Below are 72089 nucleotides of genomic sequence, written 5' to 3'. Positions count from 1 at the left end.
TTACAGTATAGACACCAAAATTCCGCAATGTCATTCTGCTGTAGTGGTTGTGAGTGTGGGTTTGTGAAAGAGGAGAACGCTGACTGCTGCTCCACGTATTGTTGTCTCTTAATATTTTTTCCCGGTTCGAAAGATTCTGTAACTCTGAGAAGTGGCATGCCACTGTCACACTTTAATGACATCGTCAGTCAGATTAACGTTCAAATTTTAGGGTATGTCTCGATGTTCCCCAGTACTACATTTGATATGTGTAGTTAATCACTTTTTCTGCATGAGGAAATTGAGGAATAATGTGAGACTCTTCAAGCGTATGTGTTGTAAATAGTCTTCACGGCATTGCTGCCGGATGACGCTGTGCAAATTCCGCAATATTTCCTCGGAGCAACTGCCCGACATCTTCAGGTGGTTCAACCCTGCTGGTGGTTAGGTACGACTGACGGTATCCGCACGTCGTTGACGGGTTTCTAGGACACGCGCGCGAAGAACGCGCAGCATCGGAAACTGCGCATGCGCAGTGATTTGCCCTATTCGAACTCCCTCTGCCGAAAATCGCAGAGCGGCTCTCCCGCGAGTGTGCTGTACTCTGCGTTTGCCAGCAGTGCGGCCAGACGTAACTAGGCCAGTGTTATGACGGGCCTGTTAGCGAAGAATCTTGATTCTCACGTCGTGATTTAACAGCAGCCAATGCAGGGTTCCAGGCTGTGCTCAGTTGAAATCCCGTATCCTTGTTGCTGAGATTATCGACTGTACGGATATGTATTGCTTCCTTAATGACGCAGTCCCAGAAAGATGATGTCAAGGATAAAACTTCCGTCTTTTCATAAATCATACGATGTCCTGTATTCAGACAGTGCTCCGCAATTGCCTACTTTTCCTGTTGGCTAAGGCGTGTATGACGCTGGTGTACATCGCAGCGTTCTTGTACTGTGCGGCATGTATGGCCCATATACGCTGCCCCACACTGACAAGGAATCTTGTGCACACCACATACCCTGAGGCCAAGGTCATCCTTAACCGAACCCAACAGGTTTCTGAGTTTTGCAGATGGTTGAAAAACACACTTAATTCCGTATCTTCCAAGGACTCTTCCGATTCTTGACGACATGGCACCAAAATACGGCAAAAAGGCCAAAGTGGTGGCGGTCTTTGTATCTTCACTCTGCTCCATAGATTGAACTCGCCTGGGCCTGAATTCAATACGTATCTGTCTGTCAGAATAACAGTTTTGTCGGAACACTGTCTTCAAATGTTGTATTTCACTCGACAGGCTCTCAGGATCAGATACCACATGTGCTCTGTGAACTAGCGTACGTACGCAATGCACTGCCGCATTCTGCAGGGCGATGGCAGTTTGTGGCCTGCAGATGTAGATCTGTACGCGTTGCCGTGCGGTAGACACTGTGTCCCAAGGTTCCATCTGCTTTCCTTCGTACAAAGACATCAAGAAAAGGTAAAGTACCATCTTTTTCTACTTCCATTGTGAAGTTTATATTCGGATGGAGCGAATTCAGTTGCTGAAGAAACGTAGGTAGAGTATAAATTCCATGTGGCCACACCACACATGTAGCATCCCCATACCTCAGAAAACAAGAGAGTTTGAGAGTGGATGACTGTAGTGCTTTATCTTCAAAAGTCCTCCACAAAATAATTGGCCACCACAAACAGAGGGCTTCCCATCGCGACACCGTCCACTTGTTCAAAATATCGGTCATGAAATAAGAAGTATGTTGAAGTAAGCACGTGTTTAAATAATGCTACTATGCTAATGAGCTCCAAAGAATCCTGCAAGGGCACCTTTGTAAATAAAGACACAACATCGAAACTCACTAACAGATCCGACGAGTGCAGTCTAAAAGTTTTCAAGCGACCTATGAAATCTTCAGAGTTTCGAATGGGGTGGTCGCACTTGCCTACTACGGGTCCCAATAGTGATGTCAGGCATTTGGCAACAAAACAAGTAGGTGCTCCTGTGTTACTTACAATGGAACGGAGAGGCACCGCAGTTTCCTGGGTCTTGGGTAGGCCGTGGAGTCTAGGGCGAACTGCAGCCCGTTGACGCAAACCCTTAGCGACTTTTGCTGGAATCGAGCTCTTCTTGATGAGTTCCACAGTTTTTCTCTGGACCCTACCCTACCCGTAATGTGCTGCGAATACATAGAAAGATAGATCCTTTATCATTTAGCTACAAAATAGCAGGTCAGCAACTGGAAGCAGTTAATACCATAAATTATCTGGGAGCACGCATTAGGAGTGATTTAAAATGGAATGATCATATAGTGTTGATCGTCGGTAAAGCAGATGCCAGACTGAGATTCATTGGAAGAATCCTAAGGAAATGCAATCCGAAAACAAAGGAAGTAGGTTACAGTACGCTTGTTCACCCACTGCTTGAATACTGCTCAGCAGTGTGGGATCCGTACCAGATAGGGTTGATACAAGACATAGAGAAGATCCAACGGAGAGCAGCGCGCTTCGTTACAGGATCATTTAGTAATCGCGAAAGCGTTACGGAGATGATAAACTCCAGTGGAAGACTCTGCAGGAGAGACGCTCAGTAGTTCGGTACGGGCTTTTGTTGAAGGTTCGAGAACATACCTTCACCGAGGAGTCAAGCAGTATATTGCTCCCTCCTACGTATATCTCGCGAAGAGACCATGAGGATAAAATCAGAGAGATTAGAGCCCACACAGACGCATACCGACAACCTTCCTTTCCACGAACAACACGAGACTGGAATAGACGGGAGAACCGATAGAGGTACTCAAGATAGCCTCCGCCACACACCGTCAGGTGGCTTGTGGAGTATCAATATAGATGTAGTAGATGTAGATCACTTTAATTTACTATATGCAGGATCGTCGAGCAGTTTGTATATCTTGCTGTTACATTCTGTTCGTGAGAGAAGCACAGTAGCATTTCCTTTGTCAGCAGGTAAGATGATGTCTTGGTGTTCTCTCAATTCTCGTAGAACATTTCTTTCAGCTGAGGTGATATTAAAGCTGGAAATAATGTTGTTAAAACTGCATGTGTAACCTGTAGAGAGCTTGTAATATGGGGCAATAGCAGAGGCGATCAAGAACAGAAGTGAGACGAACTGGGGGCCATAAATGCTGAGCGCTTCGACCTGGCGCTGCCAATGATTCTGGCATACGGTGATCAGTGGTTCTCACTTGCAGAGGGACTTGTGCCGAAGCTCTCTGCTCCTCCTGCTTAGGGTCGGACTGAAGGGCATCGCTTTGGAAAACATTTTATCTGGGTCAGGGTGCGGTCTTTTGCAGAAGACGGCCAGATGGCTGAGAATAGGCAGAGGAAGCCATTTAAGAGAGACTGCTGCAAACTAAGCTTTCGTGCTAACGATGGGAAGGTCATAAAACTCTGTGCATTCTTATGTTAGGCGCAGGGACGATAGGGACAGAATGGCTGGTGTACGTGTCTAGTGGAGGTAAGACTAGAAACTCCTACCTCCCCCCCCTCCCCCCTTCTTACACCAGGAAGTCACCAGGTTCGCTTAGCGAGCAGTAAAAACATTTATTTCATAAGCACTATTGTCTGGGAAGCCTAAAAGCGTTCCTTCGGAAACTGGAGATGGTCGGCCTGGAAAGATTATATCCCTTTGTAAATGAGGGACTGTGGACCCCTCTAGGTAGATGTTTTTTGCCAAAAGCATGGCCATACGAGGTGCATTCAAGTTCTAAGGCCTCCGATTTTTTTTCTCCGTACTGGAAAGAGATAGAAACATGCGCATTGTTTTAAAATGAGGCCGCGTTCATTGTCAATACGTCCCAGAGATGGCAGCACCGTACGGCAGATGGAATTATACCGCCAGCGGCGAGAATGAAAACTGTTTTAAATACTTAAAATGGCGACGTTTTCCTTACTTGAACAGCGTGCAATCATTCGTTTTCTGCATTTGTGTGGTGTGAAACCAATTGAAATTCATCAACAGTTGAAGGAGACACGTGGTGATCGAGTTACGGATGTGTCGAAAGTGCGTTCGTGGGTGCGACAATTTAATGAAGGCAGAACATCGTGTGACAACAAACCGAAACAACCTCGGGCTCGCACAAGCCGGTCTGACGACATGATCGAGAAAGTGGAGAGAATTGTTTTGGGGGATCGCCGAATGACTGTTGAACAGATCGCCTCCATAGTTGGCATTTCTGTGGGTTCTGTGCACACAATCCTGCATGACGACCTGAAAATGCGAAAAGTGTCATCCAGGTGGGTACCACGAATGCTGACGGACGACGACACGGCTGCCCATGTGGCATGTTGCCAAGCAATGTTGACGCGCAACGACAGCATGAATGGGACTTTCTTTTCGTCGGTTGTGACAATGGATGAGACGTGGATGCCATTTTTCAATCCAGAAACAAAGAGCCAGTCAGCTCAATGGAAGCACACAGATTCACCGTCACCAAAAAAATTTCAGGTAACCGCCAGTGCTGAAAAAATGATGGTGTCCATGTTCTGGGACGGCGAGGGCGTAATCCTTACCCATTGCGTTCCAAAGGGCACTACGGTAACAGGTGCATCGTACGAATATGTTTTGAAGAACAAATTCCTTCCTGCACTGCAACAAAAACGTCCGGGAAGGGCTGCGCGTGTGCTGTTTCACCAAGACAACGCACCCGCACATCGAGCTAACGTTACGCAACAGTTTCTTCGTGATAACAACTTTGAAGTGATTCCTCATGCTCCCTACTCACCTGACCTGGCTCCTAGTGACTTCTGGCTTTTTCCAACAATGAAAGACACTCTCCGTGGCCGCAAATTCACCAGCCGCGCTGCTATTGCCTCAGCGATTTTCCAGTGGTCAAAACAGATTCCTAAAGAAGCCTTCGCCGCTGCCACGGAATCGTGGCGTCAGCGTTGTGAAAAATGTGTACGTCTGCAGGGCGATTACGTCGAGAAGTAACGCCAGTTTCGTCGATTTCGGGAGAGTAGTTAATTAGAAAAAAAATCGGAGGCCTTAGAACTTGAATGCACCTCGTACTTACCAAGAGAACTGCCCCTCCCTGGTCTTTTCATACAAGAGAAATCTGGAATCGCTAAATTGCCCCCCCCCCCCCCCTCCTTATCCGCAAAGGAGAGGACGGCCCCAGTGGGGGAATCCTAGGGCTGTGTGTGGATTGGCTACGAAGCCAACAGAACCGTCAAGAGTTCTGTTAGTTTGTGCAATATGGGGGCGGTTTCCGTTTTGCTAATGCTGCTCTCGTACCGACCTTTGGTGGAAAGTGATGGTGATTCATACAGGACTTGGTCTTCTGGTCCTCTCCAGGTGGGAAATTGCAGGTCTTTCCCCAGTAGGTGAGGCTTGCAGTCTGTATATTGTGGTGTACTAAGAGGCAATGGCAGTTTCCAGCTGTGCCGACCGTGGAACTACATCTCATCTCGGACATATCGTGTGTCACGAGGGTTAACTTATTCATCCTGAGTCTGACCTTTGGCAGTTCCAGCACGCACCGTCAAATTGGTTTGGCCAGCCCAGCGAACGGATGCACCACACATTGAAATTTGCCGGGATTTCAGGCCTCTCGCGTTGTGATAATCGGAACGCCAGACCGCGTAGTTTACAAATTTTCGTAAACGCGTCACAACATCACAACTGCCGTAGCGATCGCTCCTCGCCAGCAGCGCACCCTTTCCTGCTGTCGCCTGAATCAAGGTGGAAGGGCAAAAAACTGACGCATCGGCGTAGGGCTGTTAAATGATATTCACAAGTCCCTGTTCTCAGGTGAACCATAGTTTGTGGTATAGCTGATCGCAGTTGATTCCATTTGAATAGACTTGGGCCTCATGTAAACTAAATCAGACTGTGCTGTAAAAGGGATTAATTCCGGGGAGGATTTCTATAGCTTCCACGCCAACGTAATGCTTTGCCTGTCAAACACCATTCCTGTCTGATTCGTGTTTGTCATTATTGTGTAAGATATATGAGCTAGTTGTAGTTACTAAAGGTTTAATACAGATTGTCATTATTTCGTAAACTTAAATATGCCGCTGTTCTCCTCCATGTTTCCTGTACAATTTATTATTTTTATTTTATTGTTGTGGTATATGAATTGTTTCATTCAGACATATATTTATGATTAATTTGAGCGACGGCTTGCAACTTCGTTATTAAATTAATAGAAGTATGTTCTGTAATATTACATGTAATTTACATAAAGGAGTGCTCCTTAAGGAGTGAGTTTTCATTGTCAGTGATTTACATATTAACCATGAAACACGTAAATATGAGTAAATATTCAAAGCTCATCTGTACAACAACTACCACTCAGAATAAAAAGCGTAGAAAATACTGACACTTTTACGAAAGGATAATGTAACACTTATATCGATTTGAAGCAGGTTTATATTATGTAACTGTGTATCTGCAATTATGTATTCTGTCTTATTTAAACTCTTTGACCTGTGGCAAGAAAATTAGAGTTTTCTAATGTATATATGACAAAAACAAAAGGATATCTTAAAATGACACATTATTATAATATGAGCATGCGGATAAAAATAAAATGTTTATTGAAAGCTGGTTCATGCTTAGGGCACTTGTATTTGTAATATATAAAAGATGTAGGGACGTTCCTCCACAACAGAAGTGTCATGTCGCGATGTAAAACGTAGTTTTGGTGGTCGAACTGAGCGGCTCCTTCGTGTGAATGGTACGCAGTAATTGGCTAGCCGTCGCACGGTACGCTTTGACGGTGCTGAGAGAGGCAACTGGAAGCTGCTTTACAAGGGATTCACCTCGGATGTCGATCTGGTTATTATTTGGTATTCTCGGCAAAAAAGAATGACTCTAATATGGTGAAAATCCGACTCCAAGAAGAGATTTTATAGAGCACTCGAACATCAAGAGCCGGGAGTACAGTTAGCCGGCATGTCGCTTGCCACCAATTTTCGCCACTGCTTAACTAACTTCATGCATTCAGCAATATATACGGACATAGACCAGTTAATTTGTGTGTTGTTTTAGTAATAACCACAATAACATAAATTCGTGTCCGGAACCATATTTTCTATCCTGATCACGAACCTATGCAGGGTCCTCACCTTAATGCTACTAAAACCGAGTATCTTGATTTAAATGAACAATTTCTTACAACAATTTTTTATAAGTAATTTTTTGTCTAATGTAAAAGGAGTAGTAAAAGTTAAAGCTAAAATCACGAAAGTGAAGTTGAATAGGTTTTTGCTAAAGTATCCTTAGTTTATTACAAAATATGGTTTTGTAGGATTATAGTGCAAGTGTAAATATTATTTTTGAGAATACCTGCTTCACAGGTGATAAAAAGGCAAATAAGTTAGGCTCATTTTCAAAAATAGTGTGTTTTGATTTTTATCATGAATGGTTCCTTTTTCGAAGTTAATTAAGCCCAGTGATGTGTTTCATTGTCTTGCAAAGTAAATTATGAACTACTCGAAGTGAAGTGAATGATTAGCTTTTTAAATCAGTCTTTTCTACTGTAACAATCAAAGAGCGTTGAGTAGTGAAACTATACTAATTTATGGGCCCCCATCATATTCTCCATCTATTAGGATAAAACTGAACTATTACTGTTGCTAAGGAAAACTGATATATGTAGAGGAGTTTAAACAGTGTATTTATGATATTAATCATCTTTACTTGTGTTTTATATGTCAGTCAAGATAAAAGCCTCTCATGTCCAAATTTAGTTCTGCACTTCATGCAGTAACGTTTCAGTATTTGATTAAGTAATGCTCGTGAGTGTAGCTGTCATTACTATGAGATTGGTGCAAAATTATTTCCTATAATTTACTGGTGTGTGCGTTATTGGCAACTGCTGCTAAACACAGTCCAGAGTGCACTTGGTCAGTTTGTATCCTGTTTGTTATTCAAAGGGAAATCGCAATGAAAGTAATTCAATAACCAACAGTCAATTTTCTTATACATGTATTTCCAAATTGTTGTTGTTGTTGTGGTCTTCAGTCCTGAGACTGGTTTGATGCAGCTCTCCACGCTACCTATCCTCTGCAAGCTTCTTCATCTCCCAATATGTACTGCAGCCTACATCCTTCTGAATCTGCTTAGTGTATTCATCTCTTGGTCTTCCTCTATGATTTTTACCCTCCACGCTGCCCTCCAATACTAAATTGGTGATCCCTCGATGTCTCAGAACATGTCCTACCAACCGATCCCTTCTTCTCGTCAAGTTGTGCCACAAACTCCTCTTCTCCCCAATCCTATTCAATACTTCCTCATTAGTTATCTGATCTACCCATCTAATCTTCAACATTCTTCTGTAGCACCACATTTCAAAGCCCTCTATTCGCTTCTTGTCCAAACTATTTATCGTCCATGTTTCACTTCCATACATGGCTACACTCCATACAAATACTTTCAGAAATGACTTCCTGACATTTAAATCTATACTATGTTAACAAATTTCTCTTCTTCAGAAACGCTTTCCTTGCCATTGCCAGTCTACATTTTATATCCTCTCTACTTCGACCATCATCAGTTATTTTGCTCCCCAAATAGCAGAACTCCTTTACTACTTTAAGTGTCTCATTTCCTAATCTAATTCCCTCAGCATCATCTGACTGAATTCTACTACATTCCATTATCCTCGTTTTGCTTTTGTTGATGTTCATCTTATATCCTCCCGCCAAGACACTGTCCATTCCGTTCAACTGCTCTTGCAAGTCCTTTGCTGTCTCTGACAGAATTACAATGTCATCGGCGAACCTCAAGGTTTTTATTTCTTCTCCATCGATTTTAATACCTACTCCGATTTTTCCTTTTGTTTCCTTTACTGCTTGCTCAATATACAGATTGAATAACATAGGGGAGAGGCTACAACCCTGTCTCACTCCCTTCCCAACCACTGCTTCCCTTTCATGTCCCTCGACTCTTATAACTGCCATCTGGTTTCTGTACAAATTGTAAATAGCCTTTTGCTCCCTGTATTTTACCCCTGCCACCTTTAGAATTTGAAAGAGATTATTCCAGTCGACATTGTCAAAAGCTTTCTCCAAGTCTACAAATGCTAGAAACGTAGGTTTACCTTTTCTTAATCTAGCTTCTAAGATAAGTCGTAGGGTCAGTATTGCCTCACGTGTTCCCATATTTCTACGGAATCCAAACTAATATGCCTAATTGGACTGGCGAACGTTTATTTTTTTCATTCATTTATGATTTTACCACTTTCATTAACTCTCAGTATTAAAGTCCGTTTGGTTTTTCTGTTAATTTCTCGGAATTAAAAATTATAGTGCAGTACCTTTGCCCATTAGACACACGCGCGGTCAACCTTCGAAATCCTCTCAGAGGGTAACATTAGCGTGTTTCACGTTAGAGTGATACACGTTAGTGTTATTATTAGAAGGCAACTTAGTCTTAGTAATCTGTAAAGCATAAAAGAAAATTTACGAGCTACTTCTTGCAGCAAACGTCTTTGCTAGACAAGAGTGTCTTCATGTACAGAACATCTTTAACCACCAATACGATATTTTCCGTTAATTTATTACAATGAATTGTATAAATACCGAAGCGTTTTCGAGAGATCCTCAGTTAATTTGAAATGTGAATGTAAAATGACCCGTTTCACGTCATTAGGATTTGTTATGCAAAGTGATTGATGTTTTTCTGAACGTCATCTTCACGTCACGCGTTGTGAACCGTGCGATCACGAAAACTCGAGAGAGAGCTCTTTCCGTCCTCGACATCGCGCGTGACGTCACAACGACGTCACGTTTTCAAGAAGTCTTCTGAGATGAGTGTTACCCTAAATACTGTACCAATGAAAATCTAACAACGCTGCTGTCATTGCTCGAAGCTAACTGGTGTGCTCTGTACGACGTGCATATTTTAGAGACACTTCGGATAAAATATTGCATGATCTACTGAAAAAGATTCCCAAACATACAAAAGAAATAGCAAAAAGTGTAAAGACTACCAATGCCACTTTACTTATAAGAAGGCAAAACAAAATGAAGAAAGCAGTCTATTTCTTACTGCTGCAGAAGGTAAAGAATGAGTAATGCATGCAGCTGGTAAAATAATTCAATGAAGGCAGAGAATATTTGAATTAAAATATCACTGTGGAAAGCACTAAGTCGTATATTCAGCTTTAGTTCAGCGGAACATTTATTAATATGATTTGGTTACTGACGGACGTGAAATGGATATCAATGCATAACAATACATGTGACTTTAGCAACACGAAATGAAGTATTATTTAACAAATCATTAAAAGAAAGGTAGCAAGAGGAGAGTTGCATAATAATACACTCCTGTTAATTGAAATAAGAACACCGTGAATTCGTTGTCCCAGGAAGGGGAAACTTCATTGACACATTCCTGGGGTCAGATACATCACATGATCACACTGACAGAACCACAGGCACATAGACACAGGCAACAGAGCATGCACAATGTCGGCACTAGTACAGTGTATATCCACCTTTCGCAGCAATGCAGGCTGCTATTCTCCCATGGAGACGATCGTAGAGATGCTGGATGTAGTCCTGTGGAACGGCTTGCCATGCAGTTTCCACCTGGCGCCTCAGTTGGACCAGCGTTCGTGCTGGACGTGCAGACCGCATGAGACGACGCTTCATCCAGTCCCAAACATGCTCAATGGGGGACAGATCCGGAGATCTTGCTGGCCAGGGTAGTTGACTTACACCTTCTAGCGCACGTTGGGTGGCACGGGATACATGCGGACGTACATTGTCCTGTTGGAGCAGCAAGTTCCCTTGCCGGTCTAGGAATGGTAGAACGATGGGTTCGATGACGGTTTGGATGTACCGTGCACTATTCAGTGTCCCCTCGACGATCACCAGTGGTGTACGGCCAGTGTAGGAGATCGCTCCCCACACCATGATGCCGGGTGTTGGCCCTGTGTGCCTCGGTCGTATGCAGTCCTGATTGTGGCGCTCACCTGCACGGCGCCAAACACGCATACGACCATCATTGGCACCAAGGCAGAAGTGACTCTCATCGCTGAAGACGACACGTCTCCATTCGTCCCTCCATTCACGCCTGTCGCGACACCACTGGAGGCGGGCTGCACGATGTTGGGGCGTGAGCGGAAGACGGCCTAACGGTGTGCGGGACCGTAGCCCAGCTTCATGGAGACGGTTGCGAATGGTCCTCGCCGATACCCCAGGAGCAACAGTGTCCCTAATTTGCTGGGAAGTGGCGGTGCGGTCCCCTACGGCACTGCGTAGGATCCTACGGTCTTGGCGTGCATCCGTGCGTCGCTGCGGTCCGGTCCCAGGTCGACGGGCACGTGCACCTTCCGCCGACCACTGGCGACAACATCGATGTACTGTGGAGACCTCACGCCCCACGTGTTGAGCAATTCGGCGGTACGTCCACCCGGCCTCCCGCATGCCCACTATACGCCCTCGCTCAAAGTCCGTCAACTGCACATACGGTTCACGTCCACGCTGTCGCGGCATGCTACCAGTGTTAAAGACTGCGATGGAGCTCCGTATGCCACGGCAAACTGGCTGACACTGACGGCGGCGGTGCACAAATGCTGCGCAGCTAGCGCCATTCGACGGCCAACACCGCGGTTCCTGGTGTGTCCGCTGTGCCGTGCGTGTGATCATTGCTTGTACAGCCCTCTCGCAGTGTCCGGAGCAAGTATGGTGGGTCTGACACACCGGTGTCAATGTGTTCTTTTTTCCATTTCCAGGAGTGTACTTCTACCAAAGTAGCTTAGCTGTGAGATTCGGCCGTTAACTGTCCGATTTTGTGGCTGCACAGAGACATATTCCAGTAATGTAATACACGTTAAATAATAAAGCTGCTGTAGCTTTCGTCTTGAAAGTAATACGGTAGTGTGAAGATGCGGTAAAAGACGCGTACCGTCTTCTTGTTGCTGGAAGAGTCGGTGGTCGCCAACAGTAAACGAATGCAGTGCGCAACGAACGATATAGTGTTTACTAACTGCACTGCATGTACACGCGCAGGTGGCAACACTTCGAGATATTTGGTTTTGTATTTGGTTCACAGTTCGTAGTATTGTGCTGAATATTGAAGTCAGTTCACTCGGTAACGCGTTTCTTTTACAACTACTGTGTTCATACTGCTACATGATACTTTAGTTCACAATAAGAAGAGCTTTATCACTGGTACACTGTTCGTAGTACTCAATAGTGCTCAATACTGTAATTAGTGCGGTAGGTAAACCTGTCATCCCGCAGCCGCTACTTTTCTATTGAGCCACGTTACCTCAGTTCACGATGAAAAGCACTTTGACACACTGCAATTTTAGCTCGGCAGTTCACACTGTTTCGCAGATCGTCCTGGTAACAAACGTGTCTGTTTACTATTCCCGTGTCACTATCTTTATACCGTTGCGTGTAAGAGTAAGCCAAGACGCGTAACATTTAAATGTACTTTCTGTAGTATTTCTTTTTAGTTCATAATATAACGCTAAACTGTTACAAACTCGCTAGGGATGCTCGTGTCTGTTCAACAACCAACCAAACGTAACTGCTGTTCACTCTTTTTTGTATAAAAACTTGTTACCCACCGACAAACATCTAAATTTTTCGCTGCCGGAAAACATTATTCAAAATTAAATCCTATTAAACATCTCAAATGTAATCATATACAAACAGTTTTAAGATAAACAGACAGTATTTAATAAAAAAAACATGGAATACAACAAAATAAAACCTATCCAGATTCTGACAGTTATAGAAGGTACACAAATTGTGATGCACACTCATTATATTAGTATATGAATTAGTATATACAGATATTTGTATCTATAGTGCTGTCTTCACAGTTAGACCTTCTCGTGATTCCATTAAGAACATAAAATACTCGCTAACTTTAGTCGTAGTCACAGAATATAATTAGAATCGTTACTGGTTTCGCAAAGAAATCAGCCCTGGGCAACGTTAGCAACATGACAAAGCCAAATACTTCAACCACGGGGAGACCTGACAGAGGAAACAAAATGACTTCCTAAAGGATAGCGGCAATTTCAATTTTCATTAAAGGATTATTCATTAGTAAAGAACTTTTAATAGCTGACACGTGTAAAACACTTAAAGTTGATGTTCGTTCTGTGCAAGGAACAGATCGTGGAATAAAAAATTACAAACCAAAAATTGAAAGAATGAGACTAGTCTTAGGAAGCCCCCATGAACAATATGGAAGTGCAGAGTTTGTAAGACCAGGGATCAATTGCCAACCATCAACACCAACCCCGAAGGTCCTCCACTTGGCCGTAACTGCTCCTCCATCCATACGACCCAGTGGCGGGAGAAGTAGATCGGAGGAAGAACACTGAAAACCCAAAACACGTGGCGTAAAATTATACACCTTCAGGACATCGCCTTACCTCCAGGGAACGTTTACTTGCATCGGACATTACCGTTAGACGTCTAGCCAGATGTTTGACGTTTTCTCCTGCGGTAAGAAACTGCTCCTACGCAAGAGGGATTCTCTCCCAGGGAAGAAATTAGCTGTTGCTACCGGCTACCATAAACAATTTGGCAAACCGTTAGTAGATTAGGAACAGGAGTCTCAAGGTGAAGAACAAATCTGGTCTCGTGGGGTGTAAGGAAGACGTTACGTGCAGCAGAGGAGCACTCCAGAAACGTAACCACCAGCTGGCATGTCAAAACATGGACCAATCCTGTACTCAGGAAGATGTTTCAAATGCTTTCGTAAAGGGCATAAAGGTCACCGAATTCTGAAGACCGATAGTGTGAAGCCATTTTTCAGGGCACGGAAAGTAAGTAAGTACTGGTTTCGTCCGTACAGTGGCCATGTTCATCATTGACGGCATTTGTCGAGAGCTGGATTAACAATGCTTCTAGTGAACGATTTGTTCGGCAAATTCCACCTATGACGTATAGATAGTTGACAAATTGCTAAAGAACAAAGTCATATTTTGTGATTATGTACAATGTAAAAAGAAGCTCGCTCTCCAAGTATTTATATATTTTTCGGTTTCAGATACATATTTTAACGGTTTTTGTGATAATATTTACTATATAAGTGAGTTATTAGTGGTTTCCTCATTGACCTCTGCCTTTCTTGTGTTGTGACCTGATATTTGTGAGTGTTTCGTATCGAGCAACGTAACCTCTTACCTGTGTTTACATTCCGCGCTGACCAGTTGCAGCTGTAGCGGCGCATCGAAAGCTAAGTACTAATTAATTGTTTGTGTATAGTGGTTTATTTAGGAACTTTAGTAGTCTTCAACCGGTGTTTTTTGTGTTTTCTGGTGAAATAATTTCAGAAGAACCTTTTGGGAGCTGTTTTCAGCTTCGTTACTGTGTCATTAGACGTTTGATTCTCTTTCTGTATTAGTCTTTGTTATATTCATATTTGTTGTTTATTAATACTGTTAATAATAGTAGTTACTTCCCTTGTAGAGTAAGTTTGTAATTATTGTAGTCAGGTTTTTAACATCTTCTTATTGTAGTAGCGGAACGTAGAAAAAGTAAAATTTTACCATCAGTGAGAAGTGTGGGCTTTGCCGTAGGTTCGTGATTAGTGGATTTCGGTGTGAGACTTGTTCGAAGTATTTTCACTGGGGGGGGGGGGGGGGGGGGAATGCAGTGGGGAAGCCAGTGGGCATTCTGATGAGATCCTCTCCTGGAACTGCAGGTTATGTAGCAAGAGTAAGTAGATAGAGGAGCTGGAGCGTAAGATCTGTGCCCTTCAGGTGCAGTTGAAAAACGCACAGGAGGAGCTAGATAGGATGAGGAGGGAGAAGGGGGTTGGGGAATGGGAGGTGGCTATTGGCAAGAGATCTGCTAGGAGAAGAAGATTTTCAGATAGTTTTACTATTGGTGTTTACAATAGATATGACCAGCTGTCAGAGTCTAGTGGAGAGGAATCTCTAGTAGCTGTAGATGTAGGAAGTATGCAGCAGACCTCAGTAGTTACTCTGCCTAGAACAGTTGCAAAGTCGAAGAGGAAGAAGAAGGTTCTGCTGTTAGGTAGTCCTCATGGCAGAGGTGTAGGCCAGCAGTTGCAGGAAGTGCTGGGGAGTGAGTACCAGGTCACCAGCATTGTGAAGCCTAATGCAGGATTGGCTCAGGTGACTTAACATAGGGGGGTTATGTAGGGATTTTACTAAAGAGGATCAGGTAGTGATTGTGAGTGGGGCTGGTAATACTATTGATAGGGATGGGGAGTATGACATAGATGGTGACCTGGAAAAGATAGCCACTCAGACTGACAACAATAATGTGCATTTCGTGAAACTGTTTCAGCGTCACGATCGGCCTCATCTTAATACAGCCGTCAGGCGTAATAACATGAGACTTGGGGGGTGCGCTAATGACAGAAGGCATGGGTCACATTTCAGTGGTGTCGGTGGAGTCTATCAGCAGGACGGGTTTCACTAGACACGGCCTGCACCTCATTAGGTATGGGAAGGGGAGGTTGGCAAAGCTTATAGGTGACAGCATAGGTGGGGGTGGTGGGATCACTCATGGGAAAATTCCTGCAGTATTGGGTGTTAGAGCTGCACCTTTTTTAGATTGAAGTCAGCTGATAGGTATTCCTGCTTAAGGGAAGTCTCTCTAACAAAGGAACCACTTTTGACAAAGCTTAGGTATCCACGTAATGAGGGAAATAGTATATTTCATCAAAATATACAAGGTATTAGAGATAAAGTTAGTGAACTGCTTATAGATGTTGACTCTGAAATTATTGGTATATCTGAACACTTCTTAAATGAGATAATTCAGAGGCTTCCTTTACCAGGGTACAGGTTGGCTGGCAGCTTTTCGAGGAGCTCTTTGCGGTGTGGGGGAGTAGCCATGCATGTTAAAAACGGTATCCCATTTGAGTCAATTGATGTTTCAAAGTACTGCACTGAAAAGGTGTTTGAATGTTGTGCAGGTGTGGTTAAATTTAATGGAGCTAAACTTCTAACTGTTGTTATTTATGGATCCCCAGACTCCGATTTCACAACATGTTTACTAAAGCTAGAGGAGGTTCTTGGTTCACTTTATAGGAAATATAAAAAGTTAGTTATATGTGGTGACTTCAATATTAATTGTGTAAGTGACTGTGCAAGGAAGAGGATGCTGGTAGACCTCCTTAATTCATATAATCTTATGCAAACCGTATTCTTTCCAACGAGAGTGCAAGGGAACAGTAGAACAACCATGGACAAAATTTTTTTTCATTCCTCATTACTAGAAGGGCATTCTGTTGGCAAAAAGGTGAATGGCCTTTCAGATCATGATCCACAAATTTTAAATCTAAAGATTTTTGTGCTGCAACACGTGTTAAATATAGTCATCAGCTGTGTAGGAAAGCTGATCCAGTTGCTGTAGAGACCTTTGTAAACCTTATCAAGGAACAAGAGTGGCAAGATGTTTATAGCGCTGATACAGTAGACGATAAATATAATGCTTTTCTCAAGACTTTTCTTGTGCTCTTTGAAAGTTGCTTTCCGTTAGAACGTTCAAAACAGGGTACCAGCACAAACAGGCAGCCTAGGTGGCTGACTAGAGGAATAAGAATATCTTGTAGAACAAAGTGGCAATTATATCAAAACGTTAGAAACAGTCAAAATCTAAATGCAGCAGCCCATTACAAACAGTATTGTAAGGTGCTTAAAAATGTTATTAGGAAGGCAAAAAGTATGTGGTATGCAGATAGCATAGCTAAGTCTCAGGATAAAATTAAAACCATATGGTCAGTCGTAAAGGAAGTGGCTGGTCTGCAGAGAAAGGTCGAGGATATAGAATCAGTGCGTAGTGGGAATGTCCGTGTTACTGATAAGTCGCATATATGTACAGTATTTAATAATCACTTTCTGAATATAGCAGGTGAACTAAATAGAAACCTAGTCCCAACAGGGAATCATATAGCGCTTTTAGAGAAAAGTGTTCCGAGACTGTTACCTGAAATGCTCCTCCATGATACTGACAAGAGGGAGATTGAGTTAATAATTAAATCACTAAAGACCAAGAACTCTCATGGATATGACGGGGTATCTAGCAGAATACTGAAGTATTGTGCTATGTATGTTAACCCAGTGCTCAGCTATATCTGTAACTTTTCCTTTACGAGTGGTCGGTTTCCTGACCGATTAAAGTACTCGGTAGTGAAGCCACTTTATAAAAAGGGAGACATTGATAATGTTGACAATTTTAGACCTATTTCTATGCCATCGGTGTTTGCTGAAGATATCGAGAAGGTTGTATATACAAGGTTACTGGAGCATTTAAATTCACATAATTTGCTGTCAAATGTTCAGTTTGGTTTTAGAAATGGTTTAACAACTGAAAATGCTATATTCTCTTTTATCTGTGAGGTTTTGGATGGATTAAATAAAAGTTTGGGAACGTTAGGTGTTATCTTTGATTTAACAAAGGCTTTTGACTGTGTTGACCACAAAACATTACTGCAGAAGTTGGAGCATTATGGAGTAAGGGGAGTAGCTTACAATTGGTTCGCCTCTTACTTTAAGAACAGAAAGCAGAAGGTAATTCTCCGCAATATTGAGAGTGTTAGTGATGTTCAGTCCCAATGGGGCACTGTTAAGTGGGGTGTTCCCCAAGGGTCGGTGCTGGGGCCACTGCTGTTTCTTATTTATATAAATGATATGCCTTCTAGTATTACAGGTGATTCAAAAATATTTCTGTTTGCTGATGACACCAGTTTGATAGTGAAGGATCTTGAGTGTAATATTGAAACAGTATCAAATAATGTAGTTCATGAAATAAGTTTGTGGCTTGTGGAAAATAATTTGATGCTAAATCACAGTAACACTCAGTTTTTACAGTTTATAACTCACAATTCAACAAGAACTGATATTTTGATCAAACAGAATGGGCATATTATAAGCGAGACGGAACAGTTCAAGTTCCTAGGCGTTCGGATAGATAGTAAGCTGTTGTGGAAAGCCCATGTCCAGGACCTTGTTCAGAAACTAAATGCTGCTTTATTTACAATTAGAACAGTATCTGAAATAAGTGACACTTCAACACGAAAAGCAGTCTACTTCGCATATTTTCATACGCTTATGTCGTATGGTATTATTTTTTGGGGTAATTCTTCTGATTCAGAAAGGGTATTTTTGGCTCAAAAACGGGCTGTTCGAGCTATATGTGGTGTAAATTCGAGAACCTCTTGTCGACCCCTATTCAATAGTCTGGGAATTCTGACATTGTCTTCACAGTACATATTTTCTTTAATGTCGTTTGTTGTTAGCAATATTAGCCTATTCCCAAGAGTTAGCAGCTTTCACTCAGTTAATACTAGGCAGAAATCCAATCTTCATGTGGAATGCACTTCCTTGACTCTTGTGCAGAAAGGAGTGCAGTATTCTGCTGCATCCATTTTCAATAATATACCACAAGAACTCAAAAATCTTACCAGTAGTCCAAACTCTTTTAAGTCTAAACTGAAGAGTTTCGTCATGGCTCACTCCTATTCTGTCGAGGAGCTCCTGGAAGAGCTAAAAAATTAAGCAAATTCCAATGTTACATTGTTGATTTTCTTCATTTAAACTTACGACTTGTCACCTGAATATGTTTTTTTATATTTCATTTTATCTGTTTCTAATATCGTGTTTTAATTTCGTGTATTGACTCGTTCCATGACCACGGAGACTTTTCCTTAATTTGGTCCCACGGAACAATAAATAAATAAAAACAATAAAAAGTTCATAAAACGACAATCACTCTATTCGAGATAGGATATCGTCTTTATTCCTAACTAGCTGTACCCGGCCACACTTTTCTGCGGCTGAGTCTGCTTAAATGGAAACGAAAGAAAAGTGAACGCAAACGCTTCTAATACGTATGGCAACTGAGTATACGTCTTAACCTCCTGCTCTCCTCTCTCTCTGTCTGTCTCCCCCTTTCTCTGTTCCTCTCTTCCACCTTTCCCTCTCTCTCCATCTTCTCCTGCCCCTCTCTCTTTCCTCCTCAGTCCATACCCCTCCCCCTTTCTCTATCCATCTTCTTCTCTTCACTATCTCTTCATCTCCTCTTGTCCACTCTCTCTGTCCGTCTCCTCATTCCCGTCTTCTATGTACATATCCTCCTACTCCTCTGTCCACCTGGTATTCCCCCTCTCTGACCTCGAGCCTTTTATATTATTATTGCAAATTCAGATTCTATTGTAATATTTTAATCATGAAACAATAACCTATAAGTGCAACTTTCCTGTTTGCTAACAACGTATTGCTGTTGCGTATTTTGCAGCGTTTCCCTACTATCAAATTAATATAAATTTATGTATCATATATACTTTAAAACATGTAAATAAAAACATGTGGGTAAAAGTTGTGTCAAAATTTCAAAACAATCGGTCAAGAACTTACGGAGATTAACAATTTTGAACAAACCAACACTTATATTTTTATAATTTTCCCTCTTTACTTGCATACACTGAAGAGCCAAAGAAACTGTTACATCTGCGTGATGTCGTGTAGGGTACCCGCAAGCAAGCATAAGTGCGGCAACACGGGATGACATGGACTCAACTAATGTCTGAAGTAGAGTTGGGGGAAATTGACATCCTGAATCCAGCAGGGCTGTCCATAAATCCGTAAGAGTGCGAGGGGGTGGATATCTCTTCTGAACAGCACATTGCAAGGCATCCCAGATATGCTCGATAATGTCCTGGGGAGTTTGGTGTTTAAACTCAGAAGAGTGTTCCAGGACTCACTCTGTAGCAATTCTGTACGTGTGAGGTGTCGCATTGTCTTGCTGGAATTTCCCAAGTCCGTCGGAAAGCACAATGGACATGAATTGATGCAGCTGATCAGACAGAATGCTTACGTACGTGTCACGTATCGTAGTCGTATCAAGACGTATCAGGGGTCCCCTATCACTCCAACTGCACACTCCCTACACCATTACAGAGTCTTCACCAGCTTGAACAGTGCCTGCTGTCATGCAGGGTCCATGGATTCATGAGGTTTTCTCCATAGCCGCACACGTCCATCCGCTCGGTACACTTTGAAACGAGACTCGTCCGACCAGGCAACATGTTTCGAGTCATCAGCAGACCAACGTCGAGATTGACGGCCCTAGACGAGCCGTGAAGCTTTGTGTCATGCAGTCGTCAAGGGTACACGAGTGGGCCTTCAACTCCGAAAGCCCATATCGATGATGTTTCGTTGAATGGTTCGCACGCTGACACCTGTTTATGGCCCAGCATTGAAATCCGCCTCACTTTGCGGAAGGGGTGCAGTTCTCTCACGTTGACCGATTCTTTTCAATCGTAGTTGGCCCCGTGCCTGCAGGATCTTTTTCCGGCCGCAGTCATGTCGTAGATTCGATGTTTTACCGGATTCCTGATATTCGTGGTACGCTCGTGAAATGATCGTGCGGGAGAATTCCAACTTCATTGCTACTTTGGAGATGCTGAGTTCCATCGCTCGTGCGACGACTATAAAAACCACGCTAAAAGTCTCTAAAAACTTGATAAATTGCCATCTGACAACTCTGACAACTGCGCCAGACACTTGTCGTCTTATATAAGCGCTGCAGACCGCAGTGCCGTGTTCTGCCTGTTTACATACCTCTGTGTTTCAATACACATGCCTATACCAGTTTGTTTGGCGCTTCAGTGTATATATTACATACGTATTTTTGTGGTAGTCACGTTCCAGTAAGGATATAAAAACACGTGAGTATTCGAATGCAATGTTGGGTCAAAATATCAAACCAGTCCATGAAGGGCTTTCGGAAATTTGAAATTATGAAGGAAACAACTTGTATGTGTGTACTTATAGAGAAACTGCAAATACTCCTAGCCGCAGATCTGTAGAAGTTTTCGACCGAATGCTTTGAGATTTTGACACAAGGTTGCACTGGAATACGCATATGTCTTTATAGACTGTTTTAATACACTCGTAATGTAAAATATTTTATAAATTTAATATTAGGGAAACGTTGTTACAAAAAATCTCAAAAAGTGTAGAAATAGGTACCTAAAAACACCGCTGTATAAGAATACAACTTTGTGTCATAACTTGGAAGCAGTTGGCCAGGAACTGAACAAACGAGAACTTACACGTAGATGTAAGCAAGTTTGGACACTCTGTCAACATTCGCTGGCAAACCACGACAAACAGAGCACCGTTTGAGGAGGCAGAAAGGCGATTGTTAATACGTTACTAATCACACAAGCTGAAAAATCAACACTCAGGTTGCGAACTGTTTGTGTAGTTCTAGGATGAACATCACTATTCGATTCCTGTAACTACGTACGTACGACCAGGAAATATACTGGACAGACTGAATAAGAACCATTAAGATTTCTCAACATTGTTGTGTAATTAAATCCGGACATGGGCTGTAGTTAGGCGTGAGCAGCGGGATTTTGCGGTCGTTACCCGGCGCTGTAGAGTGATGTTTATGCCGTCTATTCGACGCATTAGGTATCAGTCGGCAAACGAAAAATCTGATCTAATGTGTACGAAAATAAGAAGATGGCGGTGCATAGAAGCACTACATACCATGTGGAAGGCTGGGCTCAAAATCATAATTCCTGTTATTCTCAGTCAACATCTAATCTTCTTATCAACTATGGTTACAAATACAGCAGAATAAGACACGAAATAAACTTGCAAATGTTTTAAGGAAGAAAGATTGGGTTTAACGTTCTGTCGACATCGATGTCATTAGAGAAGCGTAAATGTTTTAAATTGAGGGTCGAGATAGAGCGTCGCTGTGGTAACTTTTCTCTTGCAGCTTATACAAACTGCGGAGGGAAGTTTACATTGCAATGAAAGAGTAAAAAAAAATGAGGTAGTGTGAGCGTACGCAGGCAAATATCTTGGTAGCTTTCATTTCAGGAAATGTTTTCAGAAGCAGCGCGCTGTATTTTATTTGTCCGTTATCCTACAACAGGTGGTTGGAAGTTATGAGCAAACCACGACTTACCGCTGCCTCATTCGAAATGGTTCGTAAATCGTAAACTTGAGACTTCTTTATTTAAGTGAGTGTGGCTGTACTTAAAATGCTGAATGACTGAGACCCACAATATCCTAGCGCAACTGAATCTGACAGAAAAAAAAGATAACCTGACTTCAAATAATTAATTCAAAAGATTGGCCCTAACTAAAAAGAAATCCTAACAATAACCTATACATTCCATTAAGCACTTGCCTCACGAAAACCTTCATTACGCGTACTACTGCAATACAGCGAGCGTCAGTACTGCCAGATAAATTAAAGATTCTAACTATTAAGGCCACTAACTACTAATAGGCATGTGGTTAGCAAAGGAAAGATCTTGTTTCAACCAAATAATGTATTTTTTTTTTACCTTAATAATGTGACATCCAGTTCAGACACGAATATAAATCGTCATTGACATCTAGTACAAAAGTATATAATCATGAACAATATTCAATCTCCAAGTCGAACATGTACAGATCGTTAGCCTACGCTAACACTTCAGACCTCTGCCCCCCATCAATGCCAACTTCTCACATCTAACATCCATCACTGCTGGCTGTTCACTTCCAACTGCCCAACAGTACTTCCATCACTGCTGGCGACTAACTTCCAACAACGAGTCCGACCAGCCACAGTCTCTAAACAAAGAAAACGCAGTCAGAGATCTAATGCAAAGCGCTACACAGTGCTACCAACACAGAAACAGCCCACTTACAAACTACGGCTAAAGGCATCATTTCAAGCGGACCAGCGGTACGATATTAATCATTCTAGCAACAGTGCGCGTAAAAAAAGAACTATTCACATAGCTTTAGAATACTGCCATTGGCTGGCTAAATACAAATTTACCCTTGGATTTTACATTTACGTGTATGACTAAACAATCGACCAATTGCTTAGTTAGACCACGTCTGATTTCCTTTTACAGTCTTGCCCAATTTGAGGTTCCTATCACCATCACATCGCCGACTTCCTAAAATCTAATGAAATTTGCTTCATAGTGACATATAGCTCTGCACATCGTGCTAAACCCCGTAGAACGAATATCATTACGCTTTTGTATTATATAGTGTCATATTTTCCTTGTACTGCTTCACTTTGCCTCTTTCCATACTAGTTTCTAAACACGGGACCTACTCTTGACGAGCCAAAATGTTATGACCATCTGTTTAAGAGCGTACTGATCAAACTGTGGAAAGCATCACAGAAGCGATTCTGTGTGTCATGGGCTCGACAAGTCCTTGGTACGATTCAAGAGCGTTTTGGCATCAAATCTCTACGTACAGGCCATGTAGTTACCGCAAATAATGGACCGCTGATTTATAGTGGTGGGTTCACGGGCGCCCGATAGCGTCCAGTAACTACATCAGTTCCTCTTCCTTCTTTGCTGTTGTTCCCTATTTTTTGCAACTGTTTCATTTTCTCTCCATGTTATCTTTTCCTTTCTTCTGTCCATGTTGGTTCTGATTTCTTATTTCTTCTGCCTTAACAATAATCTAAATTTAGTCTTCTGTTCTTAAAAAGTTATTTCAAATTATTTTCTGTTGTTTCTTTCTAAGTCCTTTCTTATTTCTGTAATCCACGCTGCTTTCGGTTTCTTTTTCCAGCAGTACAGATATACTTGACTTGCTAGCTTACTCTCATTCATTAGGCAAGGAGGGCCAAAAGAGAAATAAGGCTAGCCTCAGCTTTGCCATTACTTCTAAAATCGTCTCTATTTTTTCGTGACTTTCCACCCTACTTATCATTTTTCATCCATACGTACTTTTTATTGCATCCACTATTTTTTCTAATAATCCGACTTTCAAGTACCACTATACTGACCAGATTATAGTTCACGCTGAGCTTTCACAAACGTATAAAAATGCTGGCCTTATCAGTTACCACAACGGTACAGTGTTTTGCTTCTCTGGATATACATTTTTATTACATATATTTTTGTTGAACAATATGCTGCTTCCATTTTATTAACCTTTATAGGTAAAGTAAGTTTTTGTAGTCCATTCTACTGTGTAGCTTCTCCAAGGTATTTAAATTTACTAACGAGCTTGTAAGCAAAGAAGAGAAGGATATGTAGAGGTTCTATACAAGGGAGATGTACTTGAGGGCAATATTGTTGAAATGGGAGAGAACGTAGACGTAGATGAGAAGGGACATATGATACTTCCTGAAGAATTTGACAAACCACCGAAAGACTTAAGTCCAAACAAGGCCCCGGGAGTAGATAATATTCCGTTAGAGCTACTGATAGCCTTGGGAGAGCCAGCCATGACAAAACTCTTCCTTCTGGTGAGAAAGATGTATAAAACAGGCGAAATACCCCCAGACTTCAAGAAGAATATAATAATACCAATTCTAAAGAAAGGAGGTGCTGACAGCTTTGAAAATTACCAAACTATCACTTTAATAAATCATGGTTGCAAAATACTAATACGAATCCTGTACAGAAGAATGGAAAAACTGGTAGAAGCCAACCTCGGGGAAGATCAGTTTGGATTCCGTAGAAATGTAGGAACACGCGACTTCTCATAGAAGGTAGGTTAAGGTAAGGAATACCTACGTTTCTAGCATTTGTAGACTTAGAGTAAGCTTTTGACAACGCTGACTGGCATACCCTCTTTCAAATTCTAAAGGTGGCAGGGATAAAATACAGGGAGTGAAAGGCTATTTACAGCTTGTGCAGAAACGAGACGACAGTTATAAGGGTCGAGGGGCATGAAAGGGAAGTGGTGGTGAGAAGGGAGTGACACAGGTTTGTAGCTTATCCCCGGTGTTATTCAATCTGTATATTGAGAAAGCAGTAAAGAAAAGAAAAATTTGGAGTAGGAAGGGAGAATAAATAAAAACTTTGAGGTTTGCCGATGACAATGTAATTCTCTTAGAGACACCAAAGGACTTGGAAGAGCAGTGGAAGGAAATGGACAGTGTCTTGAAAGGGGGATATACCATGAACATCGACTAAAGCAAAAAGAGGATAGTGAAATGCAGTCGAATCAGATCAAGTGACTCTGAGGGAATAAGATTAGGAAATGAGACTTCAAGTAATAGATAAGTTTTGCTATTTGAGAAACAAAATAATTGATGATGGATATGAAATGAGATTGGCAATGGCAAGAAAAGCATTTCTGAAGAAGAGAAATTCATCAACATTGGGTATAGATTTAAGTGTCAGGAAGCCCTTTCTGACAGTATTTGTTTGGAGTGTAGCCATGTACTGAAGTGAAACATGGACGATGAATCGTTTAGACAAGAAGAGAACAGAAGTTTTTAATGTGTGGTGCTAAAGAAGAATGCTGACGATTAGATGTGTAGATCACGTAACTAATGAGAATGTACCGAATAGAACTGGGGGGAAGAGAAATTTGTGGTTCAACCTGACTAGAAGAAAGGATCTGTTGGTAGGACATATTCTGATGCAACAGGGGATCACCAATTTAGTACTGAATGGGAGGGTGGGGAGAAAAAATGATAGAGGGAGACCAAGAGATGAATACATTTAGCAGATCCAGAAGAATGTAGGTTACAGTACTTACTCGGAGGTGAAAAGGCTCGCACAGGATAAAGTGTCATGGAGAGCTGCATCAAACCAGTCTTTGGACTGAAGGCAACAACAACAAAAATACTTCGCTCTATTTTATCTGTTTGCGTTTCTATGTATTTTGGTACAATATTTATATTTGTGACGAACTTCGTGTTTCCAGCTGAAATTTTAAGACTAGTGCTTTGTGCAATTTTTTTAAATACCATTTATTTGAATTACTGGTTCTGCCACATTTTCTCAAAGAATGGCACAATGATCTGCAAAGGCTAAGCAGTTTATTTTAAATGCATTTATTTTCTTCCGCAAAATTATTGGTTCTATTTTGTGATTTCTGTATCCAAAATCCATATACTTACAACTTTTTTCCCCTATAACGCGCTCAAACAGGGAAGGTGATAGGCTGTCACCTTGTCTAACGCCATTTTTTATTTCAAATGGCTGACATAATTCTCCCATAAATAGAGAACATTCGATTTGTTAGACTCTATGAATTACATTTGCGAACTGCTGTTGTTGCTATGTCTGCACAATGAAAAGTTTTCTTGAAATCAATAAATGATACTGTTACAGGTTTTCTAGTTAACATTCTGTGGAGAATTATGGCTTTTAAGTAAAAAATCGAACATACGTAAGATTTTTCCTTTCAAAAACCATCCTTGTGTTCTCCCAGTTGTTTCCCTCAGGTTTCTTCAACCCTGTTCAGGAGAATGTTTGATAATATTTTTTATTCTACTCGCAAAAGCGGCACTCTACTGTAATTTTTGACGTCTTGTTTATTTTTCTTTGTATTCAGCGGGTGGATTAATTTATTTTGTATTCTTCCGAATTTTTCTGTTTTCCAAATATTCTCAATACGCAAGTGTAGATGACTTACAGTTTTTGTTTCCGACCATTTCAGTGATTCTGTTGTAATGGAATGTTCACCATTTGCCTCGTTGTTTTTGCGTATTTTAATCGCTCCATAAATTCCTATCTTTCTCGGTGGGAATCCTTTCTCAAGTTTTTCAGGTGTTGCTGGAAACTCTTAATTTAACTGATGGCACAGGATAGTTTAAGAATGTGTCAAAAAAGTTTGGTAATATTTAAGCCTGTTTTTCTTTTTTCATCTTTGAAAGAAATGCTTGGTGTTTGATACCGTTAAAGTATGTAAATTTCTAGTTTCATTGTTCATGATATTCTTTTACTTATATAAGCTCAGCTTGTTAATTGAGTCTTTTGATTTTTCCGGATTATGTTTAATACAGCTTTTCTTCTTTGTCTTCATTGCTGTAACGTTTTTTTAACACCCCCATTTTTCAATTTTTGTTCTCTTTATTCTCAACAAATTTGCTTTTAGTAGATTTTATTTAATTCTCTTTCTCGCACGAACAAATAAACAAAATCAGGTATGGTAAAAAAAAAGCAAGCATGCATATCGTAATGAGGATAAAACGAGATGCTTCCATTTTCTAAACAGCAAGCTTCTCGCCTGTAGGTATGTTTGCACCTCCTTCGTTTAACAATTTTCAGGTGGAATATGAAGTGCATCACTGTACTTCAGAGAGGATAAAAGGATCATCACAGTAGTAAATGCGAATGGCATATACGGTAGAAGGAGCGGGCATCCTATAACTATTAGTGCTAATGCACATTATTATCCTCTTAAAATGGCTAAATAGTCACATTTCCAGTTGTAGACGATGAACGTAATTAATACTGGACGCGAAAAATGTCGTAGTTTAGAAAATACCATGAGCCCTCTGTAAATTAAACGAGGTGCTTATGTAATCACAGTTGCTACAGGAATGTTCTCCATTGCTTGAAAACTCGCAAATATTTTATCTGTCGAAAGCACGATCTGTTTTCCTTCACATCTACAGTAGAGACTAAAACTGAAATGCTTTATAATTAGACTGCTGTGATTAACACCTTCGATATTGTTGCATACGAAATTACTATCATTCGTAACCAGTTGTAATTTCCACTGGGTTTGAAGTGTATATTGCCTAGAATAAGATTTACGACTTCCTCATTGTATAATGATATTTTCGTTAATTTTTTAACTTCTCTTTAACCTTTAACTCGTCGGTGATGGGTATGTCATGTAAAATGATTTATTTGTACTTACATGTTGTAAGAAGTGTGTCAGAACTCTCCATTACGTTGATTAAATATTACATTGAGTATCGGAAACAATATTGTCAACTTTAGGCTATTCTTTTCTTTGTGTAAGATACTGCGATTCTCTATGGAAATAAATAAGCACTCAGATATCGATATTAACAATCTGAGGGTGAAACATGGGAGCGCGATTCTAAGCATTGTTGTGAGTCGAGGTCTGTCTGCGAGAGTAAAATTTCAGTAGTGTTGGTCGAGAGCTCGAAGACAGAAGACGTGTCACGTCGGAGATGGCAGATCTTACCAGACACAAGGCCTGGTTTCATTTACGTGGCCAGGAGAGATTTAGATGGCTTAACTAAGCTTGGAGTTAAAAGTAAAATTCGCAAGCATAGTGTAAAGATAAATTGCAGGATTAGGCTCGTGATTGTTAGTACGAGTTTGCAATAATCCCATGTCTTGCTTGTCAGTTAAAGAAGCCTTCTTATCCTACAAATAATAGTAATTGTTCTCCACATCTAATTCGCATATATGCTGTGAGTATTAAATATTAATGTAACTTTGAAATTGAAATAATTTGTTAGTCTGGCACTCAGCCATTATTGAGCTTTATAAGGTCATTGTCAGGCATCTCGCCATTATTAATACTTGTTAAACTATTATTGGTCATGATGAGTTCTACAGTTTTTAAATATACTTAATTTATGAAATCCCTTCCTAAAAGTTATTTAGTAGCTAACAGGGCCCAAGGAAACTAATTTTTATGAAATTCATTCTTAGTAACAGTAAGCTTTAGCAGCTGCTCCTGCATGCTGCTACGAATTGCTGTAAGCTACTTGGAAAAAGGCAGTCTTCTAAATAGGTGAGCGCAAAACGTAGGGCCAAAACAGAGACACTGACACACCACAACATGTCATGTACTTTAACCCAGTAAATTCCGTTGCACAAGCGAGATTCTGTATCACTTGTAAATTCTTATTCAAATCCGCAGTCACATAGCTTAGGTATTCATTGTTACAGGTTCATTTGTTCCTGTAGTTTTTCATATTCAAATACGAAGTCAGATAGCTTATCCTAACGCTGGTTTTAAGTTTGTAATGTAACGATCTGTTGAACGCTTAAATGACGGTGAAACTGACATCCATACAACATGCACACATTGTGATGCAGGTTAGATTCCGATTACTGATAGCTCAGGTTGCTTATCGAGTCCATTTTCACAGACGAACATAGGCTTTATTTGTTGTATTTACAATGCAATGAGATCTGAAAGCATTGGTTCAATCTTTTTCATTCCGAATGCTGGCATAAAAATTCTAATCAGTTGCACGTAATACGACCAGTTGAGGTATTTATCTTTAGCAACCAGTGGAAACACACGAGGCAAATATGTTTGTCGTAGGGTAGGGAATGCTCAGGACAGAGGAGACGGCTTATTTGTGTTATGTAAAAATGCAGTGTTGGCAATGAAATACTGCCTTGCTTACAACAAGACAATTCTTTCTTATTCCATATCGCGCGTGTGTTGCACGTCCTGCATCTCAAGTAACTTCATGGTGTTACGCATACTGCTCACGTAGGTGTGATTGCCAACAGTGACAATGAATTTCGCAACAGTCCAGCCACCGCAGAACAGAGAACAGTACCAGATGCAGACACTGTACATAGCAACAAGTAATAGATGCGCAGTAAATCGCTTTTATTGCCTGAAGAAAATGATGCTCTGGGACATGTTGATTACGCACTGACAACATTCCTTTTCCTCGATTATAAACCACAGTACGTTAGAAAATTGGCTGTGCACTGGAATACTGACTACGGGTGTAGATTATGTCGGGCGTTCGAAACAAATTCGGCAGGGCACAAGTTGGCGAAAGTGTTTTTTCATAGATACGCTATTGTTTCTTACGAGGGCGGGTTGAAAAATAATTCCTCCGAATTTTTTTATGGAAAACTCTTAAGGATTTTTAAATAAAACAAACGTTATTAACATTGTAAATATTTATATTTCATGCCTACTTACTAACAGTATTTCTCAACGTAGTCACGCGGGTGACGAATACGTTTCTCCCAACGAGTGGCCAATTCGTTGATACCCTCACTGTAGACTGTTTGTCTATGTTGACGGAGCCACGATCTCATCTCTGCTTGCACTGCTTCGTAACTATCAGAGTCCTCGAAGGTGTTCTTTAACTTTTTGGAAATAGATGTCAATCGGACGGTGTCAATACGGGACAATATGGAGGACTATCGACGACAGTAAATTTCGGGAAGAATTATCCAACATATCATTTCCTCCCACATACGTCTCGCGAAATGACCACGACGAGAGTAAATCACATTAAGATGGGTAAAGAATTTTTCAGCAGGTGCCTGCTGCACTAAATCCATGTATTTATCACCTTGTTGAAACACATGTTCAACAAGAAAAATAGCTTCCTAGGTTGAAATCACAATAATTTATAAACAAACTGAACATTTAAACGCTAAACATTGAGTTCAATAGCTTTCATTAACTGAAGCAAACAGTATGTGTACGAAACAGTGAAATGAATTACGAGGGCGTGCTGAATAGTATTACCTCCGAATTTTTTATGTGGAAACTTCTAATTGCATTTCCAAGTAGTAAAATGGAAGCTTTAACATTATTTTCTGTGGATAAATCACCGCCAGTAAGGCAAATAGTGTGTCAGATACATTATTTGTCGAGATCGGGGAATAACTCTTGATTTAAGCCGGATGAAGCTTTTCACTCCCACAGCTGGGTAGCTCTGCGGGCTCCAATCATCAACGAATTGTTTCAGCTGAAAAAGGCATATCTGAGAAAATTTTTCGTCTCACTTTATCGCCGAACTGATGCCATTATGAAGGACAGAGGCGGTATTACACGGAATTAGCGTGACATCTCCTCAAGTTGACTAATCTTTTGTTCGGCGTGCGTCATTTGTCAGTAATAAACAGAAGTCTCTACTAAAGTCTGTGAAAACTCTAACTGCATCCCATCCAGGTATATCAATAAAACAGCCCAGATGTACACCATTCCAGATATTGTAGATCCGTAGACAAGTATTGGAAAATCTACATCTACATCTACATTTATACTCCGCAAGCCATCCAACGGTGTGTGGCGGAGGGCACTTTACGTGCCACTGTCATTACCTCCCTTTCCTGTTCCAGTCGCGTATGGTTCGCGGGAAGAACGACTGTCTGAAAGCCTCCGTGCGCGCTCTAATCTCTGTAATTTTACATTCGTGATCTCCTCGGGAGGTATAAGTAGGGGGAAGCAACATATTCGATACCTCATCCAGAAACGCACCCTCTCGAAACCTGGCGAGCAAGCTACACCGCGATGCAGAGCGCCTCTCTTGCAGAGTCTGCCACTTGAGTTTGTTAAACATCTCCGTAACGCTATCATGGTTACCAAATAACCCTGTGACGAAACGCGCCGCTCTTCTTTGGATCTTCTCTATCTCCTCCGTCAACCCGATCTGGTACGGACCCCACACTGATGCGCAATACTCAAGTAAAAAAAAAGCACTGTTAAAAATTAATGCATCAAATTGTGACTCGTTGCAAAGCACTGTCTGTTGTTTTCCCTAGTACCATCTCACATCACGGTCCATGCAGCTCCCTCCGTTGGAGGTTCGAGTCCTCCCTCGGGCATGAGTGTGTGTATTGCCCTTAGTGTAAGTTAGTTTAAGTTAGATTAAGTAGTGCGTGAGCTTAGGGACCGATGACGTCAGCAGTTTGGTCCCATAAGACTTACCGCAAATTTCCAAATTTTACCATCGCACAGAAAGCAGGCGAGATGCTTTCAAAGGCATTTGACAAATTTTGAAAAGGAGAGGATAATGAACCTAGATAATGTAAAGAGTACAAAAATTTTGCAAAGAAAGTCGGAAATACGCTAAATTTGAAACCCTGTCAGCTCAAAGCTGCTGCCTGGAGGCGATAAGAATCAATCAAATGATGTTGCAAAATATGGCGGCTTAGTTTCGAATTGGCTTCAAACATGGCGACGCTGTGGCCAGTCTAGGTTCCTTGTATAGGTCGTTAACTCAAACTGAAATTTCCGCGGCGAACATTCCTATTGGTTCTGGCGGCCCGAAGTCCCTGAGCTCCGCGGGATACACACCACGCTAGGCGGCTCGGAGATAGTTACGGCTGTCGGCCAGATACAGCAGCGTACGAAGCGATAGAAAAACAGCCGACTGTCGAGCGGTGCGCTAGTGCTCTTACGAAACAGGTCGGCGCGGGAAGCGCCTACCTCTTTCAAGTGGAAATGCCAACATTATTAGATTTAATGGATGTTACGATACTGAGTTGGATATATAAAACGGTTTTTAAAGGAGAGACGGACTCCAGCCGGAATTGGGCATCGAACTAATTAGATGGCGAAAGTTGAAAATTTGTGTCGGACGAGTGCTCGAACCTGGATCTCCCGCATAATGCGAGTGGTTGGCTTATCCTCCTCAGCCATCCGTACATGTTTCCTGTTCGGCACAAATTCTCAACTTTTCACACGTTAGTAGCCTCCACTGTGCAGTCACCTACTCGCTCAAAGCGAGTCCTGTGTTCCCGCGCCTGGAGCCGCATGACCGCTACGGTCGCAGGTTCGTATCCTGCCTCGGGCATGGATGTGTGTGATGTCCTTAGGTTTAAGTAGTTCTAAGTTCTAGGGGACTGATGACCTCAGATGTTAAGTCCCATAGTGCTCAGAGCCATTTGAATTTTTTTGTTTTCCCGGAAGAGGCACGGACTCTGCAGGGCAGTAGCTGTCATGTCAACATATTACACACACACACACACACACACACACACACACACACACACACACACACACACACACATATATATATATATATATATATATATATATATATATATATATATATATATATATATATATATGGCAGCCTTGATATATCCAGGGGATAGGCAAAATAATGTGAACGCCTGTACTTACTTGGGAATTGTTTATTAATAAGGGGTTGGACCCCGATTTGCATGTAATATAGCTGCGATACTTCTTGGAGTACTGGCTTATAACAGTCTCCATGGAATGTTCTGCCACTCCTCGATCAGAACCTCTTCTAACTCCTGAAGTGACGAGGAAGCCGGAAATCTGCTCCGGAGTCTGCGCTCCAATAGCGGCCACAAGGATTCCATAATGTTCAAGTCTGGGGACTGTGGTGACCATGGAAGACGCTGCAGTTCAGTTGCACGCTCCTCGTATCACGACGGAACAGTCCTATCTGTGTGAATGGGTACATTATCATCCTGAAACATGACATGACTGTTGGGGAACAACATGTGAATCGTGGGGTGCACCTGATCACGTAAAATGTTCACATTATCGTTGGCTGTAACATGGCCTTTAAGAGTAATGATGGGACTAGCAGACTACCATGATATGGCTGCCCACACCATCATACTTCCACCTCCATGCTTGACCGTTGGAATCAAGCAATCAGGATTGTAGACTTCTTTTGGCGTCCTCCAGACGTAAACCCGGCCCGATGTTGGAAACAACGAAAGCGTTGACTCGTCGGACCGTAGGACGGGTTTCAACTGATCAGCCGTCCATAAAATGCTCCAGCCACCATGTTTTACGCTTGTTTGCGTTGATTGTCGTCACCAATAAATATTCGCTTTGTGGAGTTCTCGGCGGACAGAGTCGACAGATATGAGGTCTGGAAATGGCTATTGAGCTCTGCAGTCATTTTAACTGCTGTAGTTTTGTGCTGTTTTCACACCATGTTAATATACGACGATCTCTGTCATATAGTTTTGATTTGCACCCTCTGATATGTTTACGCAGTGATGTCTTTCCATGTTTTGTGAAGGCTGTCATGGCTGTTGAAAAAGTTTCTCTTGAAACATTCAATGAGTTGGATGTCTTGGTTACTGATGCTCCTGCTAATCAGGCCCCCACAATCTATGGAACTCTGTTAGGTCTTTCATTACACGTCGATCTCGGCCTCTGAATGGAAATACGAAGTGTGGACTACTCATAAACAACCCGCACTGATGCCTAGTCCGTACTGAATACGCACAGTCCAGAACAACATGTGCCTTACCTGCGTTGTTGAACGTCGAACACAACCGTCCCATTACTACCACTGTCAATATTATTTTGCCTATCCGGTGCAGAGCCCATATACTGGACGGAGTGAACTACTGGCATGCTTTGTAGTCGTTTCCCAGTCATGTAAACACACCGCTGCCGCAGCGGCACACCGCGAACAGTCCAGTGTCAGCTTCATACAGTTTGTGTTCAGCACTGCTGAGTCAGGACAGTAGCTGAGCTTTCAGCAGGTCATACATAGCGAGATGGTGCCGATCGGTTACATGTCACTCAAAGTGTTGTGTTTAAGGTGTGGAGAAAGCTCGCACATTACAGACATTATGCTTGGAATGCCATACAGGCCGGCCGGAGTGGCCGAGCGGTTCTAGGCGCTACAGTAGGGAACCGCACGACCGCTACGGTCGCAGGTTCGAATCCTGCCTTGGGCATGGTTAGGTTAGTTAGGTTTAAGTAGTTCTAAGTTCTAGGGGACTGATGACCTGAGATGATAAGTCCCATAGTGCTCAGAGCCATTTGAACCATTTGAATGCCATACTACACGAAAAACGCACTTCATATTGGGAATTATTTCTCAAAACGCGTCATGTGGACAACAAAATTATATTTATTGTACGAAACAGTTCGGTCATTGTCTACTTGTGTATTTTATTAGGAAGTGTAGATCAGATTCTCTTCTTTCTGTAGTAGCACTGGAGAAACACTTGTATTGCTGTAGTATTCCGCGAAGTCGCTACTAGACGGGGCTACCTTTCAGTCTCGACAGAGACGCAGCACGGGGGCGGTATTAACGGAAATGGAAAGTAGATCAGTTTTCGGCTTTTTTTGCCGTGGTCGTGCAGGGGTCACACAGCACTGAGCGGTACAGCGGTCCGGTATCAGATATTCCGCTGGGGCGTGCCATTTCCTCGCTCGGGGCTACGGGCTGCCCCACCGCCAGTTGCCAAACGCCAAACGCCGCCTCCGCCGATAAAGTAGAGCGTCGCCGGCTGGAAAATCCCGCGGCACGGCGGCAGATGAAAGTGTCGCCCCGCAGGAAATACGGCGCAAGTTCTGGCCCCAGATAAGCCGCCAGCGCGGCCAGAAGTAAATCTTTACGAGTTCTGAAACAACAGCGACCAGACGCCGGGGGTCGTCGCCGCGAGCGCGGCCCATCCTCAGAGCATAGCTGCCCGCGCGCTCCACAGCCCAGTAACCGCCACCTGCCTCAGCCACAGAAGCCAAGTTCCGCGCGAATCAAATGTTACTCGACTTCTAAGTAATGCAATTTTGTCATATGACGACATGGTTGGAGACCGTGGCTGTTATTTGAAGACAAATTTTGATGGTGCTGGGACAGTAACCAACCACAAATTTACTTTCAGTTCCTTTATTTAAAGGGTACCGTTACCGGTTTCGAATCGTTTTGATTCATCTTCAGACGGCTTACACGCTTTCCTTATAACATGTGGTGTGTTTTTTACAGATTAATTCCACGACAATAAATCTTATAAAAAAACACACCACATGTTATAAGGAAAGCGTATAAACCGTCTGAAGATGAATCACAACGATTCGAAACCGGTAACGGTACCCTTTGAATAAGGGAACTGAAAGTAAATTTATGGTTGGTTGCTGTCCCAACACCATCAACATTTTACTTCTAAGTAGAAACCAACTAAATTGAGATTCTCCAGCGATCGCTTTCTTTGTCAATATATCTAAAACAGAAAATTGACTGGAAACTGGTTTAGGTGTAGTTTAAGATCATTATAAAAATTTACATATAATCATGTCAGCGTTTAACTCATTAGCACCCATTGTCCCCGCTTGATGACAGTCAGTTTTCCGATATTTTTACAATGTATTCTACTTCAAACCGACAATGGGCTTTTGTTTAGTAAAGTGAAGTTTCCATCAACAATGGGTATTGTTGTTATCTCTCTCCTACCCAGCATTACCAGTTTGTGGGAAATTCCCCAAACTGTGGGGAATTTAAACTCGATTGGCGATTTTGTAGGGCACGGCATTATGTGGAGATTTTAACGTTTTACCATTTATGAATATATCGTAGCTGTTACATCGACAATTTGATGGTTGGTGAGTTTGTTGCTGGTGTTGATTCTAATGATTTTCAAGATCATAAGCACAAAATGAGTGTCATAGAGCAGATTTCAAACAATTTCATATGACCAGGGTAGATAAATACTCTTTTATGTAGAGACATTACTTAAGAGAGACTCAACATAACAATGACTGAGCGTGTGCGAGAAGAAGCCGTTGAGTGCATGCTTGGATCAAAGCATTGTTCCACTTCCACATTCTGTTTGCTCTGCAGTACCTTCTCGCCCTTCTTCAGCCCATATAGTGCGTATTCTAACACGTTCGACTGCTTACGTTTGGTTTCCTTTCCTTGGGAAATAATAACGACATTGTCAACAAATGGATAAATGGTTGTTAAAAGGTGCAGACAAAACGGCAGTAACTACTCCTAAGGTAGGTTACTAACTAAACTTGTGTAAACTCTTTAAACAGCTCATCCAAAGATTGTTCAATTTTTAACGATACCTGTGCCTAGAACCTGATCTGGAGTCGTAGGTCGTAATTCGGAAGCTTTCCTGCTATTTTCCAACCCATGTCCCTGTCAGCCGCTATCATGTATCAATGTGTGACGGTACGTTAGTCATTAAGACACAGAAAGGTTTATTGTTGTTACTGTTGGTCTGCTGGACTTTGTGAATGCACGTGATACGTGATAGCGAAGAAAATGTTCATAGCATAATATCGTCGACATTTTAACGCATCGAAGGCGTGTAATCCGAGGGTAGGGTTTAATAAAGCAATTAAATATCGTATCTATCTCACTCATTGAGTATTTGTTTAGGAATCGGCTTAATTTAATATCGTATTCTAAGTCGCAAAAAGTGGACATGATCGACTACGTACAGAATGCTTCCACGAAACCTTTTTAGCTCTTACCTCTGTTAGTTATACAAATTGCTACCGTAACAAGGTTTTTCAAATGATAAGGTTGGGCAATAACCGTTTTTCTTTGGCACTTGCTGGCTGTCGTGGCGTCACCAAGGAACGGCGCCTTCTAGCAGATGACACAGGCTACGCCTTTATGTGGAGGTTTTGATGAAAGACTTTTGTTTCCCGCCGGCCGCGGTGGTCTAGCGGATCTAGGCGCTCATTCCGGAGCCGCGCGGCCGCTACGGTCGCAGGTTCGAATCCTGCCTCGGGCATGGATGTGTGTGATGTCCTTAGGTTAGTTAGGTTTAAGTAGTTCTATGTTCTAGGGGACTGATGACCACAGATGTTAAGTCCCATAGCGCTCAGAGCCATTTGAACCATTTGACTTTGTTTCTCTCAGATTGTTGTGAAATGTTAAGAGCTTTTCTGCTGTTAAAATGTTACTGGTAAATCACGTATATCACATTCGACTGTAGGTTTATGCCCTACCCATCACTAGCAGTGGGAGTGTTAGCTTGGGGGGGGGGGGGGGGAAGGGGGAGACATTACAAAAAAAATGTTCAAATGTGTGTGAAATCTTATGGGACTTCACTGCTAATCTTGCACACTACCTAACCTAAATTATCCTAAGGACAAACACACACACACACACACACATGCCCGAGGGAGGACTCGAACCTCCGCCTGGACCAGCCGCACAGTCCTTGACTGCAGCACCTTAGGAGACATCATACTCGGTACTGTCTGCCTTTTTTATATTCTTGTACCTGAAACGGTGGGCGAATGTCTCAAGTTATCGTAAAGCCGTGTCGCAGAAACATCCTTGTTTATGTGTGGTATTTATTTGTAACAACCGTATCGTAACAATGGAAATCAAGATTTTGTGTTGCGTCTAACAATGAATATTAAGATGAAGTAATCCTACTGCAGAGCTCGAACAATAAGTACGTCATTGCAAAATCGTTACTGCAGCACCAATCTGCGGAAATCACATACTTTGGCAGCACTTCGAAGCTGCACGACAGCTTCCGAAAGCTTACTACGAGCTGCAGACAGTACTCAAAGCCACATTAAGCAACAATAGCGCTTCTAGTCTACGTATTTGACACATGTTGCTTCCTTGGTAGCATTTAATAAACTTTCCTGGATTTCTGTTGTTGTATACCGGTACTCTAAGGGCTCTTGAGAGCGCGCTTTGGAAACATGCCATGCCATACTGGTAAGTCTTACTTCTGTACAGTATACATAAAAAAATTATACCTGTAAATTATACTCGAGCAAATTATGCAAGTTTGTCGCAGTGCAGGTTAATACTCCCAGCGATGTTACATTTAGTTAATACATTATTTATTCACCAAGTGCTCGCAATAATGCATTTTTTTAGGTTATGATTGTCGTATCAAACCGAAAACAAGTAGTTTTCCAATCTAAGCCTAACCACTATCACCCGTAAATAAATCAAATATTAAATGACTGTAGCGGACCACGACATACCTTCATTGCGATGTAACAGTACAGTATATATGATATGCTGTTTTTACTTATAGGAAATGATCATCACAGAAGAAGGTACTTGAAGTCACAACTTTCGGATCTCTAAGAGAGAGCTACAAACACATTTTAAGCATCTTCACACTTATTGTAACATTCATGATCAATTTTCCGGAGTTGTTATGGATTTATTTCTGCAATGTGGTACTACACATTACTTGTAGCTGATTTTTCACAACATAAATTCCAAATCAGTGTGCTAATTGAAGCGACTTTAAGACTATAGTGAGAGCTTACTTAATCAAGATGTCACTGACATCATGCCACATAAAAAATATTTTTCTGGCCTTTCGAATTACTTGATTTTCTTTCAGTAAATACTTAAATTTACGAAGAACAAAAGCATTTTATGAGTATTGTAACCTCCCTCTCAGTTAGCGGCCTTAATGACAGTGGAAAATTAAACTGAGTGTACCTAATGGAAATTTGGGAAAAGCAATCGTCATCGAAGTTAATCTGTCAGTAAAAAGGGAGGAGAGAGTTACATCTAAATGAAAGGAAAAATGCAAATGAAATTGGTGGAAATTAATTTTGAAAAAGGGTAAAGCTAATAAATAAAGTAAATGTGCGGTCGTTACGTTAACAATTAACTGGCATTAATTAGATATTTGAGATTTGGGGAAAATTACGGTCGCCAGTCCTATGGAAAACTACTATAATAACTGAAAAAGAAAGGTTAATGCACATATATTAGCACTAAAAGCGTGGCAACTAAAGGTTGACACGTGTTGTGTGAAAACTGAAAGTTTGTCAGAAGTAATAAATTTCGCCACACTCTGACTTAACTAGTTAATTTAATGACTGAAATTAATAGTGAACTTTGTTTCTCAAGCACTACAAAATAAAATAAAATAAGGTTAGTCTTGGGCTACCTCAACAATCATCTCAAAAGCTACTTGAATCTACGCAATTTAGAAATAAGAGATTTAACTTTGAACTTGAATTAAATGATTCTGAACAATTAACAATAGTAAAATTTAGTATGTACCACGCTGAGTTGCAGTCACAGGTAAGCTAAAATATGCTAACAAAACTCGCACTCTTAATTTGTGCTTGAGTAGTCTAAATATAGTTCTGTTTGTTTATTGTAGCCAACTATGAATACTTTAACTGAACTTTGAAATTAAAGTAGTGAAGTGAATTTCAACGACACTCGGGTTCATTCCGGAAAAGGAAGGTACCCTGCTTGGTAATGCAATTGGGACAATGAGCAACAAACGTTCATGCTAAGTTGCTGTAATTTTGTGATGCAACAATTTTAAAAGTTTGAAAAGCTGAGGTCTGCCATACAGTTCTAAAACTTTACGTGCTTCCAGACTTCCTTGTTGGTTGATTGAAGGTTTGAAGCCGTCGATCGAGGATGTGGCGACAGTCACTCATTGTCGGCCGTCGCTGTTGCAGAAGCTGGATGTTGGCGCGCCTTCTTCTCGACACGGTCACCAGGCGAAAAGGGCTCTAGATGTGCGCCAGATAATGTTTCCCGTCCGCGACACCGTGCCAGAAACTATCATAGCAAGTCGAGCGCAATTACATGCTGCCAAACCCCGAAAGCGCGGCAACTCGCGGGAGCGTCACTCAACACACCTGCTCCACCGCCATACTCCAGCCAGACTCTGCTCTGCCCGCGCTCCACGCGGCAGAGTTAACACTACCCAAGATCCTAAACACTTTGGTTCTCCACACGACCTATCGATGTAGTCGTTCGATAGCATAGTTTTCCCTAGGCCAGCGTAAAAATACAAATAATATTTACAAAACAAACCAATTATACATTGACATATACAAATTGTAAAACAGATACACTGTATAAAGACACAGAAATGTCATATCTTCAGGTAACAAAATAAGGAAAAAATTTATAGTACAATAGATGGAAATAGGAGGATATGCATTTCCGGTGTTACAATATGAAACAATGTAATCAATAATTTACTCAAGACAGGTGCCAGAAAACACTGAAATATCCTATTATATGGGGAATTTCCGAAGAATCGGAAATTTTTTCCCAGATTTGGGGAATTTCACCTGGACTTTTGGAGAATGTGGAATACTGGCATTGGCTGTGCTGCTCCTGCCGTGAATCCGTTCAAGACTCTTAAGAAGAGTGAAGTGTTTTCTCAGAGCCTGCTGGTTATTTCCATTTCTATTAGTGTGGCTGCGACTAAGGTAAGGCCACCGACATTTTCTGGCTGCTGCGTAATGTAATACTGTAATAGCGTTTGGTACTAGTGATGTATCAAAATGTGTTATTGCAGTTTGTATTCCACTGCACGAAAACTTGGACACTGAGCACTTCCGTAGTGTATGTTAAGTTTTGTGGTCTTTTCAGATTTGTCTGTCATAGATCACCAAATCTTTAAAACTGTTCAATAGGCAGTAGAATATCTATTTCCTAAAGAAATAAGAGTAGATATGGTAGTTTTACCTCCGGATGTAGTTGAGCAGACAGAAGAAGAAAATACTGAAGGTGACTTGTTTGGAAATATCTATGCAAGCGATGTTGCAGGTACTAAAATTTTGTGTGAAAGAGACAAGGGAGACATTCCTCATGTTTCTTCTACAAGAGCCCGTAAAGCGAAGTAAAAAGGTGTGATCAGGTTCCCAAGTTTTTTCCTGATTTTGAGAAGAAAGTTTCTTGTCAGTCAGGTGAATTGAAATAACAGTCATGTGGTCTCATTCCCGTACAGGTTTTTGAATAACTCTTTTCAGAATAAGTTGTAAGCGTCAGTTTAGAGCAAACTAAAAATATGTTACGGAATGTAAAAATAAAATACGTTTTTCAGCTGTACTTGCTTAAAATCTAGTGTTGTTGTTTGAGTTCATGATCTTTACTAGCTATCATAAATAGTCCAGTGAAAGAGATTATTGGTTTGAAGATGATAATTTTGGTGTTCAAATAACGAAAGATGCAGTGAGTCGTAATAGGTATTTGAACTGAAGTCTTTACTACATTTCAATAGCTGGCCGAGCGGTTCTAGGTGCTACAGTCTGGAACCGCACGATCGCAGGTTCGAATCCTGCCTCGGGCATGGATGTGTGTGATGTCCTTAGGTAAGTTGTTGTAAGTAGTTATAAGTTCTAGGGGACTGATGACCTCAGAAATTAAGTCCCATAGTGTTCAGAGCCATTAGAAAATTTCAATAATGACAAAAAGGCCAATGAAAGTAAGAGCGACAAATCATTGAAAATGGAACCATCAGCAGAGGATCTAGTACTAAATTATTAAAGCTGTGGGGTTGTTCTAGGAAAATCTAATAGTTGTTGAAATGATTGAGACATACATTGAACATCACCCTATAAACGAGTTTACCACACTCAAGCCCATACCTTTTGGATATAAGCTATGGGCCTTATGTGGTACTGATAGCTGCTGTTACAAATTCTTACTATATTGTGGGTAGAACCAGAAGGATGACAACGAGGATATAGCACTGGGTTTCAAAGCAATTTTGAAAATGTTGTTCATTGTAGATAAGCCAAACAGTTACAAAGTATTTTTTGACAAAAACTTTTCTAGTCATGACCTGCTCGTCCGACGGAAGGAACTAGGATTCCATGAACATGGAACCATAAGAGGAAACAGAACAAGGACGTGTACCCTATCACCAGATAAATTAATGATAAATAAAGGCAGGGTATATTTTGAGTTCGGATATGACTGACGGAAGGAAACTTTGGTCACAAAAGTGAATGATAACAAGAGTGTGTCATTAGAAACTAATTTTGCCACTATGCCCCTTGCCGTTAAATTCTAACGCTGGAATTCATCCCAGAAAGGAAAATTCAGTGTTTCACAACCATGGGCATTGAACGCATGCAATAACTCCACTGGAAGCGTCGAGCTTCACGATTAGCCAACACAGAAAAATACAATTGTAGTGGGTGGTGAAAAAATGGCTCTGAGCACTATGGGACTTAACATCTATGGTCATCAGTCCGTGGGTGGTGAAAGAAGAACTTGTGCCTTTTCACATGGATGGTATATATGAATGTGGTACTTGTGCCTTTTCACATAGATGGTAGATATGGATCATGTAAGTGCATACCTGGCTTTGAAGAAGTGCAATGAAGGAATTCTTCTTTCAATGGAAGAATTCAGAAGACAGAGTGCCAGAACATACCCGAAGAACAATCTTGAACTGAGGTCAACTAAGGAGTGACCAAGAAAACTTGTCTCATCTACCAGAACCGGTCAACGGCCTTGCCGCAGTGGACACACCGTCTCCCGTCAGAAGTTAAGCGCTGTCGGACGTGGCCGGCACTTGGATGGGTGACCATCCGAGCCGCCATGCGCTGTTGCCATTTTTTGGAGTGCACTCAGCCTCGTGATGCCAATTCAGGAGCTACTTGACCGAATAGTAGCAGCTCCGGTCAAAGAAAACCATCATAACGACCGGGAGAGCGGAGTGCTCACGACATGCCCCTCCTATCCGCATCCTCATTGAGGATGACACGGCGGTCGGATGGTCCCGATGGGCCACTTGTGGCCTGAAGACGGAGTGCTGCTTTTCTACCAGCACTAATGTACCAGATACACTCTAAGATTAAAAAAAACAGCGCAACACGAATTACCCGAATGTGACGGAAATGGGTAGGCCTGATGTTCATACACAGGCAAATAAGTGACTGCAGTTTCAGAAAAGACTAGATGATGTTTCGCAAAAGAATGAGTTTCGCAGACTGAGCAAGTCAGTAATGCTTTGGTCCACTTCTGGACCCCAGGAAAGCAGTTGTTCAGCTTAGTATTGATTGTCAGATTTGCTGGATGTCTGCCAGTTGGATATCCCGTCAATTCTGCCCAGCTGGTGCGCTACATTGTTAACGTCGCTGGGTTGTTGCCGGCCCCTGTCCGAAATGCTCCAAATTTTCTCAACTGGGGAGGGATCCGGCGACCTTGCTGGCCAAGGTACGGTTTGGCAAGCACGAAGACGAGCATTAGAAATTCTCGCTGTGTGCGGGCGAGCATTTTGTTGCAGAAATGTAATCACAGGAAGGGTTGCCATGAAGGCAACCAAAATGGGGCGTAGAATATCGTCGACGTACCGCTGTGATGTAAGAGTGTCTTGGTTGACAGCCAGAGGGGTCCGGTCATATGGTGAGTGAGGGTCAGGTTGGTATCCTGTTGTCGTCAGGGGCGCCTCCAGACACGTCTTCGGCCTGAAATCTCATAGACAGGAGTAGAAATTTCGTCATTGGTGAGTTATGCTTCGAACTGCGCCCCGGTGACCAGCTAAGTCGTATCTGCAGGTGGGAGACGTCGCGGTCAGAGGTGTGATATCAGCCTGAACGTCGCCCGTCATACGGCCCCACAGCCAGCACTGGTGGTCTGACCTGTCATTTCTTATTACAGCAGGAGCCCTTTGGTTGTCAACCTCGGCACTCTTACAGCACAGAGGTAAGTCGTCGACATTCTACGCTCGATATTCCCAAGCAGATCATCCAGCAACTGTATCAGTCAATGCCAATTTGAATACCTAGTTGCCAACGAACCAGAGCTGGTTCAAATGGCTCTAAGCAATATGGAACTTAACATCTGAGGTCATCAGTCCCCTAGAAATAGAACTACTTAAACCTAATTACCTAAGGACATCACACACATCCATGCCCGAGGCAGGATTCGAACCTGCGACCGTGGCGATCGCGCGGTTCCAGACTGTAGCGCCTAGAACCGCTCGGCCACCCCGGCCGGCGGTTGCAGTACAGCTGGAGGTGATTCTGTGTACTTTCGGGGATGTTCTTGGTTATTATAACCGTGAATCGGGAAGTTTATCTCATCGTTCTCAATGACCAAGCGTTGCCCTTTCTTCTATATCTTCATGATGGGTATGCTGTGGCGATTCCTGACTCCCTGGACGGCAAGGGAAGCACAAATATCTTTCTTACTTAAAGAACATCCTGGCAACCTGTGGTAACTTGGTTGCCCCGGTAATCACCTAAATCGCATACAGTAGCCTCAGTTTGAAACATCAAATGAAACATAATAGCCAAAATCCTATGAAATTGGTACATGCACGGTATCTAATCATCTATGAGTGGTTTAACTCGATACGCCATACTCGAAGAGACTTGTGGAATTTGTTCCTTGCTTAACTGAGGCATTATCAACCCTAGAGGCGGTGGTATGCGTTGTAAGCTTGATGTCTCGCGAGGGACCAAACTTTTTTGCGGGTTGCCCTTATCGAAGAATATACTGGGTGTTTCATTATAATATGGTAATCTGTTCTGAGCAGGTTCATTGAGAAAAGTAAACAGAGAATCATGCATATGATATACGAGCTAAAGCGAGTTTTCCGGAACCTGGAGGCCCATAACCTGCTGACTTGAAATACGTCATACAGTGATTAACTGGAAACTGGTTGCGGTAACGCAAGGAGAACCGGCACATAGACAAACATTTTTTGGTCACATTACTGAACAATGTGATTCAGCTGCCCTATCTGTTGTTTTTATGCAACATGCAACAACTTCTAATGCCACGTGCAAATTCAATATTCTCTCACTCGCTGCCCGCAAAGTATTATTCCTACAGTAAACATGAATAGGACCTTCTTGTAGGATATTTAATTTAATTAAATTTTGTGCTGGGATTCATTTTCGCTAGGGGCCGTAGTCTTAGAATTATTCACGAAAAATGCACAACAGTAACCTTCAAATGCATTTTTCTTCAGTAACTCGAAAACCACGGCTCCCAGCGAAAACGTATCGCAGTACAAAAGTTAACCATATTAAAATTCCGGCAAAAATCTTCTGTTAATTTTTTTCTGTAGGACCAACATACTGCGCATAGCTAGCGAGAGAATATAAAAATCTCACACGTGGATCCTCGAAGGCGTTGCACTTTCATAAAACTCGTATTCAGGGGCAGCTGAATCACAGTATAATATCGCGTTACGGAGGTTGTACCTCCTCATATGTTAATAGTGTTTTAGCACATCAAAGTATTTTGAACTGCGTAAACTCAGACTTAAAGCACAGGTATGGGGCGTGTTGGAGGGTCACATGCAAGAAATAATAAAACGTTCGCTTTCTTAGTAAAGTACTAATTGTCACTATTAACGCGAAAACAATAGACGGGCTAAGCCATAACTTGGTTGTCACGATCAATCCTTAGATTTCGTTATGTCTAGCGTAATGGTAGTCATTTGTGATATTTACTAGTATATAATACCCGTAAGTCAGTTGACACTAACAATCTGACGTTATGTTCTGTGGTGTTATTTGAGAAACAGTTAACAGAAAGTTAACTTCAGAACATCGTCCACTTGTTTTGCAAATACTGTGGAAACATGAGCTTACTTGCAGCGATGTTTACGATATGGTTGTTGAGAAACAGTTAACAGAAAGTTAATTACAAAACACCGCGTACTTGTTTTGCAAATATTGTGGGAACATGAGCGTACTTATAGCGATGTTTGCGATATGGTTGTGAAAGTTTCTCCAAACATCCAACCTCCACCTCGAGAAGATACATGCAAATTAAATTTAAGATTTGAAGAGACTAGATCGATAACGGAGCAGGCAGGCCAAACTCTGATACTACAGAATACAATGTTATCGCACAGTCATCTCAAAGAAAAGAAAAGAGTATTGGAAAGTTGGAACAAGCCTATGAAGGATTCAGAAAAACCTGAATACGACACCACATAGGCCTACTTCACTTCAAAGCCCACATGAAGCTCACCCGGACAGGAGTTTGCAGTTCTGCGAGTTGGACGCAGTCCGACAAGTAGCCGGTCCCAAGTCTTACAGAAGCAGTCTCTGAAGTGACGAAGCGACTGTTGAGCTGAACGGCAGAGTGAAGAAACACCTGTGCCTACTGGGATCCTACGAATTCCTATCTGGCGGCGGATATAGAGTTGAACTCTTCCGTCGTGTTTGTGTGGGAGGGATTTTCAAACGTCGGCTAGTCAGGCATAATTTTTCCAACAGTACTGCCAGTTCTGTAAATTGCCTATATATACACATCAAGACGTGTTGTACAGCTGCAAAATGACCCACTTTTTAATTGTTTTTACAGTCTGTTAAGGAAAAATTGATGTGGCAACGAGATGGATAAGCCCCGCAATATAGACGTACGTCTATTTGAAAACTCTGATGAATGGATTGGCAGGCGGGGTACTACACAGGGCGTTTCCGTTAGAGCGTGCGAAAATGTAACAGGGCACAGAGAAAGCTTCACTAAACAACTTTAGGTAGGCAACCTGGAGTCGGAGAAGCCAGCTTAAGGAGATACGAAAGCAAACTTGTATACTGCTTTGCCTAACATTACTATTTTCTGCCGGCCGGAGTGGCCGAGCGGTTCTAGGCGCTACAGTCTGGAGTCGTGCGACCGCTACGGTCGCAGGTTCGAATCCTTCCTCGGGCATGGATGTGTGTGATGTCCTTAGGTTAGTTAGGTTTAAGTAGTTCTAAGTTCTAGGGGACTGATGACCTGAGATGTTAAGTCGCATAGTGCTCAGAGCCATTTTTTACTATTTTCCTGCTTATTAACAACTAACATGGATACAAATTTACAAGTACTGTACTGTTTATTTACATGTACGTTCTCTATTTGCTGTAAGGAAACAAGGAAGAAGAGTCTGATTACTAGGAAGTCCATAAGGTGGCTCTGCTGTGTCGGATTTACATTGTCTATGACAGAACGTGCTATGAATCAACGACAGACCCGTACATTACTCAGTGCTATTCAGAGACGTACAGTACAATACGGTAGAGCAGAACCAGCACAGTTTCTCAGAGCTCGTGCTGTTTACTCGAGAGGCCTCATTTCATCGCTTTGGTACTTCGGACATCAGGAATAGCCAAGTGTAGCGTTACACCATCAAGTACGTTTTGCTGTGAATATCTCAGCCGTCAATGTAGGCGCCTCATTGGGCCATATCTTCTGTCTGGCCGTCTGAATGTCCACCTGTACTTGAGGTTCGTGCAATGACTTCTACCTGAGTTGTTGGAGAAGGTAGCCTGGGCTGTTGGTTAGAGGGTGTGATTATAACATGACGGCGCTTCGTCTCTGTTCGGTGTGGATGTATGCAACCATTTCAATGCTGCACTCCTAGGTCGCTGGATTGCAAGGAGAGGTCCTACTCCATGACGTACGCCCTCACCTGTCCTGAATCCTCTCGATCATTTCCTATGGCGATGTCTGCAGTCACCTGTGTGGATACGGAGATGGAAATAGTTGCCAAAATTGTAGCTGTCTGTATTGAGATTCGAAACATTGTTCAGTGGAGCATCCTCTATGTCCTGTTACACTTTTGTACGCTTTTACGGAAGAACCCTGCAGAATGGCCTCCACGATCCCCAGGTAATATACGCACTTATTTTTCAGCTTGGGTTACTCTAAAAAATGAAATTTTGTCCGTCAAGATTCGATGTTGAGGATTTGAAAGAACGAATCCAATCAGAATTTGAAAACCTACAGTCCCAGAAAATGAGCGACAAATTTTCTAAATCAGCGTTGAAAAGTTGATATGTTTGCTCACAACAGCATGGAAACCGCTCTGAGCATTTTTTGTAGGTTCATTGAGTTCTACTTGTATATCTGTGTTCACAAGATTTTTGGATATTCATTTGTTTAATGTCATTGCATGAAATGCAGTTTTGACAACTTACTTATGGTCCACCCTGTATATAAATATATGGTGTTTGGAAGCCTTTGGCTCGAACGTCCAGGGGCGATAGAACATGTCATGGGGGACAGCTTTTGTTACAGATGAAATTTCCGCTGACGCTTCCCACCAACGCTAGATGTCCACTTGTATTAGTTACACGCCTGAGAAGCGGCAGGCACTCTGCAGCTACCGTATGCCTTCTGTTTTGTCTATAACAGTCATCTACTGTGTATGAAAAGAGACAGATTAAAAAAAATTGAAGTTTTTGATTCACCTCCAAAGTATAGCTGCTTAGACACACACATTCTTGAAGCTTTCTTACTGAAAATCAGTCTATCAATTTACTGGAATAGGTAATATGCAGAACACTTAATTAGTAGGTCCTGCTATTTACGTGAAATCTCCTCGTCCCTGGGCTGGCGAGTGCTGAGTCTACGCCGAACAGAGCTTGTCATTTTTTAAGATAAAATCCTACATAATTCTTATAGATGAGGAAACTCCTGGTATACATGAGGACCTGTCCTCGTTTAAAGAGAAATGTCACACTGTAATCTATGAAGCGCAATAATGTACATATTTTTGGCCTAGGTACTGTCACAACTGCTGATATAGTTAGTTGTCACGGCACCAAAGACGCAACTTGACGCAAAACCCAACGGCAGACGACATATTAAGAGAAAAAAAGGAATTCAAAGAGTACGTTAAGAATATTCACAAATACCTTGTAAGCCTATGTTATGCAATAAATCGAAATACAAATATATGATTTCTTGTCCTTTACACCACTTAACAGGTCAACACAACCACGATGAAACAAACCGACAAGGATCTCAAATCCTACTTAACTAAGGGGGAGTATATGGCATTACCCTAAACCTATCTATAAAATTACGAACCCATCTAAATGCCAAGTTGTGTTGCGACAGGTAATGCGGGTCTGGAAAAAGCTAAAAAGTAGGTGAGTATGCGAAGACCAACGTAACATCAAAGTTTAAGCCCACTGAATGAGTAACGTACTTGCGCACGAAAGGGGCAGCGACTGTGCAGGAAAAATAGTTTAACAACTGGAATCATTAAGAACTCGTTCAGTGAACAATACTACTCAAAGCATGGTCAGTAACGGAGTTGCCCAAGGCAATGAAAGAAAGTGTTAGTGCAAGTCTAAATATGCATAGTGTCTCAAGACGATTAGTCCCATGATGGTAGCCCATAAACCCAGTTTTATAACTGACGTCAAATTCAGATCAAACTCCATAAACACCAAGACGCGTGCCTGGTAAGAAGATAATAGTCTGGAGAAGTAAAGGGCAACGGTGAAACGCTGATAAACTATCCGAATCTGAATCATACTCATAACATGCAATCAAGAAGTAGAGAACTTCTCACAGATGAAATGGGGAATGTGTCAATTTGGGTCGGATGAACAGAGGCTATGCCGTATGTGAACGTGTATTGTTCTGCTGAAAAATAGCACCATGACTCCGTCAAACGGGAGGTAACACATAAGGACGCTGGACGTGACGTACCTCTGTGCCACCACAGCTCCCTTAACCACTATTTGCCTGACTTGAAGTCATACTCTGTGGCACGTCACACCATGACGTCATAAGTACGACTGCAGAGTCTCTTCTTCACCAAAGAAGACGAAATAATTATTCCTGAATTCCGATTAAAAACAACTGCCAAGATGAGAAGCATAGAAATAGGCATCATCGGCGTAAAGGCAAGGCCTCCGGTCAAGATTGTATACCAGTCAGGTTCCTCTCAGAGTATGCTGATACAATAGCTCCATATTTTGCAATTATATACAACCGCTCGCTCACAGAAAGATCCGTACCTAAAGACCGGAAAATGGCTCAAGCCACAACAGTACCCTAAAAGGGAAGTAGGAGAATTCGGGTAATTACACGCCCATATCACTAATGTCGATTTGCAGTAGGGCTTTGGAACATATACTGTATTCGAATATTATGAAGTACCTCGAAGGAAACGGTTTATTGCCGGCCGAAGTGGCCGTGCGGTTAAAGGCGCTGCAGTCTGGAACCGCAAGACCGCTACGGTCGCAGGTTCGAATCCTGCCTCGGGCATGGATATTTGTGATGTCCTTAGGTTAGTTAGGTTTAACTAGTTCTGAATTCTAGCGGACTAATGACCTCAGCAGTTGAGTCCCATAGTGCTCAGAGCCATTTGAACCATTTGAAACGGTTTATTGACACATAGTCATCACGGATTCAGTAAATATCCTTATTCCGAAACACGACTATCTCTTTATACTCATGAAGTAATGAGTGCTATCGACAGTGGATGTCAAATTGATTCCATATTTTTAGATTTCCAGAAGGCTTTCGACACCGTTCCTCACAAGCGTCTTCTAACCAAACTGTGTGCCTACGGAGAATCGCCTCAGTTCGGCGACTGGATTCGTGATTTCCTGTCAGAAATGTCACAGTTCGTAGTAATAGACGGGAAGTCATCGAGTAAATCAGAAGTAATATCCGGCGTTCCCCAAGGAAGTGTTATAGGCCCTCTGTTGGTCCTGATCTATATTAACGACAAAGGAGACAATCTGAGTAGCCGTCTTAGATTCTTTGCAGATGATGCTGTCATTTACCGTCTTGTTAAGTCATCAGATGGCGAAAACGAATTGATTGCAAAATGATTTAGATAAGATATCTCTATGTTGCAAAAAGTGACAGTTGACCCTGAATTAAGAAAAGTGTGAAGGTATTCACATGAGTACTAAAAGAAATCAGCTTAATTTCGATTACGCGATAAGTCACACAATTCTGAAGGCTGTAAATTCAGCTAGATACTTAGGGATTACAATTACAAGTACCCTAAACTGGAACGATCACATAGATAATATTGTGGGTAGAGTAAACCAAAGACTGCAATTCATTGGTAGAACACTTAGAAGGTGCTACAGGTCTACTAAAGAGACTGCTTACACCACGCTTGTCGGCCCTATTCTGGAGTATTGCTGTGCGGTATGGGATACGCATCAGGTGGGGCTGACGTATGACATCGGAAAAGTACGAAGAAGGGCAGCTCGTTTTGTATTATCGCAAATTGGGGATATAGTGTCACAGGCGTGATACGTGAATTAGAGTGGCAATCATTAAAACAAAGGCGTTTTTCGTTGCGACGGGATCTTCTCATGAAATTTCAATCGCCAGTTTTCTCCTCCGATTGCGAAAACATTCTGTTGGCATTCGCCTACATAGCTAGAAATGATCATCATGATAAAATAAGAGAAATCATTGCTCGCACAGAAAAATTTAAGTGCTCGTTTTTCCCGCGTGCCGTTCGAGAGTGGAACGTTAGGCAGACAGCTTGAAGGTGGTTCATTGAACCCTCCGCCAGGCACTTTATTGTGAATAGCAGAGTTCAAAATGGCTCTGAGCACTATGGAACTTAACTTCTAAGGTCATCAGCCCCCTAGAACTTAGAACTACTTAAAACTAACTAACCTGAGGACATCACACACATCCATGCTCGAGGCAGGATTCGAACCTGCGACCGTAGCGGTCACGCAGTTCCAGACTGTAGCGCCTAGAACCGCACGGCCACCCCAGCCGACAATAGCAGAGTAATCACGTAGATGTAGATGAGTCCAGTAAGACCGCTACCCATGTGACCGCCACCCCCACCGAAGGTTGTCATCTGGTAGTGCAGAATCATGATCCATCGCTGAACACAGTGTACGACAGTCATCAACAGTCCGCATTTCTCGGTCACGGTACAGTTCCTATGGCGGCCCCTTGTACTGTGCTGTTAACAGCAGTCCGCGCGTGGGGCGGTAACTCAATAGTCTGGCTGCTGCCAGTCTCCGACCAATGGTGTAGGATGACACTCACTGCTGCGGCAAGCAACACTGATTGTTCTCGGACAGCAGGCGCACATGTGAAGTGGCTACCATGTGCTTAGTGCACAATACGACAGTCGACCGTTGTGGTTGACACATACTGCTGACCATAATCTTTTCGCTGAGTGCAGCTACCCTTATGTTCCCATGTAGTCCAACATCGGGACACTGTTACATATGAATGCTCCACAAATCTGGATACAGCAAGATTCGACCAGCCATCCGAATGGGACCACCAATTAGGCCCCTATCAAACCCTGTCAGATAGTGATAACGCTGTCTCAAACGAATACGCCGCATCTCCGTGTCCTTCACAGTGATGACGCCATTCACCTATACCCCACCTGGCCTACTAACAATGGGAGCAACACTAAAGTTCTCAGGTGGCTGCTCTACCCTTCACAGAGAATTGCATCTCTAACAATTCACATACCCACGGATGGTGTGTACGCTTATGACTTTACATTAGCATACGATCATGCCTTCCTAGTGCTTCATTTCTCTTGTCAGGCAGCATCTCTCCAACACCAGGACTAATTTCAGCTGTAAGTACTACAGGCATATATAACTGAAAGAAATGCTATTTGGGCGAGACTCAGTTGCAGCTCATGAAATGGGCATCGGTTGTGGAGAGGACATTGAGTATAAAATTAAGGGTAAATCTGGAATATCTGGTATAAATTCAACCAAATTGTGAACACGTAAGACTTAATACCTGAAAAAAAAAACATTGTGTGGTAGAACAGCAGTAACAACCTTATGTGCAGAGATGACTCTGTTAAAGGAGCGAAGTGGTGATGTTGTTGTGGTCTTCAGTCCTGAGACTGGTTTGATGCAGCTCTCCATGCTACTCTATCCTGTGCAAGTTTCTTCATCTCCCAGTACCTACTGCAACCTACATCCTTCTGAATCTGCTTAGTGTATTCATCTCTTGGTCTCCCCCTACGATTTTTACCCTCCACGCTGCCCTCCAATACTAAATTGGTGATCCCTTGATGCCTCAGAACATGTCCTACCAACCGATCTCTTCTTCTGCTCAAGTTGTGCCACAAACTTCTCTTCTCCCCAATCCTATTCAATACTTCCTCATTAGTTATGCGATCTACCCATCTAATCTTCAGCATTCTTCTGTAGCACCACATTTCGAAAGCTTCTATTCTCTTCTTGTCCAAACTATTTAACGTCCATGTCTCACTTCCATACATGGCTACACTCCATACAAATACTTTCAGAAAAGACTTCCTGACACTTAAATCTATACTCGATGTTAACAAATTTCTCTTCTTCAGAAACGCTTTCCTTGCCATTGCCAGTCTACATTTTATATCCTCTCTACTTCGACCATCATCAGTTATTTTGCTCCCCAAATAGCAAAACTCCTTTACTACTTTAAGTGTCTCATTTCCTAATCTAATACCCTCAACATCACCCGACTTAATTCGACTACATTCCATTATCCTCGTTTTGCTTTTGTTGATGTTCATCTTATATCCTCCTTTCAAGACACCATCCATTCCGTTCAACTGCTCTTCCAAGTCTTTGCTGTCTCTGACAGAATTACAATGTCATCGGCGAACCTCAAAGTTTTTATTTCTTCTCCATTGGTTTTAATACGTACTCCGAATTTTTCTTTTGTTTCCTTTACTGCTTGCTCAATATACAGATTGAATAACATCGGGGAGAGGCTACAACCCTGTCTCACTCCCTTCCCAACCATTGCTTCTCTTTCATGTCCCTCGACTCTTATAACTGCCATCTGGTTTCTGTACAAATTGTAAATAGCCTTTCGCTCCCTGTATTTTACCCCTGCCACCCTTAGAATTTGAAAGAGAGTATTCCAGTCAACATTGTCAAAAGCCTTCTCCAAGTCTACAAATGCTAGAAACGTAGGTTTGCCTTTCCTTAATCTTTCTTCTAAGATAAGTCGTAAGGTCAGTATTGCCTGACGTGGTGATGTATAAGAGTAATTTAAATGAACGATTATATGACCAGAGGCAGCCGTCATGCTGGTGACGACTCTTTTCAGTTTCCTTCACTGTGAGTGCTTGTGAACAGATTTTACCCTCGAAAAATCGGAAAATTTGAGATATTTTGCGCGATGAATCCTGAGATTATAGTTCTTGAAAGAGACAGAGGATCTCTCATTGACTACGTTATAGCACTGTCGAAAAATACAGACACATAACCAGCATTGTTACTCGCTTTACATAAGGAATAGGAAAGATTGTCCCTTATAGTCAGTCGGAAAGATTACCTTTATGTCATCCTCCGAATTTCTTCTTTCTACTTAATCTTCTCCTTCCTTAATTTTTCTTCGTATCAAATAGTTTATCATGATATTGCAATCGTTTTGTAAGCCTTCATCGTTACTATTCCGCGATTCCAAATACCCCAAAATGCACCCTTAAGATTTGGTACAGACTACGTCTAGAGTCTGTTCTTATCATTCAGGCATCTTAAGTCTTATTTAATAAACATAATTACGGACGATGTACTACATCGATAAAATCCAAACAAAACCATTGGAAAACTGAAAGGTGACTGAGCTGATAATCTACTACATGATGTTTCTATTAGTATCTGTCGGCGAAATAGCGAACAAATTGGTGTATGATATCTACATCTACACGGATACTCTACAAATCACATTTAAGTGCCTGGCAGAAGGTTCATCGAACCACCTTCACAATTCTCTGTTATTCCGATCTCGTATAGCGCGCGAGAAGAATGAACACCTACGAGGTGTGGCTAGAAAAAAACCGGACTAGTACTGGTGAAACAATAAAACGAATGCAATAAGGCTGAAAGTCGCGTGGCCTGTCACGTGACTCTCGCTCCGCCTACTGCTCGAGTTTCATCTGCCTCCTGCACTCAGTCTGCCTGTGGCATCTGTTTTAAGTAGTTGACGTTTTGTCTGTGCGTCGGAAAATGTTGAGTGTACAGAAAGAACAGCGTGTTAACATCAAATTTTGTTTCAAACTAGGAAAATCTGCAAGTGAAACGTTTGTAATGTTACAACAAGTGTACGGCGATGATTGTTTATCGCGAACACAAGTGTTTGAGTGGTTTAAACGATTTAAAGATGGCCGCGAAGACACCAGTGATGACACTCGCACTGGCAGACCATTGTCAACAAAAACTGATGCAAACATTGAAAAAATCGGTAAACTTGTTCGACAAGATCGCCGTTTAACAATCAGAGCAGTGTTTGAGTTAACAGGAGTTGACAAGGAAAGTGTTAGGCAGATTCTTCATGAAAGTTTGAACATGAACAAAGTGTGTGAGTGTCATCACTGGTGTCTTCGCGGCCATCTTTAAATCATTTAAACCACTCAAGCACTTGTGTTCGCGATAAACAATCATCGCCGTACACTTGTTGTAACATTACAAACGTTTCACTTGCAGATTTTCCTAGTCTGAAACAAAATTTGATGTTAACACGCTGTTCTTTCTGTACACTCAACATTTTCCGACGCACAGACAAAACGTCAACTACTTAAAACAGACGCCACGGGCAGACTGAGTGCAGGAGGCAGATGAAACTCGAGCAGTAGGCGGAGCGAGAGTCACGTGACAGGCCACGCGACTTTCAGCCTTATTGCATTCGTTTTATTGTTTCACCAGTACTAGTCCGGTTTTTTTCTAGCCACACCTCGTATATCTTTCCGTACGCGCTCTGATTTCCCTTATTTTATCGTGGTGATCGTTCCTCTCTATGTAGGTCGGCGTAAACAAAATATTTTCGCATTCGGAGAAAAAAGTTGGTGATTGGAATTTCGTGAGAAGATTCTGTCGCAACGAAAACCGCCTTTCTTTTAACGATTTCCATCCCAAATCCTGTATCATTTCTGTGACAATCTCTCCCATATTTCGCGATAATACAAAACGTGCTGCCTTTCTTTGAACTTTTTCGATGTACTCCGTCAGCCCTACCTGGTAAGGATCCCACACCGTGCAGCAGTATTCTAAAAGAGGACGGACAAGCGTAGTGTAGGCAGTCTCCTTAGTAGGTCTGTTATATTTTCTAAGTGTCCTGCCAATTAAACGCAGTCTTTGGTTCGCCTTCCCCGCAACATTTTCTAAGTGTCCCTTCCAATGTAAGTGTTCGTAATTGTAATACGTAGGTATTTAGCTGAATTTAAGGGTTTTAGATTAGACTGATTTATCGTGTAACCGAAGTTTAATGTGTTCCTATTAGCACTAATTTGGATGACCTCACACTTTCATTATTTAGAGTCAACTGCCACTTTTCGCACCATATTAACGCCACAACTCAGTATAGTCATAAAAAAGGAAGTTAATTTTTTTTGCAAGATATTGGGTTAAAAGAAGTAACCAGTCTTGATCGCAAAAATAAATATTTTTTAAATACTTTATTTTAATGGTAATCAGTTTCAATCTTGAAGATCATCATCAGACCTTTACAAGTCTCTGAAATGCAAAAAACAGCATCCTCAGAGGGAATGAGGACACGATCTTCAAGACTGAAACTGGTAACCATTGAAATAAAATACACTCCTGGAAATGGAAATAAGAACACCCTGAATTCATTGTCCCAGGAAGGGGAAACTTTATTGACACATTCCTGGGGTCAGATACATCACATGATCACACTGACAGAACCACAGGCACATAGACACAGGCAACAGAGCATGCACAATGTCGGCACTAGTACAGTGTATATCCACCTTTCGCAGCAATGCAGGCTGCTATTCTCCCATGGAGACGATCGTAGAGATGCTGGATGTAGTCCTGTGGAACGGCTTACCATGCCATTTCCACCTGGCGCCTCAGTTGGACCAGCGTTCGTGCTGGACGTGCAAACCGCGTGAGACGACGCTTCATCCAGTCCCAAACATGCTCAATGGGGGACAGATCCGGAGATCTTGCTGGCCAGGGTAGTTGACTTACACCTTCTAGAGCACGTTGGGTGGCACGGGATACATGCGGACGTGCATTGTCCTGTTGGAACAGCAAGTTCCCTTGCCGGTCTAGGAATGGTAGAACGATGGGTTCGATGACGGTTTGGATGTACCGTGCACTATTCAGTGTCCCCTCGACGATCACCAGTGGTGTACGGCCAGTGTAGGAGATCGCTCCCCACACCATGATGCCGGGTGTTGGCCCTGTGTGCCTCGGTCGTATGCACTCCTGATTGTGGCGCTCACCTGCATGGCGCCAAACACGCATACGACCATCATTGGCACCAAGGCAGAAGCGACTCTCATCGCTGAAGACGACACGTCTCCATTCGTCCCTCCATTCACGCCTGTCGCGACACCACTGGAGGCGGGCTGCACGATGTTGGGGCGTGAGCGGAAGACGGCCTAACGGTGTGCGGGACCGCAGCCCAGCTTCATGGAGACGGTTGCGAATGGTCCTCGCCGATACCCCAGGAGCAACAGTGTCCCTAATTTGCTGGGAAGTGTCGGTGCGGTCCCCTACGGCACTGCGTAGGATCCTACGGTCTTGGCGTGCATCCGTGCGTCGCTGCGGTCCGGTCCCAGGTCGACGGGCACGTGCACCTTCCGCCGACCACTGGCGACAACATCGATGTACTGTGGAGACCTCACGCCCCACGTGTTGAGCAATTGGGCGGTACGTCCACCCGGCCTCCCGCATGCCCACTATACGCTCTCGCTCAAAGTCCGTCAACTGCACATACGGTTCACGTCCACGCTGTCGCGGCACGCTACCAGTGTTAAAGACTGCGATGGAGCTCCGTATGCCACGGCAAACTGGCTGACACTGACGGCGGCGGTGCACAAATGCTGCGCAGCTAGCGCCATTCGACGGCCAACACCGCGGTTCCTGGTGTGTCCGCTGTGCCGTGCGTGTGATCATTGCTTGTACAGCCCTCTCGCAGTGTCCGGAGCAAGTATGGTGGGTCTGACACCCCGTTGTCAATGTGTTCTTTTTTCCATTTCCAGGAGTGTATTTAACGAAAATGGGTTTGCTTGGAGATTTAGACGTCGAGATGACGATGACGATGAGAGCTCCTGCTAAAATTAGGAGAGGGGCTAGAACGGAAGACAGATTCTGAAGATCTTACAGAGAATGGGGAAGAGTTTCGAGGAGAGCAAAATAAAATGGTGATTGATCCTGGGAAACAGGTGGTTGACACTGAAGTTTATCAGGCCCTTCAAAAACCAAATCATGGAAAGAGAGCCGGTCCTGGATGTGTAGTAATGGAATTTTTGAATTTCGGAGGACCTAAAGTAGCAGCAGCACTAGGAACTATTTTTAAAAAAAGTGATTCAAGGATAGGAAGTACCCCAATAATAGAAGATGTCATACATTACCGCCGTACATGAGGAATATAGCAGGAGAGTTCAGACTGATTACAGGGGAACTAGTAATGACTGCGATGAATATGTTGTTCAGTAGCGGGTTGTTGTATCGCAGAAACACTCAGGTTCTACTACTAGGGAAAGCTGTGTTGATAACATTTTTTGTGACCGTCAGATGCGTCACAAAATGATCGCAAAAAAATTAAGATCTCCATTTGGTGTTTGTTGATCTAGAAAAGGCCTATAATTCCGTGCGAAGGGGATTACTGTGGACAGCCCTAGGAAAGGCTGGAGCGGATGCTGCGTTAGCAGGGTTGCTGAAAAGGATAAAAGCGAGGCAGATATGATGGACAGTTGTAGGACATAGGAAAGTGTTGAAAGAAGTAAAAGATTAAGCCAAGGCTCAGAATGTGGAACAGTGAATAAGAGACAAAGGGGGAAAATTAAGGCTGTCGAAATGAACGGGTTACGGCGGAGCATGAGAGCGACCCGGTCGGATCGACTGTGCAATGAGTATACAAGTATTGAGAGGGATACAGTGGAACTAATCACAGACAGAATTGATGTTGTTTCTCTGAGGTAGTACCAACACGCCCGACGGGTGGAACAACAACGATGATCGCAGCGTTTGCTCGACTGGTCTCCGCCACAGAGAAGGAGCCGAGGGAGGCTTGTAACGCTGGAAATGCATATCCTCCTATTTCCATCTACTGTACTATAAATTTTTTCCTTAGTTTGTTACCTGAAGATATGACATTTCTGTGTCTTTATATATTGTAATTGTTTTACTATATATATATATATATATATATATATATATATATATATATATATATATATATATGTCGATGTCTAATTGGTTGGTTTGTAAATATTATTTGTACTTTTACGCTGGGTCTTGCCTAGGGAAAGCTATGCTATCGAACGATTACATCGATAGGTCGTGTGGAGAACCAAAGTGATTAGGATGTTTGGTAATGTGAACTCTGCCGCGTGGAGCGGGAGCAGAGCGGAGTCTGGCTGGAGTAGCGCGGTGGAGCAGGTGTGTTGAGTGACGCTCCCGCGAGTTGCCGCACTTCCGGGCTTTGGCAGCTTGTAATTGCGCTCGACTTGCTATGATAGTTTCTGACACGGTGTCGCGGACGGAAAACAGCTGGCACATATCAAGAGCCCGTTTCGTCTGGTGACCGTGTCGAGAAGAAAGCGCGCCAACATCCAGCTTCTGTAACAGCGATGGCCGACAATGAGTGACTGTCGCCACCTCTCCGATCGACGACTGCAAAGCTTCAATAAACCAACAAGGAAAACTAAAAGCACGTAAAGTTTTAGAACTGTATGGCAGACCTCAGCTTTTCAAACTGTTGCATCACAAAAATACAGCAACTTGGCGTGAACCTTTGTTGCTCATTGTCGCAATTGCATTACCAAGCAGAGTCCATTCCTTTTCCGAAATGAACTCAAGTGTCGTTGAAATTCAAACGCCAGTATTAAAGTAATATCATTCCATTTCACTGCGTTAATTTCAAAGTTCTGTTAAGGTATTCATAGCTCGCTATATTTAAATTACACAAGCACAAATTAAGGGTGCGAGTTTTGTTACCATATTTTAGCTTACCTGTGACTGCAGCTCAGCTTGGTACGTACTAAATTTTACTGTTGTTAATTGTTCAGAATCATTTAATTCAAGTTCAAAGTTAAATCTCTTCTTTCTAAATCGCGTAGATTCAAGTAGCATTTGAAATGATTGTTGAGGTAGCCCAAGGCTAACCTTCTTTTCTTGAATTTCGTAGTGCTTCACAAACAAAGCTCACTGTTAACTTCAGTCACTAAATTAACTTTCAGTTTTCCGTTTTATTAATTCTTTTGCTAAATTAAGTCAGAGTGTAGCGAAATTTATTACTTCTGACAAACATTCAGTTTTCACACAACACGTGTCAACCTTTCGTTGCCGCGCTTTTAATGCTAATTATATGTGCAATAACCTTTCTTTTTCTGTTATTATAGTAGTTGTCCATAGGACTGGCGACAGTAATTTTCCCCAAATCTCAAACATCTAATTAACGCAAATTAATTGTTAATGTAACGACCGCACATTTACTTTCTTTATTAACATTACCCCTTTTCAAAATTAATTTCCACCAGCTTCATTCGCATTTTTCCTTTCATTTAGATGTAACCCTTCCTTCCCCTTTACCGACGGATTAATTTCGTTGACGATTGCTTTTCCCAAATTTCCATTAGGTACACGCGGTTTAATTTTTCACTGTCATTAAGGTCGATAATTGAGGGGGTGGTTACAGACTGAGGGCATCGTGAAGGAGAACAACAGACAAACTCATGGAAAACAGAGGTCTATCGGAAGAGGTCTGGCAGGATAGAAGTTTGTGGCATCTGAGAGAAGGCAACTGCTGGTATGTGGAAACGTCTACTATAGTGAAAGTAAATTGTTTTCGCGACGAAACCTAATTATTTCCTTTAAATTTCAATATACATTTCTATGTTTCCAACAATATTATCAAAAATCGTTAATAGTGGTTTGCACATTCAAATGGTGTCAACAGAAAGCTGATTGTGTCTCACTTACCTGGTCGCTCCCCAAGCGAATCGGAGACCAAGAATGTAATGCATAACCTTCCCACCACCATCAGTATCAGGTCTATCATTGATAAGCAGGATCGTCCGTAATGGACCTCCAAGGTGCGGAGCTGACCGCGTGGTCTCTAAGTTGAACACAGGTGTGGGTGACGCGACATTTGTGACACGCCTCCTACACACACGACTGAAGTGATTGACAGCGGTTGTGCGTTCACGGAACGACAATGCTCGAGTTAAAAATAAACTCTTAGGAAGGAACGAGAATGCTGCCAAACGTCCGGAAGGTGTAGCTCTCTGCCCTTATAGAGATCAGCTGACCCACTGCATTCCCACATCTCTGCCGGACGCGGATGTCTCTGAGCAGTCAATGGGAGTGGTACCTCGATCGGTATCGACTGCACCGTCTCAGAGAATCCTACCTTATTAATTCTTCAGCGCAATAAAACACGACAGGACATCGTCCTTGGTACGCCGGATACGCCGTACTCGATACTTGGCCGACATCCGTAATAACGCGTGCCTATCCGGGCGCACCTCTTCTCGTACTGCCAAGGCCACTAGCTGCAGCTGTTCTGTGTTTGGAAAAGTCAAAAGTTAGTTTTACGTCGACGCAGAGTGATTAAACCCTCGTAGACGACTGTTGCAAAGTAAGTGAAGGAAAATCACCAACCTGAAAGTCGTTCGCGGTCCCTTCTCATGAGTACAAGCCAAGTCAAACTCTTATTAACAAACAAAAGCTGAAAGAAATTGTAACGAGCCCAAAGAGAGCAATTCGACAGGTGTTCGGCGTTCAGTGAATTCGACAGAAAAATTTTGTCAAAAGATCTGACCAAAAATGCTAAGAACTCATATTCCGAAACTGTTTCTGCGAGTTCCTTCTATCAATCATCGCACGATACTGAGGATGCTGATGTAGGCGATTGTGGAATAAAAAAACAATGTGGTACCTGTGAGAATCCTCAGAGGTTATGTGTAAGAACATGTTGCCCTACTAGCAGATGGAGCAACGAAGGCGACGAAGCGACCGGAAAAAAGTCGGGTCTCGCCCGCCATCAAGAAGGATCGACTGCACGTGATAACTGACGTTAATGTATGACAAAATTACGTGGACGTACTCGCTGTTGAGAGGAATGTCGTTACACGTATTGTCAAATGCATCGAGGTTGACGGACATCACTTTGAGCATTTATTACATTAATGTGTTCACGCTGTAACAGCATGCGTTCTCAGAAATGATAAGTTCACAAAGTTACATGTATCACATTGGAACAACCGAAATAAAATGTTCGAACGTACCTACGCTCTGTATTTTAATTTAAAAAAACCTACCTGTTACCAATGTTCGTCTAAAATCGTGAGCCATATGTTTGTGACTCCTCCCATGAACCATGGACCTTGCCGTCGGTGGTGAGGCTTGCGTGCCTCAGCGATACAGATGGCCGTACCGTAGGTACAACCACAACGGAGGGTTATCGGTTGAGAGGCCAGACAAACTTGTGGTTCCTGAAGAGGGGCAGCAGCCTTTTCAGTAGTTGCAGGGGCAACAGTCTGGATGATTGACTGATCTGGCCTTGTAACACTAACCAAAACGGCCTTGCTGTGCTGGTACTGCGAACGGCTGATGGTTGGTTTGAGGAGTAAAGGGACCAAACTGCAGAGGTCATCGGTCCCTTGTTTCATAAACACACAGAGCACAGGGAAACCATTAGTCATTCGAAGCAGAAGATAAAAATTCCAGGGGAAGAAAATCCCCAAGGTCAATAATAAAGAAACATGGAAAACGGAGCACAGCAACAAAAACAACATAGAGAAGAAAGGCAGAAGGAATTAAAACTGCACAGCAGAGGACTGTGGCTGGCTGATCACGAAAATAATAGGATGAGCCAGCCAGTCTGCAACACGTTAAAACCTCCAGCCTAAAAGATTAGGGTGGAGTCGAATTACAACACAAAACAAAGTAAAAGATACAGCACAAAAGAGGGTGACGCAATAAAATTAGAGGGACCTATAAAAGCCACTTGCTCGAATAAAACTTAAAACACGATCTGCCATAGAGACATCGTCACCCAAAAGAGATGATAAATCACCCAGGAGATTAAAAGTTCGCCTGAGGGCGGTTAAAAGAGAACAGTCCAACAATATATGGGCCACCGTCATGGTCGCACCACAGCGACAATGAGGGGGGTCCTCTCGACGCAGCAGATGACCATGCGTCAGCCAAGAGTGGCCAATGCGGAGCCTACACAGAACAACAGAATCCCTGCGAGATGCCCGCATGGAGGAAACCCACACGGTCGTGGTCTCCTTGACACGCCGCAGCTTGTTGGGTGCAAACAGAGTGCGCCATTCGTCTGCCCACATCCCAAAGACCCGACGGCGTAACACCGATCGGAGATCAGTTGCCGGGAGGCCGATCGCCAACGGCAGTTTGCGGGTAGCCTCTTTGGCTAACTTGTCGGCGAGTTCGTTTCCCGCGATCCCAACGTGTCCCGGGGTCCATATGAACACCACTGAACGACCACGCTGTTCAAGAGCGTGAATGGACACCTGGATGGCACCGACAATGGGATGGCGTGGGCAGCACTGGTCAAGAGCCTGCAGACTACTGAGCGAGTCACTGCAAATGACAAAGGACTCTCCAGTGCTGGTACGAATATGCTCAAGGGCACGAAAAATGGCTGTCAGTTCTGCAGTGTAAACACTGCAGCCGTCCGGCAAGTAGCGCTGGTCGACATAGTCCGCATGAGCATAAGCGAACCCCACACGGCCATTAACCATCGAGCCATCGGTATAGATAACCTCCGAGGCATGGTATGCGCCTAGGAGAGCAAGGAATTGGCGGCGCAAGACTGCAGGAGGAACTGAATCTTTTGGCCATCGGGAAAGTTCCAGCCGAAGCTGCGGCCGACGAATACACCAAGTTGGTGTATGTGGGTGGACCTTGAAAGCAGATGGAAGAGGCAAACACTCGAGTTCATTAAGGAGCGACCAAACACGGATCCCAATGGTATGGCCCGATCGCGGCCGCCGGTGTGGGATATGGACTGCCGCATTAGCGAAAAGGAGACGATAGTTACGGTGACGGGGCGAACAACGGACGTGGGCAGCATAGTTGGCTAACAGTTGTTGACGCCGAATACGAAGTGGAGGAACCCCAGCCTCAGCAAGGAGACTATTAACAGGGCTGGTGCGGAATGCTCCTGTCGCCTGTCTAGCCCCATAGTGGTGAATGAGGTCCAGCAGTTGCAACGCAGAGGGCGACGCTGAGCCATACGCAACACTCCCATAATGTAGTCGGGACAGCACAAGGGCTTTGTAGAGCTGCAGCAGCGTGTTACGATCTGCACCCCAAGTTGTGTTGCTGAGGCAGCGGAGGGCATTCAGATGCTGCCAGCACTGACGCTTGAGCTGACGAATATGTGGAAGCCAAGTAAGCCGGGCATCGAACAGCAATCCCAGAAAACGGTAAGTGTCAACAACTCTGAGCATGGCATCCTGAAGATAAAGCTCAGGGTGGGGATGGGCAGTTCGACGCCGACAAAAGTGCATAACACAAGTCTTCGCAGGAGAAAATTGAAACCCATGGGCTAGGGCCCACGCCTGCGCCTTGCGAACGGCTGAAAGCAAGGGAAAACTACAGCTGTAATTTTTCCCGAGGGCATGCTGCTTTACTCTATGGTTAAATGATGGTGTCCTCTTGGGTAAAATATTCCGGAGGTAAAATAGTCCCCCATTCGGATCTCCAGGCGGGTACTACTCAAGGGGACGTTGCTATCAGTAGAAAGAAAACTGGCGTTCTATGGATCGGAGCGTGGAATTGCAGATCCCTTAATCGGGCAGGTAGGTTAGAAAATTTAAAAAGGGAAATGGATAGTTTAAAGTTAGATATAGTGGGAATTAGTTAAGTTCGGTGGCATGAGGAACAAGACTTTTGGTCAGGTGAATACAGGGTTATAAATACAAAATCAAATAGGGGTGATGCAGGAGTAGGTTTAATAATGAATGAAAAAAGAGGAGTACGGGTAAGCTACTACAAACAGCATAGCGAACGCATTATTGTGGCCAAGGTAGACTACTACAGTAGTACAAGTTTGTATGCCAACTAGCTCTGCAGATGACGAAGAAATTGAGGAATTGTATGATGAGATAAAAGAAATTATTCAGGTAGTTAAGGTAGACGAAAATTTAATAATCATGGGTGACTGGAATTCGAGAGTAGGAAAAGGGAGAGAAGGAAACATAGTAGGTGAATATGGATTGAGGGTAAGAAATGAAAGAGGAAGTCGCCTGGTAGAATTTTGCACAGAGCACAACTTAATCATAGCTAACACTTGGTTCAAGAATCATTAAAGAAAGTTGTATACATGGAAGAAGCCTGGAGATACTGACAGGTTTCAGATAGATTATATAATGGTAAGACAGAGATTTAGGAACCAGGTTTTAAATCGTAAGACATTTGCAGGGGCAGATGTGGACTCTGACCACAATCTCTTGATTATGAACCGTAGATTAAAACTGAAGAAACTGCAAAAGGATGGGAATTTAAGGAGATGGGACCTGGATAAACTGACTAAACCAGAGGTTGTACAGAATTCCAGGGAGAGCATAAGGAAACAATTGACAGGAATGGCGGAAAGAAATACAATAGAAGAAGAATGGGTACCTCTGAGGGGTGTAGTAGTGAAGGCAGCAGAGGATCAGGCAGGTAAAAAGACGAGGGCTAGTAGAAATCCTTGGGTAACAGAAGAAATATTGAATTTAATTGATGAAACGAGGAAATATAAAAATGCAGTGAATGAAGCAGGCAAAAAGGAATACAAACATCTCAAAAATGAGATCGACAGGAAGTGCAAAATGGCTAAGCAGGGATGGCTAGAGGACAACTGTAAGAATGTAGAGGCTTATATCACTAGGGGAAAGATAGATACTGCCTACAGGAAAATTAAAGATACCTTTGGAGAAAAGAGAACAACTTTTATGAATATCAACAGCTCAGATGGAAACCCAGTCCTAAGCAAAGAAGGGAAAGCAGAACGGTGGAAGGAGTATATAGAGGGTCTATACAAGGGCGATGTACTTGAGGACAATATGATGGAAATGGAAGAGAATTTAGATGAAGATGAAGTGGGAGATACGATACTGCGTGAAGAGTGTGACAAAGTACTGAAAGACCTGAGTCGAAACAGGCCCCGAGAGTAGACAACATTCCATTAGAACTACTGACGGCCTTGGGAGAGCCAGTCCTGAGAAAACTCTACCATCTGGTAAGCAAAATGTATGAGACAGGCGAAATACCCTCAGACTTCAAGAAGAATACAATAATTCCAATTCCAAAGAAAGCAGGTGAAAATTACCGAACTATCAGTTTAATAAGCCACGGCTGCAAAATACTAACACGAATTCTTTACAGACGAATGGAAAAACTGGTAGAAGCCGACCTCGGGGAAGATCAGTTTGGATTCCGTAGAAGTGTTGAAACACGTGAGGCTGTACTGACCTTACGACTTATCTTAGAAGAAAGATTAAGAAAAGGCAAACCAACGTTTCTAGCATTTGTAGACTTAACGAAAGCTTTTGACAATGTTGACTGGAATACTCTCTTTCAAATTCTAAAGGTGCAGGGGTAAAATACAGGGAGCGAAAAGCTACTTACAATCTGTACAGAAACCAGATGGTAATTATAAGAGTCGAGGGGCACGAAAGGAAAGCAGTGGTTGGGAAGGGAGTGAGACAGGGTTGTCGCCTCTCCCCGATGTTTTTCAATCTGTATATTGAGCAGGCAGAAAAGGGAACAAAAGAAATATTCGGAATGAAGAAATAAAAATTTTCAGGTTCGCCGATGACATTGTAATTCTGTCAGACATAGCAAAGGACTTGGAAGAGCAGTTGGAGGGAATGGACAGTGTCTTGAAAGGAGGATATAACATCAACGAAAGCAAAATGAGGATAATGGAATGCAGTCTAATTAAGTCAGGTGATGCGGAGGGAATTAGATTAGGAAATGAAACACTTAAAGTACTAAAGGAGTTTTGCTATTTGGGAAGCAAAATAACTGATGATGGTCGAAATAGAGAGAATATAAAATGTAGACTGGCAATGGCAAGGAAAGCGTTTCTGAAGAAGAGAAATTTGTTAACTTCGAGTATAGATTTAAGTGTCAGGAAGTAGTTTCTGAAAGTATTTGTGTGGAGTGTAGCCATGTATGGAGGTGAAACATGGACGATAAATAGTTTGGACAAGAAGAGAACGGAAGCTTTCGAAATGTGGTGCTACAGAAGATTACTGAAGATTAGATGGGTAGATCACATAACTAATGAGGTGGTATTGGATAGAATTGGGGAGAAGAGGAATTTGTGGCATTACTTGACAAGAAGGGATCGGTTGGTAGGACATGTTCTGAGGTATCAGGGGATCACAAATTTAGCATTGGAGGGCAGCGTGGAGGGTAAAAATCGTAGAGGGAGACCAAGAGATGAATACACTAAACAGATTTAGAAGGATGTAGGTTGCAGTAAGTACTGGGAGATGAAGAAGCTTGCACTGGATAGAGTAGCATGGAGAGCTGCATCAAACCAGTCTCAGGACTGAAGACGACAACAACAACAACAACAACAACAAATCAACATGGATTCTGTAAACGGAGATTTTGCGAAACTCTGCTCGTTTTGTTCACCTATGAAATCGAGAGCGCCGAAGACAGAGGCACTCGGTTTGATGACGTATTCCTTGACTTCCGGAAGGTATTTGACACCGTTCCGCGCAGCCGTTTAGTGAACAAAATACAAGGCAGCCAATTATTGGGTTAGATTTGTGACTAGATTTAGTGCCTCATCTAAGATAGAGCTCAACAACTCCTTCTTAAGGGATGAAAGTCTACAGATGAAAATGTAATTTTGGCTGTATCTGAATGCAGTGTCATAATGGCGTTTGTGTTTACAGTGCACACTATGTAACCGAAAGTATCCGGACATCGCCATGTAATGTGGAATTGCCAACTACAGGTCAGGAGAGGCGTGTACATGTCTCCTCTGCAGTTCAATCATAAGTACTGGGTTTGTAAATAAAATTACTTTGTCCTGCTGCTACTTAATTTATTTACCCCATACGAGTTTCGCCTTATCTTGTTCCGAGGCATCACCAGTGCGATCTATAATGATACACTTTTGTTAGTTTTAGATTATGAAACAGTTCACGTCCTGATTTTTTTTTTCTAAAAAAGTAATTACTTCCGATTTGCTGATCTGTGTTTCCTCACATCTGGTCTGCAGGTCGCACAACCACTTTTATTACTGCCATATGCGATCTCTTAGATTTTGGTTTCTCTTGAACGTGGAATGCTTCTTTTCCTTACTTCTGCAACATTGTTCCTTATTTGTTTTGTATACCATGAGGAATCAATTACATATCTTATCAATTTTTCTCTCAATTGCTGCCGATACTATTTCTTTGTATTCAAGCCACATCTCGTCTACGCTTACGTAGTTAATTTTTAAGGATTTGAGACATTATCTTAGAAAAACGCAAAGTCTGTCTTCATGTGCTCTTTTAAAAAAATATATGTACTTACTTACTTCTTGGCGCTACAGCCCATGTAGGACCTTGGCCTCTCTGATGATCACAGCCCAATTATGTCGATTTTCTGCTGGTTTCCTCCATCTCCTGACTCAAATCTTTCCCAAATCATTTTCCACAACCTCCAGCCATCGTTTCCGGGGTCTCACTTTGCTCCTTTCGCCACCTGGATTTCCTGTGTAAACCATTTTTGACAGCTAGATCCTCTGACATTCGCTTTACATAGCCCAGCCTTCTTAATCTTTTACATTTAATTTCAGTCACCAATTCAGGTTTTATATACAGTTCTTCCAATTACTTGTTTCTCTTTATCCTCCACTGCCCGCCTCATACACGGCTACAGAAATCTTTCTTAACATTTTCCTCTCCCATCTTCTCAAGAGCTCTTCTTCTGCTACAGTCATTGTCCATGTTTCTGAGTCATACATTACCACCGGTCTTATGACTGTTCGATAGCCAATCACCTTCGATTATCTGGCCAAGACGCGTGACTGAAGGCTCTTGATCAGGGCCCAGTAAGCTCTATTTCCTGCAACAATCCTGGATTTTATTTCTTCTCTTATCCTGCTGTCCTCCATAGCCAGCACTCCCAGGTATTGGAGCTTCTCACATCTCTCATAATTGTCTCTGTTCAACTTAATATATTTCTCTTTAACAACAGCATTTTTCCTGGAAGCAGAGAGATACTGTGTTTTGGTGTTGTTTACTCAAAGTCCCAACGGTATTGCCTCCTTTTACAGTCTGCCAAACCCATTTTCCATTTCTTTCAAACCTCTACATGGCATACACACATCATCGGCATAAGCTAGATTCTGGTGCATACGGTTAAACAGAGTGCCACCTCGGTTATCAATCTCCACCCTTCGCATCACTCTCTCCAACATCCCCCTGTCTTAACCCTTGGATGACCTCAAATTCTTTAGAAAGTTTTCTTTCTACTTTTACCTGGCATTTTCTGCTGGTGAGGGTCATTTGCACCAGTCTGATAAGTTTACTTGTGAATTCCATCTCCATTAAGGTGTCATATAGCTTTTCCCTTTTTACACTATCATAAGCCTGTTTAAAGTCTACAAAAAGGTGGTGTAGATCCACATTATATTCATAACTCTTTTCCATTACTTGCCTTATAATGAAGATCTGTTATTGTCCTTCTGTTCTGGTCTGTTATTGATCTGCCTCGTCGAAAACCGCACTGGTAGTCTCCGAGTATTTCTTCTGTAATTGGTGCACGTCGGATAGCAATGACTAGATGTACTTTTAGTTTATTTGCGTTGGGTTTGGAAGTTTCAGTATTCAGTCTTACTACAACGACCTTGAGGTCACTAATTGTATGAGTAAGTGACCTATCTGGAAATGAGACTAGGCTTTCGTCGAACTGTTTAGCCAGCTTTCATTAGCTATAACGATTTCTGCTTCAGTGCTTTCTACTAGCGTTTGGAGTTCTGGTTGTTTCCGAACACAGCCACGACAATTTACAACTACAATAATGATTATTGCTGTGTTTACAGTAAGGAAGCAATAAGCGCAGAATACATCGCTCAAGAGAGCTCAGTTACTTCGAACATGGACCAGTCACTGCATGTCATCTGAGTAACAAATCCACCAGGATCATTCCAACACTTCTAAAGCTGCCAAAGTGGACTGTTGGTGATGTGATTGTGGACTGAAAACACGAAGGAGCAGCCACAGCTAAACCAGCCCCAAGCAGACATCATGTACTCACGGAGAGGGACCATCGAACAGTGTGAAAGATGACTGTAAATGACTGCATGAAACCAGAGGAAGGAATGGCCCGTGAGTACCAAAGTACCACCAGCAGTCCATCAAGCACAATGACTGTGCGTAGCGAGTTAAAGTAAATGGTGTACGATGGCAGAGCATCTCTTCAGGAGCCGCACATTTCTGTTGTCAGTGCTAAGCGAGGTTTGTGGTGGTGTAAAGAGCGACACAAGTGGACAATGGATGACCGGATACAAGTGATTAGGAGTGCAAAACCAAGCTATACAATGTGGCAATCCAATGGGAGAGTTTCTGTTTGGCGAATGCCTGGAGAACGTTGCCTTCAATGGCTTGTGCGAAGAGTGAAGGAGGAGGTGATGATAAGGACTTGGGATGTTCCTCGTGGCTGCGGCGTGGTTGGCTTATTGCGATTAAGAAAACGTAAATTGCGGAATGATATGAACAGGTTTTACAGCAGTGTGTACTACGTACAGCTTTTTATCAGCACGACAATACGAACTACTCGCCATGCCGTGCGGGCCACAGGGGTGTCTCCCAACCACAGTGCCATCCATCGCCTTGCGGTCTCATGCAGATGCAATTTGGAAGCGCATGTGGTCAGCATGTCGCTCTCCTGGCCATTAAGGAGACATTCCAGGCCGTGCAGCCGCTACTGTTTGGCAAAGTACCTCCTCAATTGGCATCAGGAGGCCAAGTGCACCCCGTACTAGTCCTCCTACACCCAGGAAAGGTCTTTGGCACTACCGGGAATCGAACCCGGGTCCTCCGCATGGCGGCCATTTGCGCTGACCACTAAGCTATAGATATGGACAGCATGACAATACGCCATGTCATAAAGTAGCTTCCGTGAGGCAGTGGTTTGTGGACAATAACACAGCAGAGCCTCAACCCTGAACCCAATGGAACACTTTTGGAATGAGTTACAATGTCGACTTGGCTCCAGACCCTAACGTCGAACAGCATTGCATCTCGTTTCGGCTGTTGAGAAAGAATGCACTGCCATTCCTTCACAGATATTCAGACAGCATGTTGGAAGTGTCCCCACCATTCAAGCCGCCATAAAGGCGAATGGTGAACACATCTCACATTAATGAATACAAATAGGTGTCCGCGTACTTTTGATCACATAGTGTACATAAATAATGTAGTTGACAACGTCAGAAGCCCCATGAGGTGGTACGCACCCAGTCGTGCCGGAAGAACGCAACAGGCTCGTAGTCAAAGGAACCTCTTCCAATAACTCTGGAAGCTCATTTTCAAGAAAGTGTAGACAATGAATTCCTATCAGACTATGCGGCAACGCAACAGGCCCAGTCATCTGATGGTCTATCACGTCAAACTACACATTCACAGAGACGCGTTCTTGAAAATTTGTCTCTACAAAGATGTACGGACTTTCGTCGGACTACCGACGTGTGTTACTTGTGTTGTTGATACCATCGTGAGTGAAAGTGGGTAGGTTGCAATGCCAAAAGACTAGCGAAATGCAGGAAGACTGTACAGAAAAGAAGTTTGGTGCAGCAACTGGCAGCTCCTGTTGAGAATGGATAAATGTGCAGGAGAGTGGACAAAAGTAGAGACACACGAAAAATAGAACACATATCTCTCCCGATACCTTGCAGGTCAAGCGCATCATTTTCCTTTGCGTAGTAGCTCACAAATCGATATGCATTTCAATCCTGAAAAGGGCTCCCGTTTATTTAGTGTTTGAGATGATATATTGCGCCAAAGGTGATCGACGTCGTTAGAAACCGGTCAAGGAGAAGTGAGAAGACGAGAACGGGTCGGTATCCATTAAAGCGATGCGGCCCGTACAACCGACCGGAGAACCGGCTTGTGCCGACACTGGTTACACAGCAATTGCTGTGCGATGTAATTGGCCGGATTCAGAAACACGAGAGGCGCCGTAGAACGCTGCCGCTTCGCAGAGGCGATTATTAGCATAAATCAGACGGAGCTGGCTGCGGCCTTGGGGCGGCACATCCTGCTGGAGATGCTGCCCAGCGTACGCACGTGCGTGGGACGCGCCGCAGGGGGGGGGGGGGGGGGGGGTGCATCCGCTACGAGAACAGCCGGATGTCGCTCCCGCACAGCACAGGTCGGAAAATAACATCGAGAGCGCAGCTAGGTGTGCTGCCAGCGCGTGATTTATTGTTGGGACACCGTCTAACAAACGGGCGACAGTACCAAGAAAATAGGGAAAAGTCCTTGCGATAGCAAACGCCCTAACTCAGTTCTTCGTTAGAAAAAGCAAAAATTTCGAAATGGAACGGATACTTGAGAGAATTAAATAATGAAATGA

The sequence above is a fragment of the Schistocerca cancellata genome, unplaced genomic scaffold, assembly GCF_023864275.1.
Source record: "Schistocerca cancellata isolate TAMUIC-IGC-003103 unplaced genomic scaffold, iqSchCanc2.1 HiC_scaffold_1092, whole genome shotgun sequence".
Classification (NCBI taxonomy): domain Eukaryota; kingdom Metazoa; phylum Arthropoda; class Insecta; order Orthoptera; family Acrididae; genus Schistocerca; species Schistocerca cancellata.
The sequence above is the reverse complement of the archived record's forward strand: the minus strand, read 5'-3'. Positions refer to the sequence as shown.